Source organism: Bidens hawaiensis, unplaced genomic scaffold (genome assembly GCF_021521415.1).
Source record: "Bidens hawaiensis isolate Kalapana, Puna unplaced genomic scaffold, B.hawaiensis_p1.1 tig00048393_1, whole genome shotgun sequence".
Lineage (NCBI taxonomy): Eukaryota > Viridiplantae > Streptophyta > Magnoliopsida > Asterales > Asteraceae > Bidens > Bidens hawaiensis.
In genome coordinates this window covers 1-68,895 of record NW_027506082.1, presented here as the reverse complement: position 1 = coordinate 68,895, position 68,895 = coordinate 1, and the positions used below count along the sequence as shown (strand labels likewise).

The 68,895-nt window shown below is 32.9% G+C and overlaps 3 protein-coding genes, 1 long non-coding RNA gene and 1 pseudogene across 5 annotated transcripts; 3 read left to right on the top strand and 2 right to left on the bottom strand.

Annotated features, from left to right (window-relative positions):
• Positions 1–10,498: 10,498 nt before the first annotated feature.
• Positions 10,499–26,924, top strand: LOC143616637 (brefeldin A-inhibited guanine nucleotide-exchange protein 5-like; annotated as a pseudogene). Its single transcript, XR_013150694.1, has 34 exons — positions 10,499–10,610; positions 11,363–11,438; positions 12,191–12,357; positions 12,496–12,622; positions 12,721–12,779; positions 12,899–12,956; positions 13,038–13,122; positions 13,225–13,386; positions 13,489–13,544; positions 13,629–13,698; positions 13,781–13,849; positions 13,923–14,045; positions 15,343–15,396; positions 15,481–15,569; positions 15,679–15,775; positions 15,851–15,949; positions 16,028–16,222; positions 17,339–17,449; positions 17,527–17,711; positions 18,558–19,183; positions 20,074–20,491; positions 20,757–20,996; positions 21,087–21,207; positions 22,113–22,261; positions 22,362–22,718; positions 23,500–23,666; positions 23,749–23,879; positions 23,965–24,036; positions 24,108–24,283; positions 24,371–24,484; positions 24,589–24,725; positions 25,405–25,681; positions 26,330–26,425; positions 26,644–26,924. The product of XR_013150694.1 is annotated as a brefeldin A-inhibited guanine nucleotide-exchange protein 5-like (transcript).
• A 1,384-nt stretch (positions 26,925–28,308) lies between these two features.
• On the top strand, positions 28,309–29,420 carry LOC143616638 (uncharacterized). The gene is made up of 3 exons (XR_013150695.1): positions 28,309–28,421; positions 29,174–29,250; positions 29,349–29,420. It is a non-coding gene; the product is annotated as an uncharacterized LOC143616638 (long non-coding RNA).
• Positions 29,421–30,809: 1,389 nt separating this feature from the next.
• LOC143616640 (aquaporin NIP1-1-like) lies at positions 30,810–35,775 on the bottom strand. Its single transcript, XM_077089414.1, has 5 exons — positions 35,653–35,775; positions 33,781–34,005; positions 31,452–31,649; positions 31,308–31,369; positions 30,810–31,095 (listed from the first exon to the last, which is right to left on the bottom strand). The coding sequence occupies exons 1-5, from the start codon at positions 35,773–35,775 to the stop codon at positions 30,870–30,872; spliced, it is 834 nt and encodes a 277-aa protein (XP_076945529.1). The 3' UTR covers positions 30,810–30,869.
• A 4,193-nt stretch (positions 35,776–39,968) lies between these two features.
• LOC143616641 (casein kinase II subunit beta-1-like) lies at positions 39,969–44,355 on the bottom strand. Its single transcript, XM_077089415.1, has 5 exons — positions 44,160–44,355; positions 41,793–42,011; positions 41,582–41,688; positions 41,328–41,493; positions 39,969–40,448 (listed from the first exon to the last, which is right to left on the bottom strand). Exons 1-5 carry the CDS (start codon positions 44,353–44,355, stop codon positions 40,318–40,320), a joined length of 819 nt encoding a protein of 272 aa, XP_076945530.1. The 3' UTR covers positions 39,969–40,317.
• A 15,015-nt stretch (positions 44,356–59,370) lies between these two features.
• LOC143616639 (uncharacterized) lies at positions 59,371–67,651 on the top strand. The gene is made up of 6 exons (XM_077089413.1): positions 59,371–59,753; positions 59,850–60,001; positions 63,146–63,636; positions 65,733–66,676; positions 66,995–67,256; positions 67,346–67,651. The coding sequence occupies exons 1-6, from the start codon at positions 59,371–59,373 to the stop codon at positions 67,559–67,561; spliced, it is 2,448 nt and encodes an 815-aa protein (XP_076945528.1). The 3' UTR covers positions 67,562–67,651.
• The last annotated feature ends 1,244 nt before the right edge of the window (positions 67,652–68,895 follow it).

The following is a 68,895-nucleotide window of genomic DNA, read 5'->3' as shown; positions in this document are numbered from 1 at the left end:
TAATTTTCAAAATTCATTTTTGAAACCCGACCCATTTTAATCTTTCATGAAATTGGTCTTTTATTTATCATTTCATTTGTTGAAACTGTGCATGGCCTTTGCAATCACGTGATCATTTTTATACAATCTTATTTTTTTATCACCCTTGTAGTATTGCATGCACATTTAAAACGTTCATAATTATGACCATTTACTCATGAACTTTTTCTATGCAAATCATTAGAATTATTCTTGGATTATTATTATTATTATTATTAGGCTAAACGTACCATATTATTCTACTTGTCATACCCCCTCCCTGACAAGTTTATTTGGCATATTACTCATCTCTAACATTTTTTTTCTATTTTATAGTCTTCTTTAAAATATTAAATCAAAAACTTTTAAGTTTCTAGTTTAGTAAAAGAATATAAATGTTTTTAAAACTAAATAAAAAAATTAATAATAAAAAAATTAAAAATACTTTCTCTAAAAAGTTTAAAAAATCACCTTGTTTATATTTCTCTAGCTAGTTTCTTTATTTTTTTTATTAAATGTTCTTAAAAATAATGATATTATGTCGCTATAAAAATGATAAAAAAAAAGTGTTCTATATTTTTTCTTATCCTATGCCTCTTCCCTCATAACAAAAAAAAAGCAATTTGGAGTTTTTTTACTCTTTCGGTTGATGTGCATGAGATTATTAGTACCTAACAACAGAACCAAACTTGTTGATCAAATCATATGTTATCTCATTTAAAAAAAAAAACAAATACGACTTTTTTTAATGTAAGCTATCCTTATAGTTATTTTTAAACAACAATTTGTAAAAAAATTAAAGAAAAAAAATGGTTTTAAAGAAGAAAAAAAATGTCCTCTAGTTGTTTTAAAATAATTAAAAAAAATATTTATAATAAATATGAAAAAACTTTCTTTAAAAAGGTAGTAGAAAAATATTTTTTAAACTAATGATTAAATACAATATAACAAAATGGCAAAAAATAAACAAAAAAGTATAAATCGTATTAACGTGAAACTTGAAGGAGAGGGTATGTTTAGTAAAAATAGAGGGGAGGTGGGTATGCTTAGAAGCATTATTATTATTATTATTATTATTATTATTATTATTATTACCACCATCTTTTCATATGTTATATTTAACTAATAAATATTTTAAATAAAGAAAATTGATTGAAAGAGTTAAACACTTTGAAACCCTTTAAACCATTTTAATTTTTGTTTATAATTATATTAAACATGATTAAATTCCATAACTTCTATAAGCATAACAACTCTACAATTTCACTATAAAAGGACTAATTCTCCATTATTTTCACACCTCAATGCACTCTCTTCTTAAGCTTGAGATCAATAATAAGTAGGTTTTATGATTATATGCATTTTATAGCTTTTGTTTTAATTTTACCTTAAACGTGCATACTTGTTCATAAGTTGTTCTTCATGATTATGGTACTTTTATCATAAAAAGACTTATATTTTGGTGTTAAAAATCATAATGATCATGGATATCCAAGATAAACATTTTGATTTTCTAAATATTGGATCAAGCTTAGTTATTTTGCAAGAACAGACATAAATATTTATCTAAATCTTATGATCCATTAATCATCATAAACTTATAAACTTTTTGTTTTAAATATGATGATATATACAAAATAGTTTTATTTAAATATTTCTTATAATATAACTAATATACTTGATTTCTCTAAATAATTAATTGAGTGAATTAATTATTGTTTTTTTTTTGTTTTTCCTTTCTTCAACATAAACTAATATATATGATTTCTCTAGAATAATTCATGCAAAACTTTTAAGTTAATTAATTAGTAAATTAATTAATTATGTTACTCGAATAAAAAATAAAAACGTTTAATCATAAATTGTTTCTAATCTTGTATTTAGGCTTATATTAATAAGTTATAATTATTCATATACAAATCATTATTCAACAAATAAATATTAAATGATTTATGTAAATTCTAATTCATTTTTGTTAAACTCATTTTAAATACCCCCCCCCCCCAAGTCCCAATTTGTCACAGTTTTCTTTCTGTTTAGACTCGTTGTTAAAGCCTGGCATATGTATTTAATTGTTTATGATAATCCATCGCGATTCTCCGTTTCATTTGTTCGACCCGCTCAAATTGTCATCCTCATTTTCGAGATGAGTTTCATAACCCCCTCTTCTAATATTTTAGTACATTTTGGGGTGCAGCATGTTACAAATCTTTATCGTTAGTTTTGTGATTATTATTTCAAACTGATTCGAGTTAATGTCGAGCATGCTAATATTATTCTTTCATATCGTTTATGGTCATCATACATGTATTATATGCAAAGTGTTTATCGCTTTATAGTTGGTACATCATATATCAAACATCTACCTGGGATGGTCCGGCAGTATGTACCCGCGCCGACTATATTGTAACATTCGTTACTTTTCAAACCCGAAAACCCGACACATTTTAAATTTTCGGTTTTGTTTATATATATAACTATATGTATATATTATAATTATAATATTGTTAATTAATTTTTGCTGCATGTATTCATGTGACAATTCACCATTTTCCTTACGTATTTGAATTAGTTAAACCAACTCGTTTGGTCGTTTCGATATCGTTTTTTGTTCATCATTAAAATTATATTCCCGACGCTTTATGATAAATCGTTCGTTCATTTTCTATTGTTTTCAATCAATAAATAAAACTCCGGGATTTAACATTTTAAGGGTTAAAGTTTACTAAAGTTAAGCAAGTTGCAAACTATCCTGGTTTAATATGGAAATATCCAAACATTTAAACTTTTATTTTAATCTTAAACATATTCAAAGTTCAAGGTCCACTTTGTAAAATTAGTTTAATTCTTTTTTTATAACATTTTGAATTGACAGGGACCATTTATGTAACATTTGACTTTAAAATATATTATAATAAAAGAAAATCCAACCCAGCCCACCCTCTTCCCCGATTATCCGGTTAACTGACTCCGGCGAGCCGAGATATTTCCGGCGACTCTTAAAACTCAACAAAAACGCCAAATTAACGAGCCATAATTAATCCAACGTTCATATCCACCAACTAATAACATTAAACGACCATAATATCGGGCAATAACAACTTATAATGATGGATTAATTACCCCCCAACGGCCGGAAATTACATAAAACGCATTAACACGTAATTACACTCCAATGGACTAAATTAGTTTATAAATAGACCATGCTTCGCCGTCTAAATATACTCATAACATCCAATCTTACTAAAATTCACTCTAAATCATTCAACTTCGCCGTCAAAAATTCGTTTTCCGGCAACCTCTGTTCACCCCCTTCCCGTCACTGTAACAGTTAATTTTTATATGTTTCAAATTCTTTTATTATCAAATAACAAAACCCCTAAAACAATTAAACCAAACATGAAACCAAATCTGAGAATTGAAATCTAGGGTTCTTAAGAAAAAAAGAATGAACTTGTATGTTTATATAAAAACTATTGTTCTTATTCTTTAATCAATCTGGAACTTGGAACATTTGGTTAGGTCATGTTGGTGTGAGGTAGAAGACCCGGGTTCACCCGGGTCAGCGCATGCTAATGTTTTATGTTTTTCTTTTATATTATTAATTTGATTTTTGTTTAATTGTTAAAAATTATTTAAAAATCAAATAAAATATTTTTAAGCCAAATAAAATTTTTATAAAATAAATATAAATTATGTTTCACCATTTTCCGCGCAAAACCGACTTCCATATTTGTTAAACCGTCAAGCTTTAATTTGTTTATGTTAATATAAATTCGTAACTTTAAAACTTTTAAATGTTTGTTAAACCGTTAAAATTAGTTTTAACCCGTAAACTTTAACCCATGACTTGCAAATGTCATATTTCTCATGTTTACGTTAAGCTATTTATCAAATAATATTTAGACAATATAAACATTAATATTCTAGTTCTTTATCGTTAACTTTATAATTCTTCTTGTTTAATACGCTAAAACTTATGATTTGCAATATAAATTCCCCGTTAAAATCCGTGCTTCGTAATTCCCATATTAATATTAGATTATTAAAACACTAATAAGCGTCGTTAAAATTTCGTTAAAACCTAAATATAATATTATTATATAAATGCCATAAAATGCTAACAAAAGTTATAATAAAATAATACAAGTTCCCAACAAATAATTAACTCTTATTATCTCGTCAGCTAGTCTTTAAATTTTCATATTTATTTTATTTATAGTTCTAGATGTTCAGTTGCTTCGGTTTTGTTATTGTGCCTTCGGTTTATATTTCAAGTTATTCGTCAATTTCAAGGTGAGTTTCTCACACCCCTTTTTAAAAGCTTTTACATTTTGGGGGTAGCATATATATCCTATTCAACGCAATTGATTTTATACTCAGCTATGAAACTACAATTCATATCGTGGACTTGTGTGTTATATGTGCTTACTTGATTATGTGCTCAGCAAGTGGTTGCCTCAATAAGTATGATCGTACGCCCCCCTTTGCACTCAGGGCCATTTTGTTATGAGTGGAAAAGGGACCTCGCTCAAAGTACGTTGGTTGTTGCCAACTAGAAAGGACATTGCATGTGAAGTAATTTAATTATCACAAGTTTCATGGAATTGCAAGGTTTTTATGTATTTATTCAAACTTGTGTGAACTCACCAACTATTAAGTTAGTTGACCGTATTTTATATATATGCTACAGGTACAAGCATTAGAGTATGATACTTGGAGAGGACACTAGACTTAGGTTATTTAAACAAATGGACAAAATGTTTAGTTGTATTTATATTTTCTTGTATTTCTTGTTTACAAACTTATGTATATGATGTTTAAACCAATTAATGATAATATTGTCACCTAATAATGTCACATGTGTTTTGAACAATCTGTACGTCACACTTAGGCGATTTTGTTTTAGCCGGGGTGTTACATATATTATGTCTTGGTTGGATTAAACGGAGGTTATCATTCCCCTAGTTCCGTGACTATGGTCGGGAGAATGGGGCGTTATTTTCCATACTTGTTATCGTTTACGTTATGATTGGTATTATTACATGGGACATGTGAATCACAACAAAGTTTCGTATTATATATATGTTTAAACGTGACAACTTAAATGTTGACAAAATATATTATTTTCAACGTGCTACAGGTTGAACCGATGGCGTGCTAAGGATGAAGATTGCTAGTCTACCTTAGGATATTTAAATAAAACGTTATTTGTTATATCGATGAAATGTTTCTTGTTATGTTTTATTTTTGAACAATTGTGTAATTGCTACCTTATGAAATGAAATAAATATAATTATTGTCACTTTTTTTGTGTTACGAGCTTATGGGAAATCTGTACGTACCATCCGGGCGTATTCCACTTAAAGCCGGAGTGTTACAAAAGGGCCCTCCCGGTACAATGTATGCGTAAGTGTATATGCAAGCATTTCCCTAACATCAACATCAAGTAAAACACGTAGCATGTAGCAAGTATAAGTATGTGCGATCATGTGATGGAAAATGACACGCGATAAAATAAACGTGAATCGTGTTGAAAATGTAATAAGCGAATGTATATGAGCATGCTGCACCCCAAACTAACAAAGTATAAAAAGAGGTTATGAAACTTAAATGAATAATAGAGCGGTAATGAGGAGGAGTAAGCAAGTATAAATGAGTGAACCGATCGGCTTCATTCACATGTATTTGAAATTGATTAAGGGGTTAATCCAATCAATTTGAGGATTTATCAAAACTAGGGTTTATCAATTTGGGGTTTTATTTGAACTTTGTCATTTAAAATAATTCGAATCGGTTTATAACCAAAAAGTTGGGTAGTGCAGTTGATTGGTGCAGAGGTGCTAAGAGGGTTGAACCGGCCACAACACACGTTTTTATTGTTATTATTAAAAAAAACAATTATAAAAATTAATATAGAAATATAATGTTTTTAATTGATTTGTTCATAGTTTGCTAGAAATAATGCTTGTTTTACCTTGAAAGTTACTAGTTTTTAGATTGGTTGTTAAGTTAATTCCAACTTTAATAATTTTTTTTAAAAAACCGAACCACTCACTTAACTACCTTTCTTCTATAACGTTTGGTTTGTTTATTTTAACAGGCTGAACATGTTAAATATAACTAAGTTTACTGCAATTAAACTCTTTTTAAAACCGGAAAAAACAAATCTTTTTAACCAGTTAAATGACTTCACCTTCATGCTTAAAATACTTTACAAACTTGTTTAATTTTGTTTTCAAAATCCCGAAGTATAAAAAGCAATACAAGCAATTTGCTCATAAATTTTGTATTTTTCTATTGTTTTCAATATACATGCATAATTTAAATACATAAACGAAAATACAACAAAGTTTCTATCGTGCACTGTAACACCCCAACCCGGAACAGGTCGACGTGTCACTATTACAGATATCAAATCAACGCCACAATCCAAATACAACAAAAATTAATGCAACCTACGTCATATTATTAAACAAAATGAATTAACTTTAAGAAGCTTGAACTTCATTTTTTTTTATCTCTCATCACTAAATTCCCAGAATCCCGGATTACCTGAAAACAAAATAAGAAAAACAAAACAAGAAAACACGGCTGAGCCAAAAATTGCCCAGTAACGGAAAGAACAATAGTATAGGTAAGGACAGACGTAAGAGAATAAATATACGAACTTCAATTCAAACTCGAAACCAACCCTTTATACCTAAACATATACTTAATAAAATTCGGATGTATGATCCGACACTTGGCCAGAACATGGTCAAACGCATGCGGAAATATATCAGAACTATAACAAAAACACCCAGAGCCAGAAACATATAACTTGTAACATATAATGTGTGACGTGTAACATATAACGTGTAACATTTAACTGAACTATAATTAAATGCGATACATAATCCGATACACGATCGGGACGTAATCTGAATATACTCAAATTTAACCAAATGCGTATACACATATCAAAACGGACCAGAAATATAGCGAAACAAAATATAATTACTAAAATACACTACGATGATGTTAAAATAAATAGGTCGTGTAATACGGAAGCACCCAGAGCCTAAACAGAGGGGTACACAGCTAGCTAGTCCATGCACCAAGGAGACGGTGTGGGTGGCGTGCACACATTGTTCCATCTCAAACAGAAGTCAGGAGTCAGGAGTCAGAGCTAAGATCGATCTATCCGCCTCTAGGGGCCAAAGTGCTACACGAGCACAAGCTAGAGACGCCATGAACTTTTATTACGCACTGTCATGATAAGTGCCATGTCAGGAGTCAGGAGTCAGGAGTCGGAGCTAAGATCGATCTATACGCCTCTAAGTGGCCAAGGTACTACATGAGTACTTTCAGAGACGCCGTGAACTTTGATTACGCACTGTCACGATAAGTGCCATGTCGTTGACGCCCCAACGACAAGTCAGAAATGCTCGGGTAACAGAGTACTGAACTAAAGTCGTATAACTAAAAGATATTTAAACAGGAACATGCAATAATGAATTCAAAATATATATAACCTATTGCATGCTATAAAATTAATATAACCATATCATACGAATAAACCGAACTAGATAACAAAAATCCGCACTACGAAGTGACGGACATCGAATATAAAATGGACTAGAACCAATACTATGAGTGAAGAAAAACAGAATCCGTACTACAAAGTAACGGAATATAAATAGTACTAAGAGGAAACAAAAACAGAAACCGTACTACCAAGTAACAGAATATAATTAATACTAAGAGTAACAAAAACAGAAACCGTACTACGAAGTAACAAGAAACAGAATCCGTACTACAAAGTAACGGAATATAAATAGTACTAAGAGGAAACAAAAACAGAAACCGTACTACCAAGTAACAGAATATAATTAATACTAAGAGTAACAAAAACAGAAACCGTACTACGAAGTAACAAGAAACAGAATCCGTACCTTGGTTTAGCACGGAAAGCAAAACAACTCAACTCGCCATTTAACAACAAAGAAAACCTACACGGATTAAAATATACGGAGTTCAACCTATATATCTTATTTATCTGTTGAGTGATTTTCCAACGACATAAACAAGAACTCTTGTTCGTAAACATTCATTATAGGTACTTTATTTGAACCTCTCAGTTTTGACTAAGACTTCATCTAGTCAATTAATTAGAATAATATAATTAATATAAATATTTAGTCGTAGGTAGCTTTTAATCATTCCAATTAAATCGTATATTTGATAACATATTTCAGCTCAAAACAATTTATCGTATAACCTGCAGATTACCTGTAACCATATATATGTATTATATATATATACAACGATCATGGCGTTGACTTATCCTCCTATTAAATGTGATTACTCCTAATTAATTGGATTAAAACTTCCTCCATATATTGATTTAAATACTTTCCAACGTAAATATAAAGCTTATATGTTATTATACAGTCATGTATATATATATACACACTCTATATCAAAACTTTGTTTGGGGGTTTAAGTGTGAAACTGATAATAAAACGAACAAACAAAAACTCTTGAGTGACATAATTATCATGTTTGTTTATGTTCACCAAATCAAATTTACATCTTAGTCGCCGGAAACGAATTGAAATAAACTCAACCCGACTACTCATGCAAACAAACGATTAACAGAGAGCCGACTATTACCTCAATAGCCGCGAGACCGAACGTATCAAAATCGAACACGGATGCGTCGGAGCGAGAAGTCAGGTGGTAAGAAGCAACATCAACGGTGCAAGGCGGCGGTGCGCGGATGCTGTAGTGGTTGCAAATAGCGGCGGAACCGAAATATGATGGCTGGTAGGGCGGCGAAGTTTGCAAGGCGGCTATGGTGAATATGGTAAACAATACAGAGAGATAGGGTTTCGATAAACAAATTGTTGTTGTATTTAAACTAAGATATCTATCCGAATCTCACTTCAAATCGCTAGGATTAGATTAGATTTACTTAAAAATAGAACTTCCGTTTTCATGGGGATGGAGACGTAATGGTTTCAAATATAGTTTAAGGAAATGTCAACTATGGTCCTCCATCTTTGCTTCTTAATTTATTTCCACATTTACTTAGCAAACATTTTGCTTTAGTGTTTGTTTTAAGTAACCTTTTACTTTTGGTTATTATTACTCATGTATATGTTAAAATAGTATTTATGTTAAAAAGTTTAGCTTATATTTCATTAACGTTCTACCCATTTACGAGATACTAACACTTTTAATTAATGATGTACTCAACAATTATTATTTTATTGTTTAAGAAATTTCCGAGTATTACATGCACGATTTTTTAATTTTGTTAAATTAAAAAAAAATGAATTATACATTTTTTAATGACCAACAAATATGGTATTGCTGATAAACAACAACGGCTAGCCATGAAGGATCACAACCACCAAGTAGACAAGATACATCACCAAAAAAACAGAAAACCAACATTACCATTCTCAAATAAAACAAATTAAACCTGCACTAATTCTCCCAAATAAGACTTCTATATTCCGACTAGTTCCAAATCCACAAAAATCCAAAAGCTTTGACATCTTCGGAAACAAGTTTCCTTTTAAAAACCACATCATTTCGGAAGCAATGGAAACTAAGGTAGCGTTTGGTATGCAGGAATGACAGTAGGAATGAAATGATTCATTACATGGGAATGAAAAAAGTGGTGTTTGGTTGCTTAATGGAATGGAATCATTCATTACACATGGAATCCCATTCCATCAAAACCATTTCTTCCCACCCCCCCTTCTTTTTTTTCATTCCATTCCTACCTCACACCCTACTTTTTCAACAACACTACCATCTAACAACCACCACCACCACCACTACCATTGGCAACACCACCAACTCCGCCGACACAACCACCGCCATTGCCACCGTCGCCACCGCCACCACCATTTTCGTCGCCGGAGCTACCACCATCGCCATTGTAAGTTTTTTTTTGGGTTAAAAATATTTTGAGATATGAGTGTTTTTATTATTTCTAATTCATTTCTACAATTTTTTTGGATTCCAAACAATAAAAATTAATAATTGATTTCATTCATATAGGTTAACCAAACAAGACAAAGGAATGGTAATGATCCATTCCATTCCTTCTCCCATTCCATTCCCTCTTCATTCCATTACCTCCAACCAAACATACCGTAAATTACAAAAGTTATTATATGATTTAAATCCACATCTTACATGACAGACACTGTTGTGTAACTTGAGGGACGATTTGTGTGAATAATTTCATTTATGGAAAGCTTTAAATTCTCATTTGAAAAGTGTAAACGCAGAATAAAGAACGAAACAACCAAAACTGCAAATAAAGAGGACGGGAAACGTTTACGATTCACCATTATCTATTTTAGTCATTCATCACCAACAATAGGATCTCACTGCATGCATCACACACTCACTCATAATCGTTCATTCAGATCTCTTTACGTCACTCTCAATTCATTTCTTCAATATTCGTTGATTAATGGCTGGAGGTGCTGCCGGAGGCTTTCTAACTAGAGCGTTTGAATCAATGCTCAAGAAATGTTCTGGAAAGAAGTACAGTTCTATTCAGATTTCCATCCGGTGTTATCTAGGTTTGTTTGTTTTTCGGTTAATCCGTATGTTTAGTTTTGATCCGAATTTGAGTGAATTGGTGTGTGATTGAATGTGCAGCTGTTAAATTTTGGTTGAATTGATTTCTAGGGTTATGAATTGAGTGAAACAGTGTGTTGTGTTTCGATCGAATTTTAGGGAGAAATTTGCGATTTGAGTACGTGAAACAACCCGGTGATATAATTGAAGATATGCTATGAATTCAGAGGCGGACGCTAAAATTTTTTGTACGGAGGCACATTACGGATCGACGGTGATAGTGAGGCGACGCAATGCGATGGGAGACAGAATATGCATCTAGGATGCAAAAGTTGATTAACGATGGCACGACGTATTAATAAATCAAATTTAACCAATTAGGATTAGATTTAATTGGTTTGAGCCTTGGGCTTGAAGTTTTGAAGGGTGGACGCTTAGACTAAAACAAGAAAATTGGGCTATTTATCACACTACAAATTAGGACTTAACACTACAAGCTAGAGCTGGATGGTAGGCCTTGGCCCGCCCTCATGTCTTTTTGGATCCGCCTATGTTTATGATAGTAAGATTGTTGATGAAAAATAGAATGTTACATGTTGAATTCTCATAAAATATGAAGCAAATTGGTACAAAATGATTACTCATGCTAAGAGAGGATTTGAAGGCGTTTCATAGTCCCCTTTATGTTAGGTTTTGCGCATTATTTTTATTGTATTGAACAGACATTAACTTCTGGTTCCTTGTGCTTGTGCAGATAGTTCAAAAGCAACTAATCAAGAGGTGGCAGGAAACAATAACAATCAAGCAACATCTCCTAGGAAAGATAAGAGGTGCTTATTGTATATTAATTACTAACTCATGCATGCTCTTGTTTTTATTTATAATATGAAATGGTGATTTTCGGTTGTGGTTCCTTTGGTGGCTAGAATACTAAATTACTAATGAATGATATTAACTTACACTTTCAGTAACCCAAATTATCAATGAAATATGTTATAAAAGAAGCTAAGAAGTGTATGCACACACACATTGACAACTCATGCACACTTCGTCAAGACGTGTACTTTATGATGGACCCTCTCTAAAACTACTTAATTTTCCTTGTAAAGCATAAATTGATGATGCTTATTCTCTCTTTATTTGTTTGTCATCAAGTATATCCTCCATGAATGTTAAGAGTCTCATGACCAACTCTATTAAGACCGTGGTTGATTCAAACATTAAGAATTCTCGTTCTGCATTTGGTAAAATGTTCTTTAAGCTATATTGGCTATAAGTTAATGAAAACTTTTGATTGGTGTGTGGATCTTTCTAAAAGGAAGTTGAATTGCAATTCTGAATTTGTTTAAGACACTTGAAAGTTGAGACAGCAACTACCAAGAAAGAGTAGATGTATACTACAGGCTTAAGAAATCGCTTGCTGCTTGGCTCATACATTTTATGATAAAACATAAGCCATTTGGCTCATATAATCCCTGACTAATGAATTAGGGCTTAACATACCTAATTATTGAGATGGTGAGATTGTGTTATCTGAACTTAATTAACATTAGTTTAACATCAAAATGGAGCTTTGTGACAGTGATGATGGGAATGCAAGATCTGAAGTGGACTCAGGTGGAAGTATTACAAAGACCTTGTCAAATGCTGGCCAATCTTTGGAAGGAACTGATGCGGAACTCGTTCTTATTCCACTTCGACTTGCATTTGAAACCAAGAATCCAAAAATCATTGAGCTTGCATTGGATTGTATACACGTATGTCATTTTCTGTTTAATTCTTGTAGCTTTAACTGCAATATAATGCTGATTCGTTTTGCCTAACACTTTTGTTTCAAATTTTTTTTTTACATCATGTCAACATTTTGTGTTTATAAACATCTCTAAGTGCAGAAACTTATTGCATATGATCATCTAGAGGGTGATCCTGGTCTAGAGAATGGTAAAAATGTTCCACTGTTCACAGACATACTGAATATGGTCTGTGGTTGTGTTGATAATAACTCACCTGACAGGTACATTCTTCAATATGTGTTTTCCTTTTTGATTTATTTGAAAGTTTCTCCAACATTTAATATTTATTTGGTACTAACTTCTGAGGATATTGATTCAGTACAATTCTTCAAGTCTTGAAAGTGTTGCTTACTGCTGTGTCATCCACCAAGTTCAGAGGTAATATAAATCATTAAATGGATCTTGCTGTTGTTCTTAAAAGAACATTCTTTTATGTTATTTCTTTATGATGTCAATTGTGGTTTATGGTTGACTTGCTGATTTGTTCATATATGTAGTTCACGGGGAACCATTGTTAAATGTAATTAGAGTGTGCTATAATATTGCACTCAACAGGTAACTACTATTCTTATTCTTTCATCTAAATATGTATATGACTTTAGCAGATTGAATTAATAGTCTCTTTTCATTGTCTAGTAAAAGTCCCATTAACCAAGCGACATCCAAAGCTATGCTAACTCAAATGATCAACATAGTATTCCGGCGAACGGAGACCAACTCGGTTTTAATCTATACCTTTGTGTTTATTTTTTTTCACACATTTGAAAAGTAGTATTGGTTCCACTATATTTTAGTTTTCAGTGTTGTATATTTTGCATTTTAGGTGTTTTCAGATGGTCAACCTGTGAACAAAGGAAATGAGTCATCAATGAAAGTAGAAGAAACTTCACCAGCTGACGAAGATGGTCAAATGCTGACTCCCACTGCCAGATTAATTGCACCTTCTGAAGAACTACAGAATCTTGCTGGTGGGAATGATATAAAGGTGCATAGTTACTTATTCTTTTAGATATCTCATTTTGTTAAAGTGTGTGTCATATGCTACTGAAAGTCAACACCAAGATGGTTGACCATTTTTGTTTCACAGGGCTTGGAAGCAGCTCTTGACAAGGCTGTGCAGCTTGATGATGATGGAAAGATCAGGTATATAATTAATTAATAATATAATGTTACCATAAAGATTATTTTTTACAACAATAACGTATTGACTTCTACTGTATTGTTAAGTGAGGTTGATCCCGAGAGCATGAGTATAGCAGAACGTGACGCATTGCTCGTTTTTCGCACCCTTTGCAAGGTTTTCATTTTCTTTTATCTGTTATTTTTTTCATGATTCTTGGTTTAAATAATAATTCTCATTGTAACTTTTATTACTGCAGATGGGTATGAAAGAAGATCATGATGCAGTTACCATAAAGACACGAGTTCTATCCCTCGAACTTCTACAGGTACTTTATTACAATAACTCATCTATTTGGCCAAATTCTTCTTATAAATTGTTAGAAAATATGAAATTTTCAGGGCTTGTTAGAGGGTGTTAGTCACTCTTTTACTAAAAACTTCACTTTTATGGACTCGGTGAAAGCTTACCTATCATATGCCTTGCTACGTGCATCGGTTTCAAATTCCCCAACAATATTTCAGGCAAGTTTTAAGCTTTAATCACCATTTTTCTTTTTAGTTTTAAATATTTCTCTTAAAATGATATTGTATCATTTTTCTTAGTAAAACTTGGTAATTGTATATTGTATTTGAATGTCTATGTACAAGATGAATATAGGGATATATAAAGGGATTACAACTGAAACCTATAGACCATCCATATCCCTTGACTCTACATATTCAGATCCCTTATGACTAAACATATTCTGTCTAATATTCCCCCGCAAGCTAAGGCCGGGAAGCGACCTGTAGCTTGGACCGTAATAGAAGAAATCTTTGTGAAGGCAGCGGCTTTGTGAATACATCAGCGATCTAATCATGTGTAGAAATAAACTGAACTGAGAGTTTCCCTTGTGCTACCTTTTCTCGAACAAAATGGAAATCAACTTCCACATGTTTGGTACGTGCATGAAAAACAGGATTCGCCGATAAGTAAGTAGCACCCAAATTATCACACCACAAAGTGGGGGCCGAGGCAATAGGAACACACAATTCCTGCAAGAGGGTTTCAAGCCAAGTGAGCTCAGCAACCGTATCTGCTAGGGCTTTATATTCGGATTCTGTTGATGACCGAGAGATAGTCTTTTGTTTTCTAGCAGACCAGGACACTAGATTGGAGCCAAGATATATTGCAAATCCCCCAGTGGATCGACGGTCATCTGGACAACCTGCCCAATCAGCATCAGAAAAGGTGCTGAGGGAGTTAAAAGTAGCATCCGTGTAAGCATGCAAGCGAGAACCAGACTTGTGTTGTAACAGAAGACCATAGTCGGCTGTGCCCTGAAGGTAACGAAGGATTCGTTTAACTGCAGACCAGTGGTTGTCAGTAGGCGAGTGCATAAACTGGCAGACTTTGTTGACTGCAAATGTGATATCCGGGCGTGAAAGAGTCACATATTGAAGTGCCCCAACTATCTGTCGGTATTTAACCGGATTATCAAATGGTGGACTATCACCAAGAGCCAAGTTAGCGGTGGTTATGATGGGAGAGGGCACAGGTTTGGCATTAGATAGGCCCGCTCGATCGAGGAGTTCCATAATTTACTTCTTTTGGGAAAGAAGCATGTCAGCACCTTTGGGGCTGATTTCAATACCCAAAAAATAGGAAAGAGGGCCCATATCTTGAACAGCAAAAGACTTGCTAAGGCTGTGCACAACATTATCAATGGCTGTAGTGTTGTTACCTGTTAGAATAATGTCATCAACATACACCAGCATATATAAGAGGGTGCCTTCAGATCCCTTATGACTAAACATATTCTGTCTAATATTCTTACAGTATGCTACTGGAATCTTTTCTGTACTTTTGTTGAGATTTAGAGAAGGCCTCAAGGTAAGTTATGACAATAACTTTAGATATGTTTTTGGAGATTAATCTGCTTGATTTTGTCTTGACAATTTTAGTATTCATTTTCAGATTGAAATTGGCATCTTCTTTCCTCTGATTGTTTTGAGAACTTTAGACAACTCAGAATGTCCTCTGAATCTCAAATTAATGGTGATTCGGTACAAAATCCGCTTACAGTTTTGAAATAGGAAACTTCTATTACAGACTGTTAATCCTCGTTGATTATTTGATTTATTAAATGAATTTGTTACAACTTCATAATCACAGGATGCTGGAGAAAGTCTGCAAGGAACCACAGATGCTTATTGATCTGTATGTGAACTATGATTGCCATCTTGAAGCTCCTAATTCGTTTGAACGAATGGTATGATTGAGCATATTTGTTTTGAGTTATTGAAATTGTATGTGATTTATTTTTTCTAATTTCTTTCATATTTAGGTTACAACACTTTCCAAAATAGCCCAAGGGTCACAAGATTTAGATCCAAACTCTGCTAACTCTGTCCAAAATGGAAATCTTAAAGGATCATCTCTTCAGGTTTATATTCATTTTTTATATTTTCTTTTATGCGACTTAATAATAAAATGTGTACATGTTGACTTTTGTTCTTTCTAGTGTCTTGTGAGTGTCTTAAAGTCACTTGTTGACTGGGAGAAGTTGCCTAGAGAGGCAAAACAAAAAAAAGATAAACAATCTATTCATGAAGAAGTTTCATCTGAGGATGTTAAAGCAAAAGACAGCAGCAGTTCAGCGAATAACTTTGAGAAAGTGAAGGCTCAAAAGTCAACCATAGAAGCAGCCATATCTGAGGTTTTTTTAATGCCTCCATTAACACCAAACAAACAAGAATAGTTTGACTTGAAGTCAACAGTATTTTTTTGGTCAAAATAGATCAAAGATTCCCATGTTCTTTTAATACACACATATTTTACCAGTTCAGATAAATGTCACTCAAAGTTATAACAAAACCCATATGCACCTTAAATTTTCACCTTAGCTGCCAAATCTAGGCCTGTAAACCAACCGAACGAACACGAATGGGACATGTTTGTGTTCATTTGTTTAACTTAACCTGAACAAATGGTTGAACATGAACAATCAAACGAATGGGGTTTCTTGTTCATGGTTGTTTGTTAAGAAAATGAGTCTGTTTGTGTCCATTTGTTAATATTATAAACGGATAGTTCACGAACCTAAGCGAACAAACATAACTGAAAATAGATGAATGGGCATAACCGATTGAACTCCAGTAAAAAGTAAATGTGAACATCAGTTTGAGGGGTCTAAAAATTTAATAAAGCTAGTCTAAAATCTAAATTGTAGCGGATCTAAAGAGTTTTATTGAATATATATAAATGAACAACTAAAATGAACGTAAACGAGTGTAAATGAACAAACATAAATGAACAGGACATATGTTAATGTTCGTTTGTTAAACTTTAAACTAAATGAACAAAAAGTTTTGTTCATGTTCATTCGTTTGTTAAATAAATGAGCATAAACGAACTTCCTGCCTATTGGTTCACTGAACGTTCAGTTCGTTTACAGGCCTAGTCAAACATTTAAAAATTATGGACAAAAGAAGTGCTTCAGGTCGACCCATAAAGTATTGGATGTGACCAGAGCTCGCTCTAACCATCTATACAGCCCATCACACATCCATTTTGCCACCTTTGTTTTCTTGGAATATAATTTAGATATCATCAATAAATTTAAGAAATAAGAATTTGAGATATTAATTGACAAATGAGAGTAACACATTTGAAAAATAAAAAAGTTTAATATAACTAATGAGATGAGAATATCAGATTATGTTTAAAAAGGGGCTAAACTGGTAATTTAAATACCACAAAAAGGTATCTAAATAAGATATACAAGAAACAAGTATTTAAGAGGGAGTACTTACATATCATCAATAATTTACAGTTCAACAGGCATCCTGCAAGGGGTATTGGATTTCTCACAGCAAATAGGTTGGTGGAAAATATACCCATTTCAGTTGCACAATTTCTCAGGCATACATCCAGTTTGGATAAGGTACTTCTTATATACGTAAAACAACTGATGTTCACACATTAATAGATGTTAAGCATCTTTAATGGCTGGACTTTCAGGCTATGATTGGTGATTATTTGGGTCAACATGAGGAGTTTGCTCTTTCTGTAATGCATGCTTATGTTGATTCTATGAGTTTCTCTGGAATGAAATTTCATACAGCCATTCGTGAATTTCTCAAAGGTTTTAGGCTTCCGGGTGAAGCTCAGAAAATAGATCGGATAATGGAAAAATTTGCAGAGCGGTAAGTATCTTGTATATCATTTTATCTCTTAACGGGTCAGTAGATCAAACAGGTTTAATGTCACCCCAAGTGTACTTTTAATCAATGGCAGATACAGAAAATTTTCGTAGGGAGGGGGCGATACGGGTCGGCTAAAAATCATCAATGCAAAGTATAAATTAACATACGCAAACAAAACAATCAACACATTTTAACCGACCCATAACTGAAGCAAACCAACATTATAAACTGATTCACCATAACCGACTTAACTGAAACTGGTTGGTTATCATTCTCTGGTTAACCACAAATAAATTAATATAACACATTTGGGCTTGAATAGTTTGAGTTTTACCATTTGACATTTGTATCATTCGTTTGTACGGGTCGTTTATACGTATTGGGCCGGTTTGATTAAGTGTTGATTTACTAAAACTTGGTTCGGGTCAGTGTTGTCAGTTATGGAAATATCGATAACCAAAACCTACCCAGTATTTTTTGGTTTTCAAAAGTCATTAAACCGACCCATCAGTTTTTTCTTAAGTTGGGTTATATCGGTTGTGTTTCATCAATAAATTTTGTTATGGGTTGGTTAATTCGATTTTATGCGCACCCCTAACTTTTAATGCACAAAACCTCTTGAATTATTTCATTCAAAAGACAGATTTCCGACCTAACCTCTACCAAAAGAATGTACTTTGAATGTAATAATTTAATTTATTTATACTACTCTCATATTGCATACAAAGCAGACATGCATAGACAGATGCATCGACATCCAACTTTTTTTTTTCGCCAAACAGTTGTGTGCCTATTATTATTATTTCTTGTTGGTGAATTTTCTTGAATATGTTGCCATTGTTGCAGTTACTGTGCAGATAATCCAGGTCTATTCAAGAGTCCAGATACTGCATATGTTCTTGCATATGCAGTCATAATGTTAAACACTGATGCTCATAATCCAATGGTCTGGCCTAAAATGTCCAAATCTGATTTCGTTAGAATGAATGCAATAATGACCCCGAAGAATGTGCCCCAAGACCACTTTTGGAGGAAATATATGATTCCATTGTTAAAGAAGAGATAAAAATGAAGAACGAAACGATTAATATGGGAAAAAGCAGTTGGCAAAAAGCAGAAACCGAAGAAAAAGGGGGCATTGTTGGTATTCTTAATTTGGCTCTCCCAAAACTTAGGAGTCAGTCTGACACCCAGTCTGAGAGTGAAGCTATTATTAAACAAACACATGAAATTTTTAAGAAACAAGGAGCAAAAAGAGGAACATTCTACACGTCTCAACGGATTGAGATTATTAGACCAATGGTTGAAGCTGTAGGGTGGCCTTTGCTTGCTACATTTTCTGTTATGATGGAGGAAAGGGAAAATAAGGCTCGAGTGATTCTTTGTATGGAAGGTTTTAAAGCGGGAATTTACATGACGCATGTTCTTAGAATGGATACTATGCGATATGCTTTTTTGACATCATTGGTCAGGTAAATATCTACTTTGCATCATGCGCAGGCAGGGCAGATTGGGTAACAGGTCAATACAGGTTTGCTTGAAACGGGCCAGGTTGGGTTTATTAGACTAGTTATATAATTATCATATCTAGAAGGTATCCAAGTGTAATACTATTCTCTCTCTATATAGAGCACCTATGTAACCTTATTTTACACACAATCAATATACAATTTAAATAGGTATGTAAATTGTATTTTGATTGTGTGTATAATAGGGTCCATAGCTGCTCTATATATAGAGAATAATATTACACTTGATACCTTCTAGATATGATATTTATATAACTAGTCTAATCATTTGACCTGTATCTACCTTATGAGATAAAACACAACCCACATTGACCCATTCCTTAAATGAGTTGAAATTGCCACCTCTACTACCAGTATATTTCAAAATTTCTTTTCCAAATCTTTTGTTTTTTTTTTCTGAACAGCGATGGCCATCCAAGATGTTTACGTAGAGGGAAGGTTTGAACCTGGGACCCTTTGGATACAAAATCTCATTTACGAGTCATTTATTCCTCGGGACTCCATATCTTATTTATTTAAATCTTAGTATTTTATTAAAATTGCAAATTCACACCAAAACATCAAGCATTTTCATATTTTGTTTTGTATTAGATGTGTATATATAGATTTATGTTTTTATATTATTTGGGACGTCATCCGGTTCTTAAACCCGGTCTGGCTACCGAATTGCTATATGGTTCGGTTTTGAAAACATTGAATAGGACTATAAGATCTCTATTCTTCTCAAATCAGTTAAAGGGGTCCACTTTTGAATCCTCGTTTAAGATTAATTTGACTAAATAAACTCAACTGTCTTCCATTGTTTGGTTCAAACTATTGACTGGCTCTTGCAGATTTACTTTCTTACATGCACCAAGAGATATGCATAGTAAAAATGTTGAAGCCTTACGGACTCTACTAGATCTATGTGACTCAGAACCCGACACGCTCCAAGATTCTTGGAATGCTGTTTTGGAGTGCATATCTAGACTAGACTATACTACATCTATTCCAGCTATGACTGCAACTGTAATGCATGGAGGTAACCAAATCTCTAAAGATGCTGTTGTTCAGTCACTTAAAGAATTGGCTGGAAAACCATCCGAGCAAGTTTTCTTGAACAGTGTTAAACTCCCGAGTGAATCAGTGGTGGAATTTTTCGCTGCTCTTTGTAATGTATCAGCTGAAGAATTGAAGCATATCTCAGCCCGAGTTTATAGTTTGCAAAAACTTGTGGATATCAGTTATTATAATATGGCTCGTATACGCATGGTAATAGACTAATAATCCGCCACTTGCTTCAAGAATATGCTTCTATCTTTAGAAATTATAGGTGAACTAAATAAAAGTTTTTCAACTAATGATTTCAAGAAAGTATTACTTGAAAACTATCATTCTAACTGTCGTTTTACCGGATGTGTAATCCAAAAAACCAGTTTAAGTTTTAGTGTCAGTGAAAAAGAAAATGGAGATCCTTATAGTGACGATAATGTTGTTTCATTGGTTTTCAACTTAGTGAAAGCATTTATATTTTCAGGTGTGGGCTAGAATATGGTTTGTCCTTTCTAATCATTTTATTGTTGCTGGGAGTCATTATGATGAGAAAGTTGCAATGTATGCCATAGATTCTTTAAAACAACTAGGCATAAAATACATGGACCGTGCAGAACTTGCCAGTTTCACATTCCAGAATGATACCCTGAAACCATTTGTTATTTTAATGCGGCACAGTCGGAGTGAAAGAATTAGGAAATTGATTGTTGATTGTATCGTTCAGGTATGCTTACCTGTCTATGCACTGGGCTATTGTTTTTAAACATTTTTTTATACTATGTTACTTTATAACCAACATGTGGATTGGATACAGATGATAAAATCAAAGGTTGGAATTAGATCTGGTTGGCGAAGTGTCTTCATGGTGTTCACAGCTGCTGCTAGTGATGAGTTGGAAGCAATTGTTGAAAGTGCTTTTGAGAATGTAGAGCAAGGTATTTTATTCATTGCTTTACTTCCATCATATCTTAATAGTGAAAATCAGAAATAAATAATGGCAGAGCTATACACACACCATTGTCATACTATCCATACACCACTGACAAGTCATACTGTTCATATGTCTTTTTCGCCAAATCATACAAGCCATCTGACCTATATGGTTCATATGAGTTGGCATCAATGTTCATATAGGCCTGTATAACTTTTTTTGTCAAATCATGCGGGTTGTATGACCCTATATAATACCCGTATAATATGTCATAGATGTTCAAACAGGCTTGTATAAGGTGTTATACGGGCTCATATAACTTTACACTAAAAATGACCGATGTGGCAGTAGTGTGTAAGTGTTAAAATTCATACGGGCCGTATAACTTTTCTGCCGCATCATACGGGTCTGTATAACTTTTGCCAAATAGTATGGCCGTATGACCTTATATGGCTCGTATGATATGGAAAAAATGTTCATACGGGCCCTATAACTTAACTAAAAAATGACTGATTTGAAAGGGTTGTGTTGTGTCAGAAGTCATACAGGCCGTGTGATATAAAAGTTTGTTATATACAAACCCTGTATTATGTGACAGGTCTGTGGTTTGCAAAAGTCATATGGCTCATATAATCAAACAGCCTGTATGATGTGACATTCATGTTAATGTGCGTTTTTGGGGATGGTACGTCAATAACACCATTCTTAAATAAAATGTTGACATGAAAATCAGCATGTCAATACCCCTTTTGACAACCTTGTATAGAAACATTTTGGGATTTTATGGGGTTTTAGGGTGCAAACAAAGCTGGTTACCCAAAATAGAGAGTATTACTGCTTATGCAATTACCCCTAGAAACATACAATTATTTATTTTGGTGTGCCGTGTCAAACTAACTGAATTGACAGTTATACTAGAGCACTTTGATCAAGTTGTTGGAGACTGTTTCATGGACTGTGTTAACTGCCTAATAAGTTTTGCCAACAGTAAAAGCTCTCCCCGCATCAGTTTAATAGCTATCGCACTTCTCCGCATATGTGAGGATCGACTTGCAGAGGTATTATTTATATTTATATTATTATTCATCACCGTTTCAAATTTAGTTATCTTTTTTTTCGATATCAAAACCGAGTGTAATCACATTTTGTCTTTATTAGGGTTTAATACCCGGTGGTAGTTTAAAACCGATTTACACCAATGTAGATACAACATATGATGTTACAGAGCATTATTGGTTTCCAATGCTGGCTGGTTTATCTGATCTGACATCCGACCCGCGTGCTGAGATCAGCAAGTGTGCACTTGAGGTTTTGTTTGATTTGTTGAATGAAAGAGGAAGCCATTTTTCACCCACTTTTTGGGAGAGTATATTTCACCGAGTTTTGTTTCCTATTTTTGATCATGTGAGGCATGCGGGAAAAGAAAACACTTCAGCTTCTAAAGACGGGTGGATTCGTGAAACTACTGTTCATTCACTGCAGTTGTTATGCAACCTTTTTAACACATTTTACAAGGTACTGTTATTTTCATTCGAGACTATGCGAGTGTGTGAACTTGTGTTTTTCCACTGATTACTCTATAAATCGAGTTGAAATCAAGTTTAGTAATTGGATAAACAGATTTTTCTAGGCTTGCAAACCAACCGAATGGACACGAAAGGAGCATATCCATGCTCCTTCGTTTAATATTAATCAAACAGATGATCGAACTCGAACAACTAAACGAATGGGGTTTTCTTGTTCCTTTTCATTTGTTAATAAATTGAACATGTTCGTGTTCATTTATGTTTGTTCGTTAACAGTATGAACCAACAATTCACGAACGTGAAGGAACAAATATAACTGAGCTATAACTAGATAAAAGTAATGTCAATAAAAATGTGTTGGGCCTCAAAAGTTATTAAAACTATACTAAGTTGTAATGGGCGAAAAAAATTAACGAATATATTAACGAACGAACTTTAATAAACATAAACTAACTAACTTAAATGAACGTAAACAAAGGAATTTAAATGAACGAATGTAAAAGAAAGTTCACTAACAAAAATGAACAAACGAGACACAAATATGTTTGATCATTTAACTAAATTAACAAAACTTTTTGGTCATGTTTGTTCGTCTATTAAATATATAAACACAAACGAACTTCCCGTCTAACAATTCTCGAACTGTTCACTGAAGGTTCAAACAGTTGCTTATCTGATTATCACATATAGTTAATGATCTTTTATTACAAATGATCTTGATTATTCATTATAAGTTTGTGAGATAATAATCTGTAAAAGATCTCCTGCAGGAGGTTTGTTTCATGTTATCTCCATTGCTAAATTTACTGGTAGATTGTGCCAAAAAGACGGACCAATCTGTGGTCTCAATATCACTCGGTGCATTGGTTCATCTTATAGAAATTGGAGGAAACCAATTCATTGTTTCTGACTGGGATACCTTGTTAAAGAGCATAAGGTGCTTATAATTCCATTTTAAGATCTTTTTTGCATTTACAATATTGTAACAATATTGACAGTTTGACACATTTGTATTTAAGGGATGCTTCTTACACCACTCAACCACTTGAGCTACTTAATACATTGAGTCATGAAAGCACCAAGAATCAATCAGTTATGAGTGATGGTTTAAAAGTTCAAGAAGACAATAGTCCCTTGGTTCAATCGCCTGGTAAGTTTAATAATCACATTAAACGGTTTTAGCGACGATAATATCAAAACCTTGTTGGCTGTATGTAATGAGGTCTATTTGGCAGGTCAAAATTTATTGATGGTGGCGAAGGATAAACAAGAAGACGAGCCATCAATGGATCCACAAGAACCCGAAGGTTATGATTTGTCAAAATGTATTAAAATTATAAAAGTTTAAAGAAAGAATTTAACTTATAATTTTTTGCAGGTCAAACTCCATCTGATAATTCCGATAAATCTTCTCATAAGCCAAGTTTGCAAAGAAGTCAAACAATTGGTCAAAGACTCAAGAGAAATATGAGGGGCAGTGTTCTTGTTAGAAGTTTCACTTCTAAACCTAAGAACCTGACTTTAGATGCCTTAATACCCATTACCCCATCTAAGGTACCATGTTCACTTTGACTTTTAAAGTCAAAGAAACATACTTTTGACTTTAGAGTTGACTCATTTTCCTCTTTTTGTAATATACAGTCACCTGATGAGGAAAATGAATCTGAAGATGCTGTAGAAAGTGCATATATGGGAACAATAAGGAGCAAATGCATAACTCAGTTGCTATTATTAGGGGCCCTTGATATCATCCAGGTATGAACCTTACTAGAGTGAGCCGAAGCTCAAATGATTGCGCCAGTTTGGGTAGGAAATTGGGCCTTGTTAATCCATTTTTAAGTTGTCTGTTAAACATGCAGAAAAAATACTGGAGTAAATTGAAGGGTTACCAAAAAATTACCATTTTGGAAATTTTGTTCTCGATGTTGGAGTTTGCATCGTCATATAACTCATACACTAACCTCAGGTTACGAATGCAACATGTTACTCCTGAAAGGTTGGTTATTTGGATAATTATGTTTAAAGACGACTAAAAATACTATATTGTTGATATAACTCTTTGGGATAATTTCATATGCATCCTTACAAACTTGCCATATATATATCGTATATATCCAAACCAAACTCTAAATATCATATGTATCCATTCCATCTGAAATAATCAAAATATCATATATATTCATTTTTAACATATTTCATGAAATATGTTAAACTGGATACGTATTATATATTGATTACTTTAGAGGGGTATATACGATATTTGGTAAGTTTTATAGGGATATATATGATACTGTCAAGTTTTGTAGTGACATATATGATATTTAGAATTTGGTTTGGATATATATGATTGTTGTTATGTTTTGTAGGGATATATATGAAATTATTTCTAGCATTTCTTTTTGTAAAGAAATTTAGGAGGTTGTAAGCATGTGAATACACTTTGAAAAATGTTTTGAAATAGCTCATTGTCATATTTATGCAGTATTAAATGATGACATATGTTTGGCTGACTATATAATATGATATTTGAAGGATATTTTAAACATTGACTAATGATAAAAGCACTTCTGTTAAACTAGAGTGAAACATTGCTATATTCATGGGACGGATTCAGATGCTATTGAGAAGACAATCGACATTATCATTCTGACTCAAACTAGTTTATCTTCATTCAGGCCACCAATTAATCTTCTTCGCCAGGAGTTTACCGGGACCTGCATTTACTTGGAGACGTTACACAAGACAGCTTCTGGAGTTGGTTTAAACCAAAATGGAGAGCTTAACACTGATGATGAAGATAATGATAGAGTTAAAACTAATGCTGAAGAAAAGCTTGCAGCCTTTTGCTGTCAGGTACTCAAAGAAGCATCGGATTTCCAAACAAGTATTGGAGATAGTACTAATATGGAGATTCATCAAGTTCTTGAACTTCGGTCTCCCATTGTTGTTAAGGTATTCATTTCCTACATCTTGGATTTTGAATATTCATAATTAAGGCTTTTGAAAAACCTTGTGGCTCGCTCGAAATCGGCTTATTTGTAAGCGACCCGTACTGAGCCAACTCGGTTAGTAAGCGAGGCGGGCGCAAGCCAAGGTCCGCTCGGCACGTGGCTCGATTGTTAGTTGGCTCGTGTAGCCCAGATCTTTATATGCAAGTATGCAACCCAAATAATATATATAAATTATGAATCGTGTAGTTTATATATTCTCCATTTTGTGTACATTATAAATATTATTTTTAGTTTAGATGTATCAACTTGTGTAAAATTTATAAAAAAATTTAAAATAAGCGAGTTGGCTTGAGTTTTTGACGAGTCGAGCTCAAGCTCAACATTTTAGCAGAGCCCACCCTGGGTCGTTTACAGCTTATGCATAACCAACCCGGGTAGTCAGTTTTAAAAACGGGCTTTTAAGGTTGAAATCCAGTTTCCACTGCTCCTCTGTTGACCCCTTGAAGGTCAGCTGCCTAGCGTATGCTGCACTTTACTTGGTTTTCTTTAATGGGTTCTCATGGTAAAAAAATTTATAATTAAGAAAAAAAATACATAAATTGATAATTTTTGTCATTTGGTGCGTGATTTATGTTGACGTGGACTCTAGCTACTCAAGGGTATTTACTCAATGGACAGCCAGATATTCAGGAGACACCTCGGAAGTTTCTACCCTTTGATCACCAAGCTCGTATGTTGTGAGCAGGTAACTTTTTTTTAGAACGGCGGCTATTTTATTAAATAAAATTATCTGGTAAGCAACTAGATAGGACGATTTAGTAATGCAAATCGACCCATAAACATAAAATAAAAACTACGGCAAAAGGACAGGTAATATCTTGTGCTTTTTCGTGGGTCCAGTTTTAATATGATCCATCAATGGGGACTGTTGGATATTATCTACCTAACATTGGCCCTTTATAGATGGATGTCCGTTGTGCTCTAGCTGATCTATTCAGCATGCAGTTACGAGGATTATTGCAGTAGGATAAATGGCAGTATTCATCGTCTTCCTTTCCCTCTTAGAAGCTATTTATGAAGTTATAGTTGGTGTTTTTGAGTTTTTATAGAAATTAAAAAGAATAATTGCAATAAATGGTCAACAACATTCAAGGATAGAGAGGAGAATAGATTCAGGATTCATAGGCAAGTTTTGTTTGATGAAGATTATCAACTTTGGTATTCGTCTCATAATTTATTATTCATGTGTTTAAACATGAGATAGTTGTTAAAGTTTATAGACGGTTATTAAAACACAATTTTGGTCCTAGAATGCAAGAATTGTAAAACACTTGTAGTGATTTAATTGTGATACAAGAGTCGTCTCCTTTGTCTCAATATATTTCGCCAATGCTACATACAGGTGCTTATGTGATTCTCGTTTTAAAGTTATTTTGTAATGAATGCGCTCATATGTTCATAAATTCTCAAAAACATTATCAAGATGGACGGAATAATGAATTACCTTAAGATGAAAAGCTTCATGACTACCATAAGGTTGTTATAAATCTTATCAGTTAATAAATAAACTTACAAAACACACTGTAAAATAAAAGTACATCAACATATTGTATTTCATTTTTGATAACAATATAAGAAAACAGGCATTAAAATCAATCGTAACAATAATGTTGCAAATCAATATTATTTTTGTCTAATATAAAAGATATTGAAAATGTGAACCAGGCTATTTCTGTTTTATAGAAACTACTTTTATGATGAAAAAACACACTAGTTTATTTTTTGAAAAATATAATTAAGAACATATATATGATAAATAAATGTCAATTTAACTTGAATGTAATATAAACATATTTACATGTATATATAATTGAAGGCGCATGAAAACTTACTCAGACGAGCCACATGCTATCATCTCCACGATCCTTCTAGAAGTGGTAACCCCATGGGCCATGAATGACAAATTGACGATGCATGAGAAAAAAAAAAATTGGAAAATCTTTACCAATAAGAGAAGAAATGTCAACATCGTATACGTTAGTAAGGCATCAGAATGAATATATTTGGTTTTTTGCCTTCTACCCTTTCATCCATTTGGCCTTGTCTTGATAACCGAACCAATTGCTTCTAGAAGAATTGTGGATTGGAGTGTGCTTAAAAAGTCTCGCACGAGCCTCGCCGGCTTAAATTATCAGCTCGGTTTAAATCTTAGGCAAGCCTGGCTTGACTCGTGAAAAGTCTTGCTTGCTTGTGATATTTAGGACTGTTCAAAAAGCTCGTGGTCCGCTCGAATAAAACTAGCTAAAAAAACTCGATTTGAAACAATTTGAGCTGAGTTGTTTCATTTTTGTAACCAAGCGAAAATTACCCAAGCTCGGATCGTTGGCTAGAACTTAGGCTTGTTTAACTTCAAAATCGAGCTCGATCCTAGCTAAACTACAACATTTAATTTCGAGCTCGAGCTCGAAACCACCGTGACTCGGCTCGTGTGAACAGAGATTGGTAATGGTAGGCTAGATAGATAGGCCCGTTAAAACTTTGGGCCAAGCCTCTAGACTAGAAAGAACGGAAGCAAGCATTTAAAATAAATAAAATCTCTCTGTGAAAAGACACTCTTAGCAGGAAGGAAGGAAGAAAGAAAGAAAGAAAGATGGGTGTGAAAGATCAATTGCCGCCATATCCAAACGCAGCTCGAATCTCTGATTCTCAGTGCAATTCGCAGTACACTGCTTCTCTCAAGTGTAAACTATTTCTGTCTCACATCCCTATATCAATTATTAATATTATTATTAGTTTTTATTGAAATTTGTTAACCTATGTGTTGTTTCGTTGTAGTTTTAGGGTTTATCATTCTCTAAGGATGCCTAATTAGATAACCGTTGGCAATTGCTTTATCTGCTTTATTATTATTAATTATGATGATGATAATCAGTTATTCACCTTTTACCTTCATTCTCAATAGGAATAGAAGTTATTATTGTATTAAAATAAAGCTTCTTTAGTTACCGAGCCTGATCCTCAAATAAAGCTTGTTTAGTTATCGAGCCCAAGCCTCGAATAAAGCTTGTTTAGTATCCTGAGCACTCTTTTGGGCTTCTATATAAATTTCACACTGCACAGTCGAGCTCGAGACGAGTTTTGGCTCGTTTAAGGTACTGCACACGAGCTCCTCCGAGCTTAGGCTTGTTAAGGTTTTGTGAAATCATATAAAAAATAATAATAAAAAAAATCTGTACAAGTTATTAATTAATAAATAATAAATAATAAATAAGCCGGGCCCTGGCTTTAGAGAAAGAGCTTGAAACAAGCTGTGCTCAAGCTCGAGCCTAGTCAAGCTTGAGCTTGGCTCGTTTACACACCTAAAAGCAAGTATTAGAATTTTCTTCGTTGTGTGAGCTTTTAGTTTTGTAAGAATGTATAACAGCAGAAAGGAGGAAGTGTTTAAACGATGAGTATAATCTTTAAACGAGTAGACTTTTGAACTTGCTTTCAGGTTTGGAAGAGTTTAGTTCTGATAAAAGTAAATGTCAAGAATATTTTGATGTCTACAAAGAATGCAAGAAAAAAGAGGTTAGCTTTATTTACTACAACTTCTTTTGTTGATTGAAATTTAGCTGTGAATAATAATAATAATAATAATAGATTGCTTAACTTTTTTGGTGTTATAGAGGGAGGCTCGTTTGGAACGCAACAAAAGTCGATCATTATTCTCATGAAACATTCGGTGCCAAGGACTCATCTGAACAAACGGTTTTGTATTACTCTAATACTTGTTTAAACAAACTAAAATAATTTGTTTGGTCTAATAAATTTGATTCTGTGTCTGTCATTGCTTAAAAATCTGCGAGCATTGTGTATTGTATGCCTTTGGACTAACATCCATATAAGCAAACATTTTTGATTTATTTGTTCTTATGTATTTTTTTCCTCTTTAGTAAACTGAAAGGAAAACTATGGTAAGATTGTCTTATATATCACCTTGTAGGTGGATTTTAGTATATACGGTTGTCTTAGTGCATTAAGGTCTGGGACGTGATAAGAATATCAAGATTCGTTTTAAATTTTGGATTTTGGACAAGGCTATACACACTGATGGGATTGGGTTTGAAGTTTGGATTTTTGCAGCAATTGTTTTGACTTTTGAGTGATACTTAAACCTGCAGTTTTGAGTACTGTGTAGCATTTTGTTGGTTCAGCCTTAGTTTTTTCGCTCCTCAAAGCACTTTTGAAGTTCGGAATATTCTCACATTTTATTAGCAAATAGAAGAATTACAAGTTTCAAAATGGTTAAAATGAAGATCAACCGATCGGGTGGGGAATGTAATCTTTTATTATTAGTATGTATACTACATAACGAGACGATTCTTCATTGGCCAATGTTGTAAATGCTAATGTTAAGTGATAGCATTTGGTAGGTTAACTGTTAAGCAGGTGTACAAGGGTGACACAATTGTGGGTTTAACATTTGGTGGGTTGGGTGGTCTGTTTCATCTTTTTACAAATTCCTTTTCAATTACAATGACTCGGGTTGACACAAGCTAGGGGTTTTACTATAGTGGGCCTTTTGGAGGTGGGTTTTGCCTAGAATTGGTGGCGAGCTGGGTCAGAAGCATTGTCCACGATCGCAGGCGTAGGTGGCCTTTTGTCAATGAGTATACCCGAGTGGCAAAACTGTGTTGTTCGTTCAAAAATAAAACCGGTGGTGGTATCAAGGGGATCTAAATGAATCTCAATTGGGTGAGCAGAGGATATTTTTTAATTATTTTTTAGTATTATTTTTTTTACATTTATCATTGGCTATTACAAATTTGGTATATAGCCATCAAAAATGTTCTTTAACTTCTCAAGTAGTGAAATTTTATCAATTTTTACACGTTAGGAAAACTGGCGATTTTTAATGAAAAGTGAAAACTTGCTTTTAGTAATAGTAACATTATAACTCGTTATATTAACTTGCATGTAGTAGTGTGTATATATGTATTTATGTAGGTGAGCGTGTGTATTCCAACATGTTTAGACTTCCGAAAACATTTAATCTACACAATGAATCTCAATTCATATTTTAGGTCAACCATTACATGTTAAAGACACTAGTATTCTCATAATAACAATTCCACTTTTAAAGGGCATCTCATCTCATGCAATAATAATATTTGTACAAGCACAAACACGCATGCTAGTATCCAAAATCATCGTTTAGACCCGTTCCGAGTGCTAGCATACCGAAGGAAAGACGCGCTCTTGGTAATTTCACGCAAAGGCTTGTTGGTGAACCTTATGATGTTGTAGACCCATGATCCGGAAATGGCACCGGCGGTTGGACCCAACATGTAAACCCATATGCCCCTGTATTCCCTCGACACAATAGCTGGCCCCAAAGTCCTTGCCGGGTTCATTGACGCCCCTGATATTGCCCTGTCACCCCGCAACCATAAGTATCAGAAACTTAATTAGTAATATTTTGATTTGGTATGATTATATATAATTTCCAACGGTTTTATGTTTTGAAACGATCAAAACTCTTACTAACGGTTTGACTCATGATTTTACCTTATTATCACCAAAAGATAAACACCCTTAAACTTATAACATTTGAATATAAAAGGAGGTAATGGATGAAATCATACCCTGCAAACATGACATTAAGTAGAACTGTTGCTCCGACCGCAAGTCCGGCTAGTTCTCCTATCTGCATACATTCATATGATTTAACTTAATAGTTTTACATAAATCTTAAAATGTAGTCAACAACTAATAATGTATGTACTAACTGCTCGGTTATCGGTCGCAACGCCGGAGATGACAAACATGAGATAGAATGTGATAACAAACTCTAAAACCAAAGACTGGAGATCAGAACCCGCGGGAAGAGTTCCCGCAAAATGATCTTGACGGCCGTTAAATATTAAACGGAGAGTACCGCTAGCAAGTGTTGACCCGAGGACTTGAGCTGCCACGTATGCTGGTACCTTCATTAAAATATGGTGTACATGTTAAATTAAAATTGATACAGCTTTCAATGTGTACAAGATGTCACGTATCACATCAGTTTGAATGATCGGGCACCTATTTGCTCGGATAAGATTCGTTAACTAAATTAAAAAAAATAATAATAGTGACAATAGTTACAGGTTTTTTTAATTGTTTAGTTTTTTTAAGTAATTTTGAACATTATGGCTGAATTATGGGTTAACTGAAAGGATTTGGTTAAAATATCACGTCATTGTTACATAGAACATGAGTTTCAACTAACTCATCATTTAACAAGTGTGCTATGTATTAACTAGGTTTAATAATATATTTAAAATAATAATGTGATTTGTTGTTAGTGAGGGTAGACCCTCGCCTTTGAGCCATCTGGGCATTAGCAGGTTAACGGGAAAGAGGAAAGAGGGGTGTTGCCTGACTGACTGTCTACCTCCATTGTTTTGGCAGGCGTGATGTAGCAAGTGTTAACATACATGCCTATGTGGCATGTTTGACACCCCACTTGCAAGGGCGGCCCTATAGTAATACCAAGTGAAGCTATGGCTTGAGGTCTCCGAAAAAAATAAGGCCTCCGTTTAAAAGTTTAATGTTTATATGCGTAGAAAATCATATTTAAACCATATAAGTGAAATTAAAGCAAATCTATATATTGGTCTAGTGGTTATATTAAGAAGCTTCCAACTTTCAAATGTTTCCAACCCAGGTTCGAATTCATATTTGTGCATACTTCTTATTTAGTTGTTTTTCTCTCTTTGTTTTTATTCACTCCAAATATTCCTTTTGTTCATATTATATAAATGGTTTATTGAATTTTAATAATTCTCGTTAAATGATATCGGTCGATAATAATTCCAAGTCAGTTTATCGTCACTGACGGTCCCAAATTAAAAAAAACAACTTGATCCCAAATGGTCCCACGTTTAATAGGACTTAATAACGTTATATTTTTTCTGAATTTCATACTAATGTTTTAGGGCTTTTGATCGGAAGGAGAATATGAATCTATTGATGTAAAACTTAGTTCGAAACAGTGTTCAAAACCGACGAAACAATGCTTCAATTCGGATGTTTGAACTTCCAATTAATGAACAAAAATCAAGTCGTTTGGATCACTATTTCGAACTAAGTTTTACATCAATCGTCTTGTATCCTCTTTCCGATCAAAATCCCTAAAAGATTAGTTTGAAATATGGAATATATATATATATATAACGTCGTTAAGTCCTTTTTAGTGGGGGGTATTGAGGACCAACTTTTATAAATTTGGGACCGCCAGTGCCGATAAACTGATTTGGGATTAGTATCGATCTACACCATTTAATAAGGAATGTTAAAATCCAATAAACCTATATAAATCAAACGCCTTTTCTAAAACAAAAATTAAAAATTTTGTAGTTTCATATACGAAACACGACATCCTCGATAAATTCTATTAATTAAGCGTATAAATTATGTAATTTTCTTTCTTTTAACTTTTGATAAAGGCCCGATTTTTCCTACGCTTTAGGCCTCCAAAATGGTTGGGCCGCCACTGCCCACTTGTTACTTCACGACTCATCGATAGGTTTAAATCTACAATTTTTTATACACATTTTGATAAGTTTTATTTATTTTGAGTTGTCTCTTACGTAACTTGAATTAAAAAATTGGTATGTTTGTTGAGTGTTGCCTGGAAATGTGCTTCAAGAATAAACTAGAAATGTAATTTTTTTATTCTTATAATAATAATATGCCTTTCAATGTTGAAAATACGGTGATGAGATCCATTTTCTGACCAAATCTTCTAATTTGTTATTTAATTATTTCTATTTACTTTATTCTTTAATCGAAGAATGTAAACGATGTTTAATAATTTATAAAGCACGAAATTGGTTATTTCATATGTGATGATTGCTAGAATAATTTAACACATACAAGTAAGAGATACATGATCTATACTTATATGTATACTTTTACTTGTATGTCATTTTTTTAGTCCAGTAATGTACATGGGTCAAGGGTTACACAAGTATCCATAAACAAAATGGGCACCTATTCTTAAAATTTTAGTAGTCAACTTTAACATATATCGATTGTATAAAGTACTTATGTCCTATTAAGTTTAAAAATTACCTGTTTGATAGGAAACCTATTGCAAGAGGCAAAAGCAATGGTGACCGCAGGATTGAAATGGGCACCGGAGATATGTCCGACGGAGTACACCATGACCATCACCACCAGCCCCCACACGATGGATATTCCGGGAAGACCGATCACCTTATCCTTGTCGGCATTCACCACCACCGCCGCGCACCCAGCGAATATTACAAAATATGTGCATAGAACCTCCGCTATCAACTGTCCACATCACCAACTTTGTCATTATTTGTGCATTAATAACTTATTCATTAAGATTAGTTTAAATTTAATTATTTTTTCAAGTTTGAAATTAAAATGGTTTGGTGATGTGGTTAATCAGATTATTGACGAATTTAGGTGTGGACGACTGCCAACCCAAATAAGAAGATGACAATAATATTATAATAGATTAATTTCATAATAATAAATATGTGCTTTTTCATAAGACAACGAAATTTAATATATTTAAGTTTAAATGTAAAATAAGGAATTTACGAATAGATAAAAAGAACCTACGTACGCAATCTCATTACTTAATTAAAAATATTATCAATCTTTTAAAATGAATACAAATAAATTTGGTTTCCAAAACTTTGCCAACTAACTAAAATTATAATGTAATAATAATTATTTGATGATATAACAAACATCTAATGACATAAAATAATATTAGATAAAGAAGAGAGATTGAGAAATTTTCGATCAACAAAACTTTTTATTTAAATTTATTTAAGCTATTTTACAGTAAAAATCTATGATCAAACTATAAAAAAACAGCAAAATCTATCTGTTAGAAAATTTGGCTCAGAGGTTAAAACACATTGACCCACTTCTAGTCCCGTCCTTTAAAGTGATCTATAACAAAACTATTTGTAGCATAGTTGTTTGTAATTTATGAAACTTACTATCTTGATTACGATGTTGTACCAAATAAGTCAATTTCAAAGAATATATATATATATATATACACACACATATATATAGGAGAAAATTAACGTACAAATGAAATTAACATGTTAAACGTGAGAATTAAGTAGAGTAATTATGTAATTACATAATAGAGTAATTACATAGTTACTCTATGATGTAATTACATAATTACTCTACTTGTATATATAATTATTCTACTTGATTCTCACGTTTAGCACGTTAATTTCATTTGTATTTAATCCAAACCCTATATATATATATATATAAACCAATTAAAAAATCAAAATTTGTTTTCATAGAAAATTATTATTCTTATTGAAAAAATAAATAAATAAACAAAGGCAAAAACAAAACATGTCCCTTTTAAAAAAGTCATATTCACATGATCAGGAGACTCAAAACTCAAAAGGATCAAGTATGGCTTTACCTTTAAACTTAATACAATTGAGAAAAAGAAAATAGAAAAGAAGGATAGTAAAGCAACTAGCACCAACAAACATTGTGTTCCCAAATTTAATAAACGAAAGAAAAACAAAAGAGAGAGAGAGAGAAAAATGAAAGGAGAAGTAAAAGCTCTAGTTAGCGATAACTACCGTTTCAAAGTTTGAAGTAAATGAAATTAAAAAAACAAATAAAAATAAATTTTTTATGTTTTCATAAGCATTTTCTCCAAATCTCTATGATTTAGAAGGATAAAAGCAAACATCAATTTCCATTTCTTATCATTTTCTCTTCATGTATTTCGTTTGAAACACCAAAAAGTGATTTCTCTGAGTTCTTTCAGTTTCTTTCATTTCCCTCATTAAGTTATATTTTAGAACACAGCTTGGTCTAGTGACAAAGTTCTAGGAGACGTGAATAGATAGAAAAAAAAAATTTTACTGTTAAAAAAAAAGTTATACCGTAGAACACAACATAAGAGTAGAATATAAAAACCTTTTGAATGAAAGGAACAGTGGGAAAACAGCAAGTTAGATGATCAGCTTGATCTTCTTCTGTATTCAGGGTTACTGCATGGTGGTCTTCAGCCGCCGCAGCTCCTCCGTTAATCTCCGGCATCGGCAGAATTATTATATATGAGAAATAAAATGGTTGTGGGTTTCCCAAACACTGGCGCTTATTTATGGAGCAATAGTGGGTTTGACTTCTTGTCCAAACTTATTTGACTTAATGTTTGGCATTCATTATTATCTTGATCCTTTCACATGATCGTTTTCCAACTATGAGGATATATATCTTTTTCTAACACATTTATTTAGTGGCATTAATAATAATATATGTGCACTGTGATAATGGTCGCACTCCGCCTTACCTTTTTAAAGCCCGCGACCCCATCTTGTGTTGATGGGTGTGAGCACTTTACGTTTTAATCTAATGGTCAAAATTACTCATAATTTAATGGTATAGTGGTATGGTGTTTTCTTTTCTAAAAGTGAGATGATGATTTTAAATTCTTATAGATGCAAAGTTAAGTGATATAGGTGAAACATTTATGTTCAGAAAATAAAAATAATTAAGATCAAAAGACCCAATGATTTATTGACTATCCATTTGTTGGATATCCGAATGGTAAGGAGTATTCTTTCATAAAAATGATGTCGAATCCCATGATGTGTAGGTTGGTAATATTAATTAATAGGTTCGATTAAGTACCGGTAAAAAAAACATTTGTGTGCTATTTTTTTCAATAGAAGGAGAAGTAATAAAAAAGTGCAATTTGAATATATATATATATATATATATATGGTAAGGTTAAAATGAAAACTCACTTGAGTTGTGAAAACCCGCGAAAACCCTATATAACATCGTTTTTTTTGTTACATGTAATATATGTTGTAACATTTAATACAAAACATCGAAACAACAAAAAAAAATGTTTTGCTATTTTTTAACATTTTTTTACTAATTTTTATATATGTTTTCAGGAGAGAGAAAAAGTTATATTTATATTTACATTTTTTATTCACTTTAATTGTGGACCACAAGATTTAAACATTAATTAAAAACATGTGATTGAGAATGAGTTTCTAAAGTTTTCACAACTCAAGTGGGTTTTCATTTTATACCTGGCCTATTTATATATATATATATATATATATCAGTTTTCAGTATACTATTAACCTATATTCATAATAGGTATGTATAAGTACCTAGTTGGTATTATTCAGCAGACTTTAAGTCTGTTTCAGTTTCAGCAGACTCGAGGTTTGATCAGCAGACTTGAAGTCTGATTCAGTTTAGCAGACTCGAGGTCTGATCAGCAGACTCTTAGGTCTGACCTAACCTTAGTATAGTTATAGTCGTTATATGAAAATACTTTTGGATTTACATATGACGTTTGGAATAGCACGCTTTGGCCTAATAAAGGATATCACGTTGGCAAACTTCTCCAGGTAAGCAAACAGGTCCCGCGGTTGATTGGGATGTGTACGAATTGTTTTCCTTAGGCAAGAAGAGTCTACTAATGATATCCCCCTTCCAGTTACTACGTGCCCGTCAAAATATAGTTTTGATAACATTACTTCACATGGAATCAACGTCTTTACTTTGTAAAACATTACTTGGAAAATATTAACAGTTTAACGACTATATGTATTCAAAGTAACTAGTAAAGTAACTTAACCTTAATCCTACCTTAATTGGCTAGTCGAATTCAAAGACTAAGAAAACAGCAGCACTTCAGCTTGTGCTTCGTTTATGGAACCAGCAGCTCGTTAAACAGCGTAACGGCATCTCGTTTCTTTGCGAAAACAGCCCTCGGCACCTCGAAACGTCATTGGCACAATTCCCTAGGTTATGTGTGTGAAATGAAGGTGAAAATGGGATGAATGGGGCTGAACCCGTAGCTGCCCTTTTATAGTTGAGTTTTGCAGACCATCGCGTAGCACGATGGCCTTTTCCCCAAGGCCGTCACGTAGCGCGACGCCGCAATTGACCAGGAAGCGCCACGTGTCTACACGTAGTTGGACACGTGGATTTGGATTACTTAATGGGTATCGCGTAGCGCGATAACCATAGTGGGTTGACCGTCGCGTAGCGCGGCGCCCCACTTTTTCTTGAACTGTGTGATTTGGATAGTCGTGTAGCGCGATGGTTTAAACCCAGAGACCATCGCGTAGCGCGATGAGTCTTAATATTCAAAATCTTCATTTTTAATCCTTTAACTTTCAGAATTTGCACTTTTAGCTCAAAATTAGATGGGGTATTTTCACGGTGTTACAGGAGTAACTAGAACCTGGCAGATATGGGAGCGTGTATGGGATTAGCATTACCGTTTCTATGCACGCTTCATCAATTAATGTCGAGCGCTAAGTGTACAAAAGTTGTTTTTGTTTTAAATAAAACTGGCATATCTACAAGTTGCCAAGAGGGAAACATGTCCATTGAGGAGCTTGTTATGCAAACTATAAGCACATGATAATGCGAAGGTACCGAAATAAAGGCTAGACATAACTGCATTTAGAGAACTAGAGGTGTTACCTAATTTTAGTTGAATGCATTAAATGAGTGGCTGATTTGTTTGACATCCCAACTTTAACAATCTACCCTTGCTCTCTTTGGTTACCAAAATTCTATGGACCCTTAGTTGATGTGTGTTTAGTTACTTATCACATAGTTAAAACATGTATATATCCATGAGGTTTTATAGGTTATGTAGCAACAGCCGCCCAACATGTACTCTCTCTACACCGATGATATCAAAACTTACTTCATCTCTCTAATTATCTTGTTATAGCTAGGAGGAGTTCAACATTAAATTCATAAAAGAAAAAGCAGCCTCTCTATACCTTTGCTGGGTTGGCCAAACTTATACTATCAGCATAAACTATTACACTATGACAATTGGACGTCAACGTAGAGATGCGCTCAACTGATTCATTAGTGAATGTTGTCTTATAATATTTACATCATAAGAAACCCTAGAAACCTAAACCGGGGTCATGAGCTCATTCTAATAAATCCTAAATAATAATAGATTCCAATAGTATTTATGTTTAGATGGTTTTTGTTGTGTTTTGTATCATTTTAAAAGTTGTTTATATCACTACTTGAGCAAGCATACAACACATATGAATCACTCTCTTGCACACTAAAACCGTAGAATTCTAAATCGCATCTAAGTGGTCTTTAACTCATTAAACATCTTCCATATAAATAAAAAGATTATGGACTCACAGGAGCATAGGTGTTGAACATTCTTCATGTATCGTTCTTTTCAACACCCGAAATGGTAATCTCTATGGCATTAAAGAGAAGGATTGTAGCAAGGATCTCTACCATTCTTAGAGTGAAGCTTGTAAATGTAATCACTACCTCATCAATGAGAAACTTATAAAAGTGATCACCACCTTGTTCAATAATTAATAAGTCCCGGTGAAAACAACTCTTTGTGGATATATTAATACTAGCTCAAACCACTTTAAATCTTGTTCTCATGTATCTATATTATATAAATTGGTTTACCTATTGTTTTCAACCTACAAGTATTTAACCAGATACATTTTACATTAGAAAAAACACACTTAAAAAATACTCATAATAATTCAAAATAATCCATTCACCCCAAGTTTGTTTGCTAATTAGTTTGTCTTTAATTTGTTCTTTAACTGTTATCGATAAAATCTATAAAAGCTGTAATTGCTTTAATTAGTACGTATTCACCAAAAGACCATTTCTTAAGCTTCTGTCTTTAAGTGCTGAACATGTGTTGAATTAAAGAATACTGTTTTCAGTGTTCTTTCTTAGATGCATGCGGATCCTAGCTAAGGTCCATACTAAAGGTCAACATTAGCAACAAAGAAAATGAACCAATCTAAAGAATTAAAATCAATACATACCAAAGTCAAACATACACAATGTGAGGCAAAAAGTCCAAATTCAGAAAGAGTTGATCATGTTTAGTTCTTTGACTATTGATGGGTTCCATCCCATCCCCAATCTTAACCAGCAATCAAACAAAAGGCCAACAACATCAACTGATTATTGAAACCAGGAACCAATAACACAAGCAATACATCATCAAGATGTGATAATCCCATGTCAAAAAACATATATACTATGTAAATCTATAGCTCAAAAGTAAACAAACCAATTTCTTTCTCTTTTTTTTTTCTTTTTTTTTTTTTTTTTTGCAGTTGGTGAACGAACCACGTATAAAACATAATCAAAACTGAGAAAAAAATTCTTCTAGTTACAAAATTAGCCCCCATGTTTAGAGCCGAAAAACATCATGATTGACAATGAACATGTCATTTGAATAACACATCCAAAGTTAATATGTCGGCAACAACGTACGACTACTACAAGACCAAATATTTTCCATATAAATTTCCAAACCAATTATAAAATTAAAAAAGAAAAAAAAAGAACAAGAAAAGTTGACTTGCAACTCTACTATGTTAACATGTTCTTAAGTACTTTTCCAACACAAGTTTTTTGTTCAAAAATAGACAGGCCATAAAGCATCCCCTGTTTTGCCAAACAATTAAAGTTCCACCTTTTAAGACAAATCTTTGTTTTAACTTTTAACTAACCTTGCTTGATGGAACCGCATGAAGAATCAAAGATCAGGCAATGGGGTCTGGCAGTCGGGACCAACAGTCACGGTTTATGGAGCTTGAAGCCAAATACTCTCGGTACGTAGTTTTGTGTCGCTTTTTGTGGCTTCAAGTGGCCATAAGTCATCAAGAACAGGTGAGGGAAAGTGGTGCCAAAATAAGCACTATCAATATCTATAGCACGTCAAGGAAAATAACAGTCACGTTCACATTAAACTATTTATTAGCATAGAAAATAGAGTAACAAAAAAGACAGTAACTGTGGTCACGTGTTAAATTAGAGCTCAAGTTCTTATAAACATGTCCAAACCAAACTAACAAATAACAAAAGTATCACATAAGATTATAACCTGCATGGATACTTATTTTATTAATTTTGAAGTTGATTCTAAATTTGCTTCAACTTACTGTAAAATAATTTATACAATATGTATAAATATAAAATTTTAATCACATGATAACTATTATGATAGCCATTTTTCAGCATAATAATAATAATAATAATAATAATAATCAGGGGTGTGAACGAACAACGTTGGCTCCGTGAGCTACTCAAAATTGGCTCGTTAAAAGCTCAAATCGAGCCAAATATAAACAAACCCGAGTCCAAGCTTCACTTATCAAACTCGATCTGACTCGCGAGCCTAAACGAGCCTATTATTTATACTCTTCTTATTTAAAATATTAAATATATATTTATACAAAAATAAGTATTATATTTAAGATTATGACAAAAATAACTAAAATAATATCAATTATGTTACGTACAAAATTATAATTAAAAAATAAAAAGTTACTAAAATGTTAATAAATAAAGTAACAAATAATAGACGAACCGAGCTCCAACTTTAGAAGAAAAAAAAAGATCGAAACAAGCCGAGTTTGAGCTCTTGTTAGTCAAACGAGCCGAGCTCAAGCATCGTGAATAAAAAAAACCGAGCTTGAGCTATCATGAGTCAAACGAGCCAAGCTCGAGTCTATTCAAGCTCAGGCTCGACTAAGCTCATTTACACGCCTAATGATGATGAAAAAGACATATTAATGTAAGGATACTGCCTTGGTATTTGGACCGAGGGTAATAGATGTCTTCACACTTGGAACAGTAAATTTTCACGGTACTTGAACGCGGTATGTCGGCTTGACCAACAGGAAGGCAAGGTTGACCACAGCAATAAACTCTTGGACACCGTCCAAAGTCATAGTTATTGTATTTCTCCAACTGAAGAATTTCAAAAAAATATATACATATCAAACCATTTAATCATGAAATAAAAAAACATAAGTGCAGACGAGCTATCATATTATACCATTGCAGAAAGTCCCTTCGTGGTTAATATGTAGCGAACATGTATTAAGCCGTACAACATCTCTGCTGCTGATTCAACAAGTTCATTCTGCTCTTCAGTGAACATATCTCCATATCAAACACAGTCAGCAATTATTAGCATGAGGGAAAAACAAAGAAAATAATAACATGAAATGTTAAAGAATTATATTGTTAGCTAGTGGATAACTTACCATGAGAGGATTCCACATCTAGAATTAGATCAAGTGCATAATCAAAGTATGGAACTTGACTGCTTAATCCACATAGATTGAAATCATCTTGAATGTACTCATCGTCAACTTCACAGAAGAATTCATTTCCACGTAGGTTGCAAAACCATGAGATCCAAGAAGTATCCTCCTCATCAGAACCACTAACATCAGATTCCTCGCTGTCTGTTTCAGATTCCTCTGCAAAACAAAACACATGTCATATCGCGAGACCTTGACAGGTAACCCCCAAAACAAACAAATGTACACACTAAAACCACACTCATATGGTGGTGTATGGGGAGGCTGAGCCGGTGGGCAAGGGCAAGCCTTTGCGATATATTGAAAGGCCGCTCCCACTGAGACCCCGACTCCAAAAAAAAATGTAAATTAAAAAATTTTAGCAAACTAGATAAAGCAGATAGCATAAAGTGTAGCTAGGAGAATCAGAAGAGCAAGAAAACAATAAATACTAATAATGGTAGTAGTATCCTACCGATAACGATGTAACATAAACTATAATAGTAGTAGCTAAGAGAAAGAACAAAGAAGCAAGAGAAGTATCACGAGCCCCAGAGAAGACCTAAAAACTCCGCTACCAATCTATCCGCTGAGACTAAACTAAGACAAAGCAAAGGCGTTCATTTTGGTCATGGTACTAGGAAATGTAATCCTATAATGGCACCCTGTATCTCTATATAACGTAAAGGTATTCATATTACAAGTCTTACTAAAACTGCTCGTTTTTTTATCAAAAGCTTGTGATTTGGTTTTTGATGCAGCAAGTAGGGGAAAACAATTCTTAATTGTTGGCACTAAAAATAAAGAAGCCGATTCAGTAGCATGGGCTGCAATAAGGGCTCAGTGTCATTATGTTAAAAGTGTAGAAAAAGCTGAAAGATATCCACTGCAGAAATCTATACACTATTGTAAAAGTCCATAACTGCAGAAATCTCCATGAACTATCCCCGATCATGTCTTCAGAGAGGTGAAGTCGATCAAATCTTGCCCAATCCAAATATCGCATGTCAATGTGGGGTTTTGCCTATACTCCTCCTTACCTCCACTATGAGGGTTTTCACAATAGGACCGTCATTGGTCTCCTCTTCACATGCCACAAATTATCTCAATCTCTGCCATCTTATTCGAATTGCATGTCACCCCCAATTCATTCTTCCGAAAAACTTCATTAGTTATCGGGTTCATCATTGTGCCCCCATGCATCCACCTCAACATCCTCATCTCCACTAGCCTTTCACGCTTGTCTCTTCTTATAAGCCAAGCAATTGGTTTTGTATAACACGCCGATCTAACTGCAACCCTATAGAACTTCCCATTTAAGCTTATTGAAAACATCTTGTCACACAATGCTTCCGTGGGTGCTCTCCACTTGCACCAACATGCGTAAATGGCTAAAAGCTATGGGCTACATCATGGTCTGTTTCCCCGTCACTCTGTATAAACAAGCCTAAATATTTGTATGGCCTTCAATACTGATATAGATGTACTCCTTGTTTACGCCACTAAAGTCACAATAAAGGCACTCAGTTTTAGAGCGGCTTATCTTTAGACATTTAAACTCCAAGGCTGCTCGCCACTCCTTTAGCCTCTCATTCAGACTCGATTAAATCTCCGCTACTAACAGCATATCCTCTGCAAAAATCACCCACCTCCACATGGAAAAAGTTTGTATTCCCCAGCACACAAACGCTTGTTTAGCCATGTCATGTATATCCTAATTACCTCTATATATCCAGGCAGTGGTTGTCGCCGTCGTCCAATGGGCGACATTAACAGTTAGGTTACTTCAAGGATGTGAATGAAAACTCAAATTTTGAGGAAAACAAAAAACGATAACTTTAAGTGAAAACGTAAACTTTAAACCAGTCACACATAACGGGTGATTAAGCTTATTTATAGCAAAACATCATTATGCTCCGTCCTACAAATCACTAATAATTGTGCACTATTCCTAGTTTCATCAATGACAAGAAGTATAAGAACATAACATCCATCTTAAACTACATTCCAATGAAATCCGCAACCCAACCAACAGCCTCGTTTTTTTACAAAGGAATACAAATCATATGTGACGCATATAGGCTACCAAAACACCTAAACAAGTAGCTAGCATCAACACCTAGAAGCAAGCCAACAAACAAGCAGAAGACACCAATTCCCTAACCTTTACCCTACGACTTGCGCAAGTCTACCGAATCACGAATCCAATTAAAAGCTTAGCTTGCCCTTAGCAAACACAATGCCACATTATATTAATATAGTAATACCTATCAACAACCAATATCAAACATAAAAAGAGAATTTGAAAACAATAAACAAAAAACAAACCATCTGAGCCTTTGGTTTTGGCAACGTCGAACGACTTGCCACCGGCGGAAGTGGAAGGCAACGACGAGAGGTTCTCCTTGTGTTTGTCCTTGTTATTATTATTGAGTGCCCTGGAAGTCGAAGGCGTGGTCTTATCCAAGGCGTCGTTGATTCGTTTCCGATCCAACAACGATGCGGCTCCACCTCTTCCCACCATATCCAATGACTCACCTCACCTGTATACGTATATATAATAATTAGATATATGAATTGGGGAAAGTAAGTTTGTTTGTATATACCTAATTAATTGGATGAATTGAGGATTATTAGAGGAAATTGAATTGACGACGGAGAAAATTAGATTAGGGTTGGAGAGACCAGCTGAGAGAGATCTATTGATATTTTTGTTTTGAGGAATGAATTGTTTTTCATTTTCTTTTCTCTTTTTGTTTTTTTTTTTCTTTTAATTAAGCGACCGATAAAACGATCGCATAAAAAACTCTTGCTTTATCATTCTCAAACGTCGAGTATTTATGGATCTCTGACAGGTAAAGAAAGCTAAACAAAAAGAAAGAAAGCATCTTACACCATTGAGCGAGCACATTCTACGTAAATTGTGCGATACCAGACGAAACCAACATATGTTCAATCGTTTCCTCAACTTCCTCACAAAAGAGCAAACGTCCGAGGGCACAAGGATGTTTCTCGTTGCCAATGCACCAAAGGTTGGTAACAGACCCAACATTGCATCCATGCCACAAAACTGACTTTTATTGGTAACTAACTCCACCGGGATGTTTATTTTTTTATTATAATAAGTTAAATATAAAAGAATTAAATAAAATAAATGTTAGAAAGATACAAATACAAATACACTTTAACAAGAAGAAATAATTTTATTAAACTTCAACTGTTGATGTATGATACCTGTATTAAAGTTTAAAGAAAGAAACGTAAATTTGTTGAAGAAAAATAATTACTTAAGTTCTTGGATTGTATGGTAACTCTATTAAAATTCGGGGTTAGAAACGTAAAAAGATTAAAAAGTTTAAAATATTCGGTCTACCACTTAGCATCATGTGACGAAACCAACCAATGAGGGTTAACTGGTTAATTACTTTTACCCCTTCCTCAAATGTTGTTGGTTATAACTATCGTTATAATGTGAATGGTATAGATACTTCACCCTCTTCCTACGACTAGTGGTTATAACTATAGTTATAATGAAAATGGTATGGATACTCCACCCTCTTCTTACGACTAGGGATGTTTTGTATTGAATTTGATTCAAAAATCCTAAGAACTGAGTTTGAATATTGAATTTTCAAACATATGATTTGGATTCAAATATCAAATTTCGATTTGATTTTGTGATTTTTGATTCCATACAACATAATTCGAATTATTCATATAGTTTTTTTCTTTAATTTATACATAATTACATAATTAAAATATATGTTTTTAAGTAAAGAAATCTAAGACGATGATAACTAGTTTTAATATACCTAATTGCTCTAAGAAATAAGAAGTAGAGAGCGAGTGTTTATTGAAAACCTTGAACAAGAAGTAAGCATCTAACAAGCTAAAACCTTAGCATCTAAGTCAAACAATTCATTCACAAACCTAGAAAGAACAATAAATAGATTTCGGCTTCCATTAGTAGATTCAAGATTTTATTTTTTTTAGTCAAATTATAAAATCCTTATATCATCACAAGTCATTTTGTCGATTTCAAGTCTTCAGTTTAGAGTGTTTTATCCACTTACTCGCTTACACGTCAGGAAGACAGGTCAACTAGTCAATTTTGTGTTCCTTTAGACAATTTAAGATTTCGAGTTCATGTAGTTGATTTTATCGAACCTAATATCATCGCAAGTCCATTATTCGATCTTTAAAGTAGTAAGTGCATCACATGTCCCTTATTTGATAATGCTATGTTAAGGGTACAGTTTCATCAAGGTCTTTAGTTGTTTCAGACTTCTTATTAATCGTGATAAATTTTACATCTAAAATGTTACAATTCAATACATTTTTAATAACACAACTCAGCACATCAAATAAAGGAATATCATCCATAAAATACAAGACTTAAAATATCTATATATTATCTTGAAAATTAGGATGTTATATTTGAACGCAGTACAATTCAAATTCCGATTGGTCAAAATGCCAAATGACACAATACACATTAGAAATAATTATTCTTTAATAGTAATTTATTATATAATTCTAACATTTAAATATGTTTAATTATTTTAGTGTTCCGTTTTAAGAAATTATGTGTTTTACAAAATTCTTATTGTCTAATATATATAATTTGAAAGTTTGGTGACGCTATCATCTTATTGGTCCAAATGACGGTCTGATATTGAACAGTTTCTTTTTTTTTCATAGTTCCAATATCGTAACGAGCATAATTGAAACAAATTAAATTTGTGTCGATTTACCATCACAAATCCCGAGACCAACAACGCTCAGGTTTTACCGACTCACTACCACAAAGCCCGAGTTTTACCGACCATTTTGTTTTAATTATGATATCTTAAGTTGGTAATAACTGAATTCGTGTCAACTCATCGTTGTATTGCTCGGGTTTTACCAACGCCCAGGTTTCAATACTGGGGTTTTGCCACTGCGTTGCGCCGGTGATGACCGTCGTTCGAGTCATGCAAAAACCTAATTAGCCTAAGTAGCTGGGGTAAGTCAGGTATCGTATCCACGAGGAGTATGTGGTCAGTGTAACATGTAATCAATTTCTAAAATTATGAAGTAGCTATTAAGAGTGCTGATTACACTAGCAATGATTTAGTTTTAGTGTCAAACAAGCAATTATTTTAAAGTTCAAACAATTCACAAAAGCAAATCACACCCGGGTTTCAAGCATGTAACAAACAGTAGTCTCATGTCATTTAACAGATTAAATATTGATAATCGAATCTAGTTAATCAACTAGTTAAACCTTAGGCATCAACAATCGCTAACACACGGCACTAATTATCAAACGGTCCCTGCCAGTGTGACTCAACTAAGGGCAATTGTATGCTTCATCACATCCAAACTAATTAATATAACTCTATGAACACGTATCACAGCAACTGACAAACTAATCGTTCTGATCGAAATAAACCTAAACCGACTGAGTGCACAATAATACCAAACATCAATGTTCATAGATCGACAATCAATAATTACAAATATTTAGTTATTAAAACATGAGAAAAACTTAACAAGTACAATACTCTACATCCCGGGTATGACTCGAGTAGACTAGCCAATCATGGTGATGATTTGGTCTTCACTCGCTGTTTGGTAGGCCATGAACATGGATGAAAGGGCCAATGAATAGGGTTTGATTTTTCTCTTTTTTTTATTCCTTGCGTCCCTTCCTGCTGCCGTCGATGTCTTTTCTATTATTAACCCTATTCTTCTTTTTAATTCTTGGAGAGTGGGCCTACTTGGTTGAACCCCCCCAAATAACCGGTCCAACAAACTTTTGTATTTACGAACACTCCCGAACAAACACAATTAATTCTTAGCCTTTTGACACAAGCCACTTTTAAAATTCTCACCTGGCCCCACATAATTCCCACGTGAAAGAACTGTACCATATTTCTTAATTTATATAACATAGACTTCATATTTAATATATCTAAACTTTTAATATAGATATAATATCAATTTGTCCCAGACTCAAATTCAACCCATGTTGTCATTTGCATCTTAAGGTGTTCTTCATATCTTGATTTGATAATTATTACCAAGTGTATCTTTTGAGCTCGTATTCGCTTAACACCTCAGTTCTTCCAAGTCTCCAAAGCATGATCATAAATGTCTTCAATTAATATCTTTAGCATCCAATGACCTAAAACACAAAAACATATATGAAGTACCATTGTTCCTACAATAAATTTAATAAAAACTATTCAATTACTATAATAATATACAAACTTTATACCCGACCATCAGCCGGTTAGAAAATCTAGTTTAAAAAAAAGTTTAATCACATACAAACCGTATAATTTTTAGTACGAATTGTATATGCTCTCTGTATTATTTGTATGTCTTGTGATACGAATCATATGCCTAACTAGTCAATGCCACAATTACAATGTCATTTATATGAATCATAGTATCGTATAGAATATCCATATGAGTCTTATAAACATCAGACGACGTCTAGATAGTCCTACCTTATGTTTGAATTGTGCCACCTCATTTAAAATTATCTAAAAAAGCTTTATTGCAAACATGCGTTAATAATTGGTGTTTTCCTTTAAACGGGTGTTTAGCCCATACAAATGTAACAAATCTCTTGTATATGGGATTAATTAATAAAGTGATACACTGATATGTGCATATAGCCTCACCTATTTTTAAACATTTGAACAATTTATAACATGTATTTTTTATGTTAGTGTTTGGATTGTAGTAATTTAACATTTTTGTTAACGACGAAGATATTGTAGAAAAAAAACTAGCAAGGAAAGGAACTAACTGATTATAAATTATATATATAACAATTGTAAAGGTAGGTGGGCATTACAAGTTGTACCCACCGCTTTGCAACTGGTTCCACGTATATCATCGTTACAACCCATTCTCTCTGGCCACTGCACTTTCTGTCACCACCTCTTGCCACAGCCACCATCGTCTACTTCTTCCGTCTATGGCTCCGATGCCGACCTTTTGCTGTTGTATGATGTTGTGGGGCGTCTTTGTGGCTTCGATCGACTGTACCCCGGGCTCCATTTACGAACCCTAGGCAACGGCGGTTGCCTGTGGAGGTGGCGGAGGTACAACAGTGATGTTGTGCAGCGTTTTTGTGGCTCCGATTGACTGTCCATATCCACATATCTCCGATTTACTCACCACCGTATGTGTGTGGTTCTTGCAACTACACATTCTTCATGTTCCAATAGATAGCGACAACATAATTTTTGTGCATTGTAATGTGTCGGCTCATGAAGAATTTAGGTATAGTTGTGCTTGAGCTTATCGATTATGAAATTTGTGAATTGTGGTCGAGTGTGTTTATTTGCTACCGGAGGTCTCTCTGTAAAAGTTTGCTATGGCTCCAAAATTAAGCAATTGTTAGTGAATGAAGGTTAAATCTGGAATTGGTGTTGAAGAAGACCGTGATTATGTTTATGTCAAATCCTTTGTATTAATTATTGAAGTTGTTGATTGAATTTTAGTTTCTTCAGTTTGAAAGATGAAAATTATCTGAGCTCACCTATTCCTCTGATCTTTTCTTTTCTTTTTCTTTTTTTTTGTAATTTTCTTAACTTCAATATAGTTTTTTTTTCCTTTTCTAGTTGCTAATTTAATCTAACTAGTATATTAAGTCCACATGACATTTAATTAAGTTATCCATATATATTAATATGTTTTTGAGACGGCAAGATATGTTATCACGTATATTATTAAATTTAATGTTTTTGTTGTATTTTTTTAACCACTCGTGTATTACACGGGCTATATATTTGAGAGGTAAGTTGTTAAGCATGTCCTTTTTTTAAGGGAATTCTAACTTTTGGCATGTCTGTCCAAATATTGAGCTATCGAGCCAGTAATTTAAATCAACAACAAAAATAAATGTGTGAATTATTAAAATCGAAATTTGAATCTGGTTTTTGTAGGTGACGTTAATCAATGGACAATTTTCTGGTCCTAGGCTTGATGCTGTCACAAATGACAATGCTATCCACTTATCCTAAACCTCAGCCTTTCCTCTTCACATGGTGAGTATTTTGTTCGATTAAAGCTTGAGTTAAATTGTTAATTAATTAATTATATGTATTTGATGATGTGCAGGTGTTCATATCCAAGGTATGAAAAGGAGTGTTTGATTTAATTGTTAGCGACACATATTACAGGTCATTCTCAATGTTTACTAAACTAGGTTGTGTTTGTTTTTCGGCGATTTACATCTAAATCAGTGCTACATTATGGTTTTGCTTTGTGGTTACCCTTGAAGTCTTGAACTCTATTTTATCCCAACTAGGTTGTGTTTGTTTTTCGGCGATTTACATCTAAATCAGTACATGTTAAGGAACTTAAAATTACACCAATTAGACCACTCTTGAGCATTTAACTTCAATATGATTTTAACCCGCAAAAAGCCAAAGCTTTTAATCTCTTGGATCATACTTGAGATGGATGCTTTCTCATTGTTTTTTGGATGGTGACAAGGTTATAAAAAAATAAGCAAAGAACTAGAAACTAATTACAAAAACACGAACCGGAAATTACATGTCAAGAAAACTAAAATTACACCAATTGGAAAACTCCATAGTCATTTTGCTTTTAACCCACAAAAAGCCGATGCTTTTAATCTCTCGGATCATACTTGGAATTGATGCTTTCTTCTTTGAAACTTGTACTTCATTGCGAATTTTCCAGATGTACCGACTAGAAAGGAGCATGATCGATTGAATCATTCTTATTTCTCTGATGCACGGGGACGGCTTGGAGGGTAGAGTACCGGTCCCGGGGACGGAAACGTTTCCTAAACGAACCCGTTAAATGGGGACGGTCAACAAACGTTTCCGAGACGTTTCTATAGCCAATAGCATGGCGGAGCCGCCATATAGTACATTCCGGTGAAGAATTCCATCGCCGGAAACCAATGAAGAAGAAGAAGAAAGTAGGCGCTGTGTTATTTTCTGTTAGGGTTAAATAAATTTAGTTTTAACATTAACCCTTGATCTTTCACTTATTTACATTTAGCCTCTAAAACTTGTTAACTTTTACATAAAATGTTAAAACTAGATTATGCATTTTAAAATTTAACCCTCTCTATCTAGACTAGTTTACATGTGGTCCTCAACTTGTAATTTTATACATAAAATGTTTAAAATTGACTATATATATAGATAAAAAATTATACATTTATTTAGTTTTTATTGATAATTAATTACCTATGGTTGATATAATTTTTTTTTGTTTGCACTTTATATTAGTATAAATCTATTTTGAATTTTGTTTAATATATTTGTATTTTTTTTTATATTTATTTTGCCGTACCCGTATCTTGGATTTTTGATTTTTGCCGTTTCCCATACCCATAACGTCCCCGTATCCTGGTCCCGTACCCGTTCCCGTGCTACTTAGTCTTATTTTGCTTCCGGTGCATGGTATTTATGTTACAGTATGAAACAAATTATATTTCGCTTAGGAAGATAGAATTATACTTTTTTTGTTAATGCGAGTCGAATTAGCCCAAATCAGTTTATGGTCCAATCATATATCAATCATGAATCCGCTATTGAAATCCTAAATTTTGAGAAAGTATCAGCTAGTAGTAACAAAACTTACTTATGGTCCAACTATATATTCGCACTTGGTTTTAACCCCCGTAATACGGGGGTTGCTTTATAATTTTCGTTTATAATATTTATATATTTTTTTCAATTCTAATTTTATTTATTGTAAGTAATACACTTAAGGTTTGATAATGAAAGGGCTTCACAAATAAATAAAATGAGATTTTATAACCCGCTTAAAAGCTATATAGGTTTGGTGAGACCCATGACCCGCTTATTTTTTTTATTATAAAACTGTTTCTTAAATATAAAGAATACATATATATATTTTTTAAATTGGATATTAATTTTTAGTATATTCATGTTTTATAAGATTTTCATATCAAATATCTGGTAAGATTAATTTTTAATTTAATGAGATGTTATAACCCGTTTAAGGGCTATCTAGGTTTGGTGAGACTAGGGATGAGATCGGTACCGTACCGGTACCGACCGGTCCCGGTCCGAAAATTGCAAATTTTTGGTATCGGTCCCGGTACCGGTACCAAAGGTAAAAAGTTTGGGAAATACCGGTACCGAACCTGATACCGAAACTCAAAACTTTGGCACCGATTTGGTACCATCGGTACCGATTTCGGTGCCGGTACCAACCGGTACCGGTACCGAATTTGCTCATCCCTATGTGAGACCTATACCGTGAATTCGGGTCAAATGCATGAGAAACCTTCATTTACAAATAAAGCAATTTAGTGACTTGAGAGAATGTAGGGAGCAACCGGAGAGGTTTTAAAAATTTCGTTTATATATATTTAAGAATTAAGATATATTGACTGTGAATCCACTATTGGAGATGTTGAGGAGTCGGTGGAGCACGTTTTTGTAACTTGCGGTCTTGCTCAATCCATGTGGAGCATTATCTCTCAATGGTGTAAGGTGCCTTCTTTCATCTTGTTTAGTTTTCGCGTTTTGTTGGAAATCCATATATTCTCCAAACTTTCATCTTTGAAAGCAAAAGTGTTTCAAGTGGTTTGTTTGATTGTGATTTATTGCCTGTGGAAGAAGAGAAATGACCTTGTTCATAGCGGGTCTCCGGTCTCAATCTCGAGCTTGATCGAGGAAATAAAGGTGTTGGGGTTCATATGGGTAAAGAACAGGGGGAATCTGAAAGGAATTACGTGAGAGGATTGGTGTAGGTTTAAAATGTAATTTCTTTTTCGTTTTTTGGTGTTTTGGTGTATTGGTGTTCTAGCGTCTTGCTAGTTTTTTTAATGAAATTTTGTTGATCGTTCAAAAAAAAGAATCTACTATTGGAAACCTAAATTTGTAGCCGAGGAACACAATTGATTCGGCTGCGACTGTTCATTGATCTTGATCCCTCAATACAAAATGATATTGTTAGTACACAACGTATAATAATGTTATAAGAGCCTTTTAAACTAATTCCAAACAATTCGAAGTGTAGGAAATTATTCCCAAACACATATATTTCTAGAAATTTGAAAAGCCATTACGTAGTGCAATAACAAATCGGTAATTCAAGGGTCCAGTTTCACATATTTGATTACAATTATGCATAAGTTTATCTTCCTAATCATGGATTTGCTTGTCATTGAGTTTGGATTACATTTGAGTAAAACAAAACATGAAATAACTCACTTCAATTGCTTAATGGATACTTTAATAAAGTTGATTAATTTGCGGTAAGAAATTGTGTTCGAAGATACCAAATACTCCAAAGTCCAAATCAAACGCATATACGTACAACAATCTATACCAACTAATATTCCGTAGGGTCTACTTAAGATTTTATCAATATTTATCATAAGTATAGTAATATTATTGGTTAAAATGCCAGATCAAGAATACATAAATGCTATTCTTTGTATTATAACGATTGGTTGTGGGTCTAGAAATTTCATCAATGAGATAAAAATGAATCAGCTAAAAACCAGTTCGATAAAGATCACATTAAATCTCAGCAAAATCACCAATGGCCACAGACGGAGTAATACGACTCTATTGAATGGGCTTTTATTACTTCTAGACAACAAAATCTATAAATTGAAGTATTATATCTCTTCACTGATGTATTTTCTACGCTATATATTTTTAATATATTTTAGATTCTTGAAAATCCCAAATCTTATTACAAATTGTAGGTAGCTAATTTTAACAACTAATTCACACACATGTAAGTAATACATTTGTTTGAGACGAGACTTGAACCTTCAATGTACCGTCTAAGGAGGGATGTCTTAAATATATCTGGAATACCGAAGGCCAGATGCTTGACATTTGAGTATAATTAATCCCTAATGATACTCCTAGCGGTAAGTTTTTACATCTTAAATACAGGAAGCACCAAGCCAATCCGTATCGGATCTTCTTCATTCGAGTACTTGTAACAAGTTAATGCAAAAATGAAAGTTAGCATGTGTACTTTATTACCTTTTACAATAAATGGTAATAACATATCAATCACACACAAAAAAAAAAAAAAAAAAAAAAACCTAGGTGTTGATAGCGAGCATGATGGTGGAGTGGTTGGTTGACAAATATAGAAAGTTCATTACTGGAATTTTGCTAAAGCTATAAAGTGCAAGTGGTTAGAATGCAAGATTACGTTTTAGTGAGTTTCTACATTTTAGGTTTGAGGGTTTTCAAAGTATTCCCAATGTCACTTTTAGTACAACTTGTAGTGGTTAAATGGGATTAAGATGTTGACATAAAGTGCCTTTTAAGTTGTTTTTGTTTCCAAAGTAGATTAAGAAATACTTCAGGTAATTCTTCAAAAGCTTTGCATTATGTTTCTTATCTTATATTAAACGTGTAATTAGGATTATTTTTAATTTGTTCTGATAGCGTGTTAGCTTTAAGATTTTTCTTTAAAAAGTAAGCCATACTTTACCTTATGAATGTGTAAATTTTGAAGACGATCTTTGTGAAGTCACCTCTAGTGGATGTCATTTTTAAAATGTTGGAAGAGATGATTGTGTAATGTTAAATAATGAAAAAATGCAATACCGATGTTATATGACCTAAATATTTTGCCGCTCGAAGATCGCCCAAAAGTTGGGGATTTGTCGTCCAATTACGCATTGTCTAATAGCAATAACCTAAAGAAAGAAAACGACAATGATGATTGATGAAGACAACTATGGGAGGGTGGGTGGTTAGAGAATAGAGAATTTAGGACGGAATTAAATCCTAACCAAAGATAAATTATTCGGTTAAGGTTAAAATTGTTGGGGCAGCCGTCCACCTTAGAGAAATTTCTAGTGTTATACATATGTAAGAATCCCGATCACCCCTCATGAAAAAAAATTTCTAAGTCATTGATAAGATCATTAATTCTTTTTTAAGTATTTTATGTTTCTTGTGATACAATTTTATTTTCCTTTCAGATTTTTGGGTGATGATACGATATTTTCATGAATCTAATAATGTTTCAGAAACAGGTCAAGATTTTTTAAGGTCGGATAAAAAAAAAACTCAAAACAAGCACTTTTAGTTACAAGTCCAAGCTCGAACATTATGTATCTTTAAGTTTACTCTCTTTTGGACATCTATATATTAATCTCGCACTGCATAGTCGGGATTTGGCTCATTTAAGGTACTATATGACGAACCATGTGGTTTACGTTATTTGCTCGTCTGCTCCCCATATTTCACACGCATTTAATTGGAAAAACTAACCTTCATCCACTATGAGCACCCATGTTACGCTTTATGAATGGTTGAGGAGCAAATATATAACTTTTTATGAATAGTTGAGGAGCAAATATATAACTTTAAAAAAGACGAGGAAGATACGTTTTATAAATCACATGAAACATCCAAATAATTAACTCTTTAGTTTGGTTTTGATTTTAGGAAATGTTTACTTTTGAAATATTTATTATTCGTTTAAAAGTTAAAAGACAAACGATCGCACATACCAACTCCTTGAAGTGACACAATGGCGGCCTCACTTGTAATATTTCATTATTGATATGTTTTTATTTACCACCAAAATAATATCAATAAAAGACACAAACAGATAAGATATACATTTTCGTAATAAAAGCACAAATAAACGAATAACAAAAATCTAAATTACTTGAATTGTTTATCTGGTAGGCCTAATTTTGTATGCTTACGTATCACAATATTTACTTTAAAATTTAACATTTTTGTTAAACTTCAAAAGTAACGACTTATAAAAATAAAAAGTGAAGTTTTTATATTTCTTTTATTAGAAAAGTGAAAAGTAACAGAGCGTGAACATCATAGGCTCTGATGTTCTTAACGCCGCCACACTAGATTTTGCTAAAGTTTTGATTATTAATGATGACATCAAATGTAAATAATCTAAGTAAATAATCAAAAATTGAAATGATAAGTTGTATATTCTTTCATCAAATTAACAAAAAAAAAGGACCCTCAACACCCTTTGAAAGCATCCGTAATTGTTTCACAAAAAATAATAATAATAATAATAATAATAAATAAATAAATAAATAAATAACCCATTCTTATCATGTCATTTCCATGTAAGTAGTGGTTCAATGTGTGAACATCATGTGCTTTCATGCTTTCAATACTGTTGCATTAGTTTAAGCTCTCTTATATTTGTCAACAATCTCCTTGACATGCTTCTTCACATTTCACATCACTCAAACCATCGTTGCCCAAAACAGTTCTATCATCACTACTGTAAAACACGATATTATCGTAAGACAAACACAGCTTAAATCATTTATGCACACTTTCTTATTGTCCGTCAAAAAACCTCTCGCATCCAACACAAAACATTTATATGGATTATTCAATCGGATAAACAGTGAGATTTGACCCACATAAATGAGATTCCATTTTTCTTAGCTAGATACAACCCAAAATGCCAACGAATCTATCATCAAACTAAATGAATTCACCATAAGATTAAACCCTCAAAATCACTGACCTTGAGATTATCTTCACCATCATCATAGTCACTAGTACTGGTTGTTGCCTACATAAAAACTTCAATCTTTTACATCATAGTTTCACATTTTCCAAAAGAAACAAGATACATCATACGCCTTCGATTAGTTTTCTAATGCATTAATCTTTTCTTAGATTATTTGTTTTCTCTAGGAGATGTGTGCTCATAAGCTGATCAAAACCTTTTCATAGAATACAACGAACATGCTCATGAGTGATGTATGCCATTCGAATTCATGCTTTCTTTTCCTCTAGCTACTAAGATGTTTCAGTTCGTTAGGTTATCTCTTGCCTGCCCATGGATTCAACAACAGCTTAAAAGGTTAGCTTATTCGGGAATCTTTTGCCCTTACTCGTCTCTGGGTGCCTAGGTATCCACTCTAAGCCTTTCATCGCTTGAACCTTGCTCTTCATTTTAAGGCTCACGCCACCGTAAGCTATTGCTAAATGGATGGATCTTCTAGTCTTCTCATAGAGTTCCATTCCTGTTCTCAACCCTTGACCAACATGAGCTCGAAGCTTCCTTACTTCACATTTGAGCCAACTCGTATATATCTCATATTGAAATAAAACCATATCTTGAATTTGCATACCTATACATTGAAATGGCCGGTATAAGCTTTTCTTTTGTTCTTATTACAAAAGAGTTGATTATTCATTTCATTCAAGTCACTTTAACATTCGTTTTAATATAACGTCAAGGGTAGTAAAAAACGACCAAACTCCTAACAAAATATCAAACCATTAGCGTTTCTTTAACACCTAAATTTCACCATTATCTTTAAAAATAATAATAAATAATTAATAAAAAAATAAAATATAATAAAAATAAAAAAGATGTGGATTGGTTGCAAGCAGTAGCCGGTCGTCTCTGCTTTCAAAATTGATCTCTTTTCTTTCTTTTATCTGCAAACAATATTAACCAAAAATCCCACACTTCACTCCCTCTTCTTCACACTCTTCTTCTCCAACTTATTATTATTAATAATAATAATAATATTAATAATAATAATAATATTATTATTATTATTATTATTATAATAATATTATTATAGTTTAATATTATTATTAAACTATAATAATATTAAACTGTAATATTATTATAGTTTAATAATAATATTAAACTGTAATTATGGTATCAGAGCCATGGTGAATAATTAGTGTCTTTGGGGAATCAACACTTTAAGTTTGTTTATGAATATTATTAAAAATAAAGATACAATTAAAAATAGTATTGAGGAAGAATATGATATTCCTCACAATCTTGATTTATTAAATCAATGGACAATTCCAAAAATTAATTATAACCAAATTTATAAATATGGTTATATGGAAAAATTAAGTTTTAAACAAGTAGTTAGAACTACTGAATCAACAATTTCTCTTAATAAAGAGGATATGATAATGAAACTCTTAAATAACAGAGAAATAATAAGATATAAGAATAATGAATATAAATTCATTCATATTGGTTTAGTGCAAATTGCCTTTAAACCATTAACATTAGAAGGTCTTCCAGAAAGCTTTATAGCTGTTCTAAGAGATGGAAGAAATTTAGATTGGAAACAATCCTTAATAGGTATTGTTCAATCTAGTCTGGCACATGGTCCAGTCTATTTTAATGTTTATCCAAATTTACAATTATCTTTAACTGATGTGAATATCACAGATGCTTTAACATTAAATGTTAAAACTAATGGTTACAATTATGCTACAGGATCAGAAGTTATATGTGTTTGTTATAGAATTTATTACAAACCATTATATACTTTGAATCCTAGATGCAAAATGGTTGATAAACCATTAAAAGAAACAATAGTTATAGAAACTAATTTTGGTAAGTCAAATATTACCACTAGAAGAAAAATTAGATGGGAAGAAATAAATTTTCCTGATAATTGGGTATTAAAAGAAAATACCCCATCTCAATCTTATATTGATAACAATCCTTTAGAAATTTTACAAACAACTGAAGGAAATATTCAAATACAATTTGAAAAAGTTACACCTAGAATAACTAGGTCTTTATCTTCATCAAATTTCCATATATCTCCTTTAGGATATACTGTTAGAAGTCCTTCTAGAGCTTCAACTTCTCAAATAAGAGAAAAATATCCTGAAAATAACAATAGAATTAATGAGTTAAGAATTAATTCTGATAATATAGTTAGAGGAATTAATAGACCTCAACAGGACCCGGAATTAACCGAGTCAGAAATGGATTTCTCTATATCATGAATAATATAGAAAAAATTGATTTTAGACCAGGTTCCCTGGTAAGAGATAAAATAAATTCTGAATTCCAAGATCCTAAATGGGAGGAATTTAGAAAATGGTACTTAAAAAATTTTGAAATAAAACAATTACTATATTTTCGAGATGAATTTTATAAAGAATTAGAAGAACAAAATGGTATTATTTATTTTGTTCCATGGTTCTTTAATAAGTATGTGAATAGTATAATTTCTACTATTTACAGAGAATATGATTTAGGAGAAAAGAAAATAAAATCTATTTTCCCTCCCCAAACAGGTTTTAAAATTGAAAAAGAAAAGATAACAATGTATTACCAAGCTTTTCAAAAATTACTGGAAGGTGATACTTTACCAGTAACAATTTTCCACCTAAATAAATTATTTAAACATATAAATTATACAAATTTATGTTTAATTATATTAGGAGAACAATTAGGTTCTATCCAAGAAAAAATTGAGGAAATAACCTCTTTAATAAAAAATAAAAAAGTTTTTGAAACAGGAGAAGTTATAGCCGTTCCAGCTATTCAACCCCCTCCTGAAATAAGAGATTTTAAATTAAAATCTAATTCTGAAATATCTAAATTATTAGATACTAAATTAGAATTTATTTCAGAAAAAATGAAAGGTTTAAATATAAATACTCTTTCAAAAGAATTTTCTAAATCCACAAATAAAGAAAATTATAAAGAACAAATAAACTTAGAAATTGCTAAGTTACAGAATAAATATGCTAATAAACCTAGCATGAATAAATATTATTATGATAGACCAACTCCTCAAGATGTCTTAATAGAAGAACAGGAGTACATAGTAAATAATTCTTATAGTGGGAAGAACATCTATGAATGGAACATAGATGGTCAAACTGACACCCAAATAGCTAATACTATACATCGAATGATGATGTATTCTACGATATGTAAAGCAAATGGAAATACAGATAAATCTATTGCTAAAATGATAGTAGCAGGATTTACTGGTCAATTAAAAGGATGGTGGGATAATTATTTAATCCTCCAAGACAGAGAACAAATTTACTCTTCTGTAAAAGAAGAAAATGATATCAGTCAAGAGAATAGTGTGTATACTCTTGCTATCAATATAATGGAACATTTTACAGGCAGATGGTCTGATAATTCTGAAAATATTAGAACTCTTTTGCAAAATCTAAAATGTAAAACCCTTACATCATTTAGATGGTATAAAGATACATTTTTATGCAGGGTAATGGAATTACCAGAGAGTAATAGTACTCATTGGAAGTCTAAATTTATAGACGGTTTACCTCATTTCTTTTCAGAAAGAGTTAAACAGAAATTGAGAAAAGATAATATTAATATTAATTATGATGAATACACCTATGGTAGTTTAATAGGTATATGTAAAAATGAAGGATTAGCTTTATGTAATGAAATAAAGCTAAATCAGCAAATTAAAAGACAGTCTTTAATGGAAAAAAGACAGTTAGGCCAATTTTGTGATCAATTTGGCATGGAGAGAATTACTCCCCAAAATAATAAAAGAAAAGATTCTTCTTCTCAAAAACCAAAAAAATATTTTAAAAGAAAAAGGAAAAGAGAAGAAAGAAAAATAGAAAGAGATAAGAAAAGGGAAATTAAACCCTTTGAAAAATTTTATAAAAAATCTTTTATAATTTGTAAAAAATGTGGCCGTCCAGGTCATAAAGCAGCAACTTGCTGGGTAAAGAAAAAATTGAATGAAATAAAAGATGAGATAATCTTAGAGAAACTTTAGAAAAGATTATCATAAATCCTAATAATACTTCTGATGAATCAGAAGCAGAATCTTCATATGAAGATATAAATATTTTAGATAATGAAAGCTTTATTTCATCTTCTTCAGATGATAATAGAGAATGTCATGAAGATTGTTGTAATAATGAAATAAATAATGATTCAATTTATGATATTATATCTCAATTCCAAAATATGGAATTAAATGTTATAACAAATGAATTTTTAGATTTATTAAAAAATATTCAAGATGAAAAAATTAAGAAAGAAATGATTTTAGACTTAATAAGAAATGATAAAGATGAATCATCTTCATCTAATAAAAATTTTCAACCTTATACTTTTGCTGAGGTTAAGAATCAATTGAATAAAAGAAATCAACTAAATAAACAGGTTGGTATTGAAGAATTAAAAATTGAGATTAATAATCTTAAAATAGAAATTAATAATCTTAGAAATAACAATAATAATTTAGAAGAAAGAATTATTAATTTAGAAAAAAGAAGATTGGAAATTAATGATGTAAATTTTCCAAAACTTCAATTAGAAAATTATTTAAAACAAATAGAAGAAATAACTTCTCAGAAATGGCATATTAAAGTCAAATTAATGATTGATAAACAATTTTCCAAAGAATTTACTGCTCTTTTAGATAGTGGAGCAGATTTAAATTGTATTCAAGAAGGATTAATCCCTTCAAGATATTTTCATAAAACCACCCAGAAATTAGGGTCTGCTGGTTGAAAACCATTACAGATAAGTTATAAGCTTCCCAATGCTTATATCTGTAATAATAATAAATGTATTCCTAATAGTTTTATTCTTGTTAAAGATTTAACAAGTCAAGTTATACTTGGATCACCATTTTTTAGGAAAATATTTCCTTTAACAAAAGTGGATGAAAAAATTATAAAAGGAACATTTCAAGGTGAAGAAATATCCTTTGAATTTGTTTCTGAACCAATCACTAGAATCATCAATAATATGATTGATGATTTAATTAAAGCAAAAATAAACCAAATAGAATTTTTAAAACAAGAAATAAATGAATTAACTATTTCAGAAAATTTAAAAAATCCTAAATTAAAGGATAAAATAAAATTGATTCAAAATAAGTTTTCTTTACAAATATGTAATGATCACCCAAATGCTTTTTGGGATAGAAAGAAACATATTGTTTCACTTCCTTATGAGGAAGATTTTAATGAAAGACAAATTCCTACCAAGGCTAGACCTTGCCAAATGAATTCTGAATATTTAGAATTATGTAAAAAGGAAATAGAATCCTTAATAAATAAAGGATTAATTAGAAAATCTAAGTCTCCTTGGTCATGTACAACGTTTTATGTTAATAAACATGCTGAGCAGGAAAGAGGAGTTCCTAGATTGGTTATAAATTATAAACCACTTAATAAAGTGTTAAAATGGATTAGATATCCAATACCTAATAAAAAGGATTTATTGGATAGACTGCATGATGCAGTTATATTTTCTAAATTTGATCTAAAATCTGGATACTGGCAGGTTCAAATTAATGAATCTGACAGATATAAGACAGCATTTACAGTTCCATTTGGACATTATGAATGGAATGTAATGCCTTTTGGGTTAAAAAATGCACCCAGTGAATTTCAAAATATAATGAATGATATATTCATTCCTTATTCAAATTTTATCATTGTATATATCGATGATATATTAATATTTTCAAAAAATATAGAAATGCATTTTCAGCATTTAGAAATCTTTAAAAATATTATTATAAAGAATGGTTTAGTAATTTCTAGACCTAAAATGATGCTTTTTCAAACTAATGTTAGATTCCTTGGTCATAATATTGACAAAGGAGTTATAATTCCAATACATAGAAGTATTGAATTTGCTTCTAAATTTCCTGATGAAATTTTAGATAAAACTCAATTACAAAGGTTTCTTGGGAGTTTAAATTATATTTCTCCTTATTATGAAAATCTTGCAAAGGATACAGCTATCTTGTATGATAGGTTAAAAAAGAATCCTAAGTATTGGTCAGACGATCATACTAAGGCAATACAAAAAATTAAACAAAAGGTTCAAAATCTTCCATGTTTGAATCTTGCTAACCCAAATTGGGAAAAAATAGTTGAAACTGATGCTAGTGACATTGGTTATGGAGGAATTCTTAAACAAGTTTCTCCAAACAATAAACAAGAATATTTGGTTAGATTCCATTCTGGAAAATGGAATAATAGTCAAAAAAATTACGCAACTATTGCAAAAGAAGTTTTAGCAATAGTAAAATGTGTTTTAAAATTTCAAGATGATTTATATAATCAAAAATTTACAATAAAAACTGATTGTCAGGCAGCTAAATTTATGTTTGACAAAGATTTTAAACATAATGTTTCTAAACAAATGTTTGCAAGGTGGCAAGCTCATTTAGCCCCTTTTGATTTTGAAATAATCTATAAAAAAGGATCTGATAATAGTTCACCAGATTTCTTGACGAGAGAATTTCTCGATTCTATTTTGCAGAATTAATGGGAATTAAAGGACCATTGAAAATTGCAATGGGAAATATTCGAAGACAAATTGATTTTGAATATAGGATGAGGATGAGACATGCTTTAAGAATAGCAGAATATAATATGGACTATTCTTTACATCCTCAAGAAAAAAATTTTCTTATAGCAAATGAATGGAATCAATACTATATTTTTAAGAATCGAATAAAGATTCTTCAAGAAAAAGAGATAATAATCTCTTGTGCTTAATTTTATTTGCAGGAATGGATCCTCCATGGCGAGGAGGAAAGAAGAGCCAATCCTCCAATAGAGGAAGAGGCAGAAATTCTCATAATAATTCTGAAATAATTATTGGTCAATTTGGCCAAAAGAGGCTAATAGCTTCCAATATTGCTAATATAGCAAATTCATCCAGTAATACTGGAAAAAATCGATTTAATGATCCTGAATACCAAGAATTCCTAGCTTTCAAAGCAGCTAAGGAAAAAGGAAGCAATACTTCCTATTCAATTGTTACTCAATCAGAAGAATCTGATGAAAGTTCTTATGATCAAAATCCTTATAAGGAGATAATTTTACTCCTTGATAATAAACAGCTTAAATGGAAAGATAATCCATGGACCTTAATGAAAAGGTTTTTCGATACTGGTTCATATCCAGCTGGAATTTATAAATCAAGATTCGTTTATGAATCAATTTTAAGAGCAACCGAATCTGCTCAAATTTTCCATCATAATTCTGGAAATGCTAAGGTTTTTACCTATAGCAAAATAATTATTAAAAGGATAATATCCTTAGAAGATTGGGGAAATTCTCAATTAAAAGAAAAAGAGATGAGTCATCCAGAATCTGGTGCTCTTATCAAATTCAATTATTGGGATTATATTGAAGCTTTCAATAAAGCTTTTCTATATCAAAATCCAATGAAGAAACATTCTTGGTTCTTCAAGATATGTCCTCAGGTTTATAACCAGGATATACCTAATTGGTTTTTAAAATGGTGGATTTCCTATGGAACATCTGTAAAAATTTTACCAGAATCCTTTAAAGGATACTATAATAAATGGGTTGAATTATCTCCCAGAATAATCGAAGCTACTCATAATAATGAGTTAATTGAAGGAATGCCTTCTCTATTTTTCTTTATGGAATTTGGAATTCCATGGATATGGAGATGGTCTTCAGAAGTTGGTCATACCACTCAAAATATTCCATGTTTAAGAAGAATTTTCTATACAAAATTTTGGAAAAAATTGACTTCAAAAAATAAAGAAGGAGTCATAGAAGGTCAAGAGACCATTGATCAAATCGAATCAACTCTGGACCTGTATCAAAAACATATTCAGGTTCAATCTCAAAGAGAATCTCCTAGCCCATTTCAACAAATTGCTAGGAAGATATCAATTAAAGAAGGAAAGGATCTTTCCAGAAAAGATTTACTGGAAAAATACTTTGCAGCCATGGAAGAAGATTTAATAAAAAACTTCCAACCAGGGCAATCTTCATCGCAATACTCTTCAAATCCATCTTCTAATCAAGAAGAAGAAGAAGATACAATGTTAGCAGGTTATTCTCAAAATCCAGAAGATGATGTCATGGATGAGGTCACAATAAAGGCCAAAACAAAATTGGAAATGTTAAAGAAGAAAATAATTGAATCAATTGACGATGAGGACGAAATTATGGGTCCCAGATCACATGCGTCTGATTAAAGGAGAATCAATAATTCAAAAAGTTGGGTAGAGGTACAATAATTAAAGCCAGCTGCCCAGACAAATGGAATCTCTTTTGGACACAATTGTCCAGATAATTGATGTATAATTATTACTTTTACTGTTGTTCTTTTGTTTGTTTTTTAGAACTCCCATTATAAAAGGAGTAGTAGGGTTTTGTTTAGAGGCAGAGATCAGAAAACCACTGATCAAAAACCCTTTCTTTCACTTGTAAAATATTCGATAATAAAAATCTTTGAAGTTTTTAAGTCCTTCATACTCCAGGTACAATTCATAATTTCTTTACTATTTTATTTTTATAATTTTAGCCTAATGAAAGGCTAAACTCCTAAAGTGTTGATTCATACCATGACCTAGTTGTAATCCATGTCTCAAAAAAAAAAAAAAAAAAAAAAAAAAAAAAAAAAAAAAAAAAGTCTGAAATTTTTGAAATATGTATGAGAGACTGGGCTGGTTCCATACTAAACAGGCATGTGAATATGTGTAGTGGTCGAATTATGGTAGCCCGTTTTAGCCGTTTTGATTGAAGGCGTTTTTAGGGCGTGGCCTGTACTGACCATATACTATTCAATGATGACAGTTAAGTATGGGTAAAACATCCATATGGCCTATTCATATATATTTTAGAAAATCAAGACAAATAAAATTTTTTTTTAATTTAAAATGAATTATTAATAAGAGATCGAAAGATACCCGGTCTGGATATACTTTACCAGTAACAATTTTCCACCTAAATAAATTATTTAAACATATAAATTATACAAATTTATGTTTAATTATATTAGGAGAACAATTAGGTTCTATCCAAGAAAAAATTGAGGAAATAACCTCTTTAATAAAAAATAAAAAAGTTTTTGAAACAGGAGAAGTTATAGCCGTTCCAGCTATTATTATTATTATTATTATAATATTATTATTATTATTATTATTATAGTTTAATATTATTATTATAATATTAAACTATAATATTATTATTATAATAATAATAATAATAATAATAATAATAATAATAATAATAATAATAATAATAATATTTTTCTTCTTCTTCTTCATAACTCATATCAGTTGATACAGATGCTGATGATTCCACTTATCATTATTATGTAATGCATCAGAAGAAATCAAACCTCCAGATCGGAACTGATAGCACCGGCATCTCTTCCGATTTCAACCCTAACCCAACTAATCATAACCATCTTCTTCCACCATCACCAAACCCTAACCCCAATTCCACTCTTCACCACCATCAAATCCTAATCAATGACACCCAATTCAACCCATTTCCAAAGCCCACACCTCACAAACGCCAATTCATCTCTCATATCACAAAACCCCCAATTTTCTCTAACCCCCATTACTCCAAACGCCTTTTTGCCGCCAAATCCGCCCTCTTTAACCGCTGCCGGACCCACCTCCGGCTGATCCTCTTACTCTCACTACCCTTCTTTTACTTCCTGGTTTCGAACCCGAGCCGCTCGTTGCTCCTCGATTTCTTATCGGCTTTCGCCTTCTCCACCGCTTTATTATTGTCACTAAATCTTGCTTTACCTAAATTACCATCAATCAGATTGTTTTTCTCAAGATCATTCCCAATTAAGCTGTACCCGTCTTCCAATTCATTGAATTTAAGACACTTTCCCGTGTTTTGGTCGATCTGGAATCGAATTAAATCCGATAAACGAACAGGGTCGGGGTGCTGGGTGCAGGCATACAACAACGGGGATGTTTACGAGGGCGAGTTTCATAAGGGGAAGTGTTCAGGCTGCGGGGTTTATTATTATTACATGAGTGGGAGGTATGAGGGTGATTGGGTCGACGGGAAGTATGACGGATACGGGATCGAGACGTGGGCCCGGGGTAGTCGGTACCGCGGGCAGTATCGGAATGGTTTGAGGCATGGGTTTGGGGTTTATGTGTTTTACACGGGTGATGTTTACGCGGGTGAGTGGTCAAACGGTCAAAGTCACGGGTGTGGAGTGCATACTTGCGAAGATGGTAGCCGTTTTGTTGGCGAGTTTAAATGGGGTGTTAAACATGGCCTTGGTCATTATCATTTTAGGTAATTTTTCACTTCGTTAATGTTAAATATTATCGGCTTTTATGATATTAACTAGGTTAGAAATTCGTGTAATACACTGGTTCAATAAAGAAAAAAAATTAAATTGCTTGAAATGAAGATTTAGGAGTTATAAAACAATATTTTGATATAAGATATATGATTAAAGTTACGTACAAGCTACTATATTTAAGAGGTGAAATAAGAGAATTGCGATAATAATCTTGGATTTATAGAATTGTGTCACGTGGCGCAGTCAGAGTCAGTTACTTATTTGTCAGGTATAGAACGGTAGATTAATTAATTGTCATGTTTTTTAAGGAATGGTGATACGTATGCTGGAGAGTATTTTGCCGATAAAATGCATGGTTTTGGAGTGTATAGTTTTGCAAATGGTCATAGATACGAAGGGTCATGGCACGAAGGAAAACGACAGGGGCTCAGTATGTACACTTTCAAAAGTGGAGAGGCTCAATCTGGACATTGGCAAAATGGTGTTCTTGATGTTCCTAGTTCTCAAACCACAATGTACCCTGTTTCACCTGTTGCTGTTTATCATTCAAAAGTTCTTAATGCAGTTCAGGTATGTTATTATATATGTATTGTATTATTCACTTTCGTTGTATATTATTATTTGTGATTTATCGTTTGAGATTGCTGTTCGGTGATCAGGAAGCGCGAAGAGCTGCAGAGAAAGCGTATGATGTGGCGAAAGTCGATGAACGGGTTAACCGGGCAGTGGCAGCAGCTAATAGGGCGGCTAATGCAGCTAGAGTCGCGGCTATAAAGGCGGTGCAGAAGCAGATGCACCATAGATCTAACAGTGACGGGCTTCCGACCCCGATGGTTCAAAATTTTCATCATCTATCGAGTCAGTTGCCGGTATGACTTCATTCCACAGGGAGTAGTGTTGGTTTTTAGAGAAAGGTGGTTTTGTTGGTTGTGTTTCTACTTGTAAAGTTTAGTGTTAGATTCGAGTTGTGGAGCCAATGGGAAGTTAAAAAAACTCATTATGGTATTTTATGTGTATTAACAAACTAATAACAATTACCACTGAAGTTATAAGATAGTCCAAATCTGGTGTTCATATAAGCAAGGTTCTTAGGCTTACAGAAAGTTTGTGTGTGAATTAATGGACATAAAGTTTAAAAGCTAGCAAAAGGTTGATACTCGATTTGGGTTCGGCTCAACTTGGATTTGAAGCAGAGCTTAAAATATGAGCTCGAGCTTGGCTAAAAGAAGGTACTTTAATTAACACATTTCAAGTTCAATAGAAAGTTACCATTTAACAGCTCAAAACACAATCAAAATAAAGCTCAACCAAATACTCAACAAATCCAAATCAAAGTTTGACTGAGCTAGCTAACGAGAGTAAACGGAGCTGAGATAACAAGCAAACCACCCTTAGCTCGGGCTCGTCTCGTTTACAAACTGAGCAACTCAGCTCGGCTCGGTTTCAAACCGAACATATTTTAGCATGCTCTGAGCTAGAGATGGCCAAAAAAAACCGGTTGGGGAACCGGTTTACCGGTTTAAACCGGAAACCGGTTTTTACGAAAACCGGTTTTTTAAAAACCGGTTTGACCGGTTTAGAAACCGCCGGTTCGTCTTTCGGTTACAAGTTCTAGATCCAAAACCGGTTAACGAACCGGTTAATAGAAAAACCGGTTTTTTTTATTAACCGGTTATGGAAAAACCGGTTAACCGGTTATGGAAAAACCGGTTAACCGGTTTATAAAAAAACCGGTTTATAACGGCTATATGACCGTTTTTTTTGTTTTTGGACCGTTTTTTTTTTTACCATTTTACCCCCACAAACATCTATATATAGTTTAGGTTGGGTATTGGTTAGATCACACTCGATTATACAACTCCAAACGCTCTAAACGTTTATTTCATACGCGATTATTTTGTTATCTCACGCTCAATTATACCACATTACCACTCCATACGCTCTTGTTTCGTAGTCGTTTATTTCATACTCGAGTATACCACTCTTATTTCGTAGTCGATTATCATGGCCTCCCAAAGTGCTGCTTCATCCGTCAACATGGGTGCCTCGAACACGGGAGAAACGGTCGTTCGAGTCATCCCCACGAAACGAAACCATGATGTTTGGCAACATTTCGACCTATGCGAAATGTCTAACGGTAGCCAAAAAGCTCGATGCAAACATTGTTTGAAGTTTTATGGCAAAGATGCAAACTCCACTTTAAAAGCGC

What these genes read in the sequence shown, in the direction of transcription:
- LOC143616639 (XM_077089413.1), top strand. Translation starts at nt 59,371, where the DNA reads ATGAATAAATATTATTATGATAGACCAACTCCTCAAGATGTCTTAATA. An exon ending in CACCTATGGTAGTTTAATAG is followed by an intron (nt 60,002 to 63,145) that starts GTATATGTAAAA and finishes TTTTATTTGCAG; the next exon opens with GAATGGATCCTCCATGGCGA. An exon ending in ATAATTCTGGAAATGCTAAG is followed by an intron (nt 63,637 to 65,732) that starts GTTTTTACCTAT and finishes GTAATGCATCAG; the next exon opens with AAGAAATCAAACCTCCAGAT.
- LOC143616641 (XM_077089415.1), bottom strand. Translation starts at nt 44,355, where the DNA reads ATGGTGGGAAGAGGTGGAGCCGCATCGTTGTTGGATCGGAAACGAATC. An exon ending in CAAAACCAAAGGCTCAGATG is followed by an intron (nt 42,012 to 44,159) that starts GTTTGTTTTTTG and finishes TTTGTTTTGCAG; the next exon opens with AGGAATCTGAAACAGACAGC. An exon ending in AGATGTGGAATCCTCTCATG is followed by an intron (nt 41,689 to 41,792) that starts GTAAGTTATCCA and finishes TTTGATATGGAG; the next exon opens with ATATGTTCACTGAAGAGCAG.
- LOC143616640 (XM_077089414.1), bottom strand. Translation starts at nt 35,775, where the DNA reads ATGCCGGAGATTAACGGAGGAGCTGCGGCGGCTGAAGACCACCATGCA. An exon ending in TTGCGACCGATAACCGAGCA is followed by an intron (nt 31,370 to 31,451) that starts GTTAGTACATAC and finishes GAATGTATGCAG; the next exon opens with ATAGGAGAACTAGCCGGACT. An exon ending in CTTAATGTCATGTTTGCAGG is followed by an intron (nt 31,096 to 31,307) that starts GTATGATTTCAT and finishes GCGGGGTGACAG; the next exon opens with GGCAATATCAGGGGCGTCAA.